The sequence below is a fragment of the Saccostrea echinata genome, unplaced genomic scaffold, assembly GCF_033153115.1.
Source record: "Saccostrea echinata isolate AGI-Se365-2 ecotype Australia unplaced genomic scaffold, CSIRO_AGI_Sech_v1 ptg000003l, whole genome shotgun sequence".
Taxonomy (NCBI): domain Eukaryota; kingdom Metazoa; phylum Mollusca; class Bivalvia; order Ostreida; family Ostreidae; genus Saccostrea; species Saccostrea echinata.
The window spans coordinates 3337900-3398799 of NW_026889752.1; the positions used below are offsets into that span (position 1 = coordinate 3337900).

General features: G+C 33.2%; 3 protein-coding genes and 1 pseudogene across 3 annotated transcripts; 2 read left to right on the plus strand and 2 right to left on the minus strand.

Moving 5' to 3' along the window:
- Positions 1-464: 464 nt before the first annotated feature.
- On the minus strand, positions 465-22544 carry LOC133178689 (uncharacterized). Its single transcript, XM_061313409.1, has 7 exons — positions 22380-22544; positions 18799-20053; positions 17593-17872; positions 17344-17457; positions 16445-16649; positions 2657-3004; positions 465-1618 (listed from the first exon to the last, which is right to left on the minus strand). The coding sequence occupies exons 2-7, from the start codon at positions 19908-19910 to the stop codon at positions 1416-1418; spliced, it is 2262 nt and encodes a 753-aa protein (XP_061169393.1). The 5' UTR covers positions 19911-20053; positions 22380-22544; the 3' UTR covers positions 465-1415.
- Positions 22545-22861: 317 nt separating this feature from the next.
- Positions 22862-24580, plus strand: LOC133178690 (piggyBac transposable element-derived protein 4-like). Its single transcript, XM_061313411.1, has one exon. The coding sequence runs from the start codon at positions 22862-22864 to the stop codon at positions 24578-24580; it is 1719 nt and encodes a 572-aa protein (XP_061169395.1).
- A 205-nt stretch (positions 24581-24785) lies between these two features.
- LOC133178691 (uncharacterized) lies at positions 24786-44473 on the minus strand (annotated as a pseudogene).
- An 8187-nt stretch (positions 44474-52660) lies between these two features.
- Positions 52661-58265, plus strand: LOC133178759 (zinc metalloproteinase dpy-31-like). The gene is made up of 7 exons (XM_061313468.1): positions 52661-52723; positions 52827-53021; positions 53140-53263; positions 55161-55289; positions 55662-55783; positions 57153-57271; positions 57821-58265. Exons 2-7 carry the CDS (start codon positions 52866-52868, stop codon positions 57942-57944), a joined length of 774 nt encoding a protein of 257 aa, XP_061169452.1. The 5' UTR covers positions 52661-52723; positions 52827-52865; the 3' UTR covers positions 57945-58265.
- Positions 58266-60900: the final 2635 nt, after the last annotated feature.

Genomic DNA, 60900 nt, shown 5'->3' on the forward strand with positions numbered 1-60900 from the left:
AATATGGACAATTTTTTGTGGTTTTACACACAATTATATGCCAAATTGATATCTTATAAAAAACTATTTGCTGAAATATTTTGTTTCCATATCTTTTTTGCAATAAAGGCCATAAAATTACAAAGTTGTGTTAATATGAAGGAAACTAAAGTATTTCTTTTTGGTTGCATTTCAATGACCCATAGAATTAAAAAGAAATTAATCTACTGCACGCATATTTTAATTTATCAACAGAATTGGTAAAATAAGATTTTCAAGGAGAAAGACTACATGCTTTTTTTTGTTCTTGTTTTTCTTTTTTTGTTTTTTGCATTTTTTAAACACAAAAATTAAAATAAAATAAGATAAAGTTATGAATATCTACTTAAAAATTCACAATATCTCATAATAATTTTTTTTACTAAGTTGTTTTCTTTAATCATGTTAATCAAAATGTTTCATTCAAACAAAATATTGAGCTTTTAACACACACAGTCAATACACACAAATAGCAATATATTTTAGCACAATTAAACATCATTTTTACTGTGACGTTATTGTATTAAATTATGACGGCAATCAAGGCTACTGTGAAGCATCCGAAACGAAGTTGTGTGAAAATGTATGTGCAGACCAAGTAGATTGGGACTCGGTAATTGGATCCTTGCATCCCATTAACATGCAAATCTTCAACAACTGCACAAAGATTCAGGGACATCCAATAACCTACATTGGGATTAAAAAGGAGTTCAATGTGTATTTCACAATGTTCATTCCTCTACATTCATCATATCTTAAAAAATAACAAGTATATCCTCATATTATAAACATGTATGAGGAAAAAGAGTTCAAAGACTTTTTAAAACCCTTTTTATCTCTCTGATTCACTCTCATTTTTCATAAAAATAATAAAGGAGCCTGACAAAAAGTATGTGAACATGTTTATAAAGGTAGATCTGTACAAGGTTAAAAAGACTATTCAACCAATCATGTAGATGTGTTCATGAGCTATTTAATTCTATAGTCCTCTTGCATAAAAGTAACAAGATCCTCACATCTTTAAAAATGGTGTTGATGTATTTCACAAAATTTTAAAGTCACATGATGTAAAAGGGGAAACATTTTCAAAATTTTAAACAGTTTAATGGACAAAAAACAAAGACAAAAACAATTTAATCTCATGTGCCCAGAGATAATACAAGCTGTTTCCCCCCTTAGTTAAGACTTTTAAAGACATTACAAATTTGTAGCATGTTTTATATTGGAAATGATTTGGTCATGAGAAATTCAAGTGGTTAAATGAAAATCTGATGCTGACTGTGCTTTATATGGATTAAAAATCAACAGAAGACAATGGACAATTGTTGATCAGGAAATGTAACTTCACTAAATAATTCTAAAACATAATGAATCCTGCAAAAGACTTCATTTGTAGTCTATCTCTTTTTTTGGACTTTTCCTAAAATGATGTTGTTCATTTTGGATCTTATTACCGCTTCTGACCGGCTACGTAATGTTTTATATTTTGACTGTGCATATCGGATTGCTTTGGTGGACACATTCATTTTTTTCTTAATCTGTATCCCAAATGCTTCCATCAGTTCTTCTTCCTCTTTGTCTGTCCATCTTCTTTTACAACCTAAAATCAGAAAGAATGTGGCCATAAATGCATAGCAAATAAACTGCATACTTTTTATCTGGGTATAGCTTGGAACTAAATTGGTTATGAATACGAGACTCAAGTGCATCACCATGGCACATGGCAAGCCAGAAATGAATGTGTATAGAATAAATTCATGTCAAGCTTTTTATATAGATTTAAATGATTTATTTATTTCTAATGTTTGATGTTGATCTCCTATGCTGCAGTTATTTATCAGAGAAAAAAAAAAACAGTACATCATTCATGACAGGTTGAAATGCCACTGCCTCATAAAACCTAAGGTAGGATTTTGTCATATCATCTTAATTTGACTTAATGATATACATGTATTAAGCTGCGATAGCCCTAATCAAATTTAGAAAATTATAAACATTTTCAGGTCACTAGGAATTATGATTATTTCTGACATCACCATAATACTAGAGAACCTCATAGACTCATTACAAACATTCAAAGTAATCATTGAACAAAAGGCCCATGGACCACAAGACTCATCTGAGTAACTATGGCCCTTCTTGTTCTTAATCAGCGAAATTTCAAAGATCATTTCAGTCCTTCTACACTGTGTCAGAAAGTTTTCACATAAGTATCATCTTCTCTGGCTTAGTGGTTATTGAGATTTTTGAAATTTTAAATGACCCAACCCAATTTTTACTATTTCTTCACTATCTCCCCTTAGAAGATGAAGTGACACTTTAATTTGAACAAACATGAATCCCCTTCATCCAGGGATACTCTGTGTTAAGTCTGAAATTGTCCAGTGGTTCTGAATAAGAAGATGACACTGTTAAAAGTTTACAATGACAACCATAACAACAACGATGTCAAACAATGGACACATTTTTATCAGAAAAGCTCATTTGAGTCTCTGGCTCAGGTGAGCTAAATTTTTCTTTATTTGATATATTTCATCCATAATAACAAGGATCAAAAACCACTTTAAAGTAACATTTTCTTAATTTTGTTTTAAAGTGATATACTATTGCAAATTCTTGAAACCAAAGACTTATTTACCTTTTGATCTAATATACTGTGGCTGTTCACTATCTGAATTTGAGGGCTGTTCATGATCTGAACAAGATGGTTTATCTGCTGTGGAACTAGATGCCAGATCTACTGTGGAACTAGATGCCTGATCTACTGTGGAACTAGATGCCTGATCTGCTTTGAAACTAGATGCCTGATCTACTTTGGAACTAGATGCCTGATCTGCTTTGGAACTAAATGCCTGAGCTACTTTGGAACTAGATGCCTGAGCTTCTGTGGAACTAGATGCCTGAGCTACAGTGGAACTAGATTGATCCTCCTTCCCAGCCAATTCATAATCCAGATCACCATCCTTTGATGAAGGTTCAGGAAGTTCTGTGAATTAAAGAAAACGTCTAATTTTACATATAACATGTATTATGCATTATATCATATATTGCAAAGACAGATACAGTGGAAACTGAAAAATCAAATTGTCTTGGAAGTATCGATAGAAGTTCATTTTTATAGTCTTTTATTTTTTTTTTATGTTACCTATGTCAGAGGACTACCTTTATTAATTGAGTCTCACAGAGTGCAAAATGTGAACATGGCTTGAATATGCATAGAAAGTAGAACCATAAAATTCCTAAATAAGACCATTGTGAAATACTTTGGTTTGCAACAAACATTTCCAAAGATGCATCGACTGGTCATTTGATGGCCCAGGCCACACAGTGTGCAAGATAAGACCTTGACCATGTTGATTCTGACAATGCATAGTCATACAATTCCAAACTGAGACCAGTGATCCAATTCTAGTTGCAACAAATCTTCCCCAAAATATGCATCTTGGAGACCTTGTCAAACAGCATTAAAATTCCTGAAATACTTTCTGAAACTAATTAACCTTCTTATCATGTGTGAATTTATGACATAACATTGGTACTTACTAGTAAATAAGCAAGGGTATCCCAGCAATTTTTGTGTGCGTCTTAAATTTTTGGAAGTTTTTAAAATGCTTAGCAGATGCACATAAAACTGCATCTCCATAGCCTGTTGTCAAGTAAATGGATGTTTTAAAAAAATGCACTCTCTTATATTGGTAATGTGAGGGAAAAAAATTAAGCTTGAAGTACATACTTCTTTATATCAAAGCCATTCAGCTCACAAAAATATTTACATATGAAAAATTCATCACATTTAAAAAAGCACAAAAAATCTTTTCCATAAGCACAAAAGTCCAGAACATCCAAATTTAAATCAGAACAAAAGGAGCATGCTTCAGAAAATTGAAAATTGTCATTGAAGGCAAGGAAACCAAATGCAAACTCATCTGCCATGTTTTGTATCATATCTGGGAAGATTTTTGGATGATTAAATATGGCTGATAACTTCCTTCCTGCACATGTGCAAAACAGATTTTAAAAATTATTGGGTCAAAAAAGTATATATTAAATTAAACATACAAATACCAAACTATAGGGTTGATTTCAATGTAAACTTCAAATGATTAGAAATCTTGTATGTATATATATGACTGTATCTTTCACACACTCAAAAAATAAGATCTTTCAAAACAAAGGAACCCTCTCATTACTACTATCTTTTCTTTTGTGTCCAACATTTTTTTTTTCTGATGGAGCAAATCTTAAACAAATGACTGGACTTATGTGTAGATTGAACTTAACTTGTATAAGGAAAGGTCTGTTTGGATTTTTTAACCAGTACATAAAACCATATTGAAGAAAAAGTTCACACTAAAATGGAACCAACAGTTTTCTAGTTATAATAATAATAATAATAATAATAATACTTTATTTAAAGAGGGTAACCCGATTAGTGCAATTCCTCGGGGCCCTCTAAACATATTAATAATAATACAAACAAGGAATTATTTTATCTCGGAATAATTATTTTCCCTGGAATTCACCTTTTTCTTGTTGAAGAATTATAGTAGACCCTATATTCCTTAGTTACATGAGAAAAATTCTATTGTAGTAATATTGTGACTAAGTAATGATAGTACAGTTATTACTCATAATGTTTCTTTGTTATATTCTGTATTTATATCCATTTTATAGAGTCTTCCTTTCTTTTGTTGGTTTTGCATTGTGTGTGACTGTTTTTTTTTTGGTGTTTTTTTTTATTTTTATTAACTTTATTTATGTAAGATTCAAACTCATAATAAGATATATACTAGATCTACTTCCGGTAGGGAAGGGGGGTGGGGTTAGCTTTTCAGTGAAAAGCTAACCCACCTTAGCTTTTCACTGAAAAGCTAACCTCTCTTAGCTTTTCAGTGAAAAGCTAACCCTTAACTTAGAATGCAGTTCTGTTCCAAAGTAGACATCAAATGGAATGCAATCCGTAACTCCTCTCTGGGAACGTTAAATTAATCATTAGAAATACCGTTGAAGTGTTATTCCGCAAAAAAATTCAGCTTGAAAATAAAACCAAGTGGAGACTTGGGTAGACCTATGCGATTCACCGAATTCAGCGCTGTAAAGCACAGGGATTGCGATCGAGACGTACACAATCCTGCCTGCGGTATCGGAGGTCTATAAAATCACCTGTTGTAAAGTTACAATACGACATATCTCAATACTGTTAAGCGTTATTTACAGCACAGACTCCAACAAGACGACATCCATTACTCCAGAAGGTGGCGTCTCCGCGTCACTTCCGTGTCTGTGACGTCGTATTCTCTATGCACTGACAATGAAAATTGATCGGTGGATCATGTTTTCTTTACAAGATTTTATTGGATATGTCTTTATTCGCATATCTTATCAAACTCTGCCGGGAGCAGGAATAAAATTCATTCACGCGTGATCTTATAAATTATATAGAATATGTTTACACACTTATCATGCTTATATTAGTAGTATTTTCTGATTTTATAGGTAACGTTACATATACAATGAACACGATGAATGCTCTAATATAGGCCTATAACATGTATCTAGACAGATTTAATCACGTTGAGCAAGTTGTGTTCGATCATTTTATATGTTTTGATGTCATTTTATTACGGCTTTTTTGACAATTATTCGGATTTGTTATAACTGGTATTCGATTGTTTTCCCCTCTATTGGTTGGAGTTTATTCTGTAGCCCAGATTATCGATGTGTAGATAACGTCGTTTTTCTTTATCACAAAAGGAATCAATATTTTAAGTTCAGTTACTTTATTTTAATCTCTCATTTCCAAAACCAATATATAATCAATGTTATTCTAATATTTATTGCCTACGAGATTCTCCACAAACCCATTAAATATATATCACGAGATGTCCGTGAAAATTTAAGTTGTTATGCATCAAGATAGACTTTATTTTTTTGAAATTTCTGGATCCGCCATGATGTTTTGCCAAGTTAAAAAGCTCATATTTAGTGTGCAAATCTTGCAAGTACATCAAAAAATGACGTAGATTTTATTGTTACGTCATGCAGCTGTACAGTGGAAGTTTCGACAGTCTTCATGTCAAAAGGATAGGCCTAGCTAAGGGGGATGAAGCAATCTCAAGAAGACAGGGGATCTGAAATCTTTAACAAAACTAATTAATCTCTTTAAAAAATCAATACATATATATTTCAATGCTCTGTATTCATTATTATAATAGTATGTCAAACATTTGAACCCCGCTATTTTGTAAAATTTATATTTTCAACATTAATTAGATGATATTTCTCTCGAGTGCATTTTTTCTTCATTCTTTCTTTGATTTCAACATATTCTCCTAGCCTAAGGATATCATTCCCAATAGAAATTGCATTACTTTCAGAGAAAGCATACGGTATTCAAAAATTTTATCGTTTCCTCTGTTGCAGTAACATGTTTAAATACATGTATTTTTTATAGCATTCTTTAAGCAAATATTCTTTTCCCAGTGTTCTAACTTGTTCATGGTGCGAGTATTCAAGTATTGTATCTTGTAATTTGCATGTTCATATTGATATAATAAATGCATAAAAAATCCGTTAATCTATTTTACAGCTGTTGGTCTATGTGTCTGATGCATAAATGTGTCACTGCTTTATATAAATGTTCCCACATATATTTAATCCTAACACTTTGCACCCTTGCTTGCTTTAGTAGTATATGCACCCTTGCTTGCTTTAGTAGTATATGCACCCTTTGATCCTTAATCACCCTCTGCTGTGTGCTAGCTAGCTTGTAATACAACTGCATGGTGAGCGGTATAGTGCATCACTGCATGGATCATTAACCAGTCACTTTCAGCACAGAAACACTGGGGGTTCTAGCTAGTGCTACACCTCTAACCTAAAATATATGATTGATTTTGGTAGCAGACATTGCTTAATATATAAGCAATCCATATATATCATGTATATATATACATGTCTGACTTTCCATAAAGCCTGAAATGCATGGCTTCAATGGTGTAATACTATAAACAGTGGAATGTTACTTTTTTCAAGTATTATTTATCATTTTTGTATGTGTGTTGTTTAACGTCTCTTTCTAGAATTTTTCACTCATATGGATTGTTAAAGCCATACACAAATTATTATCAATTCCATTGAATTGTACCGTTTAGCATTACGTCACAGCCTACTTTGACAGCTGCACTCAAGGTAAATAGTACACGCCTCCAAACCGAAAGCTTTTTTGATTGGTAGTTTCTCATTATCCCTGATTGGACAATTGGACAAGCGCCATTTAATTAGAGGTTACTCAAAGTTTTTCTGCGAGGGGGATCCTGTCTTTCACCCGGGGGATGTTTTGATAGCTGACACCGCAGCAATACACCACAACAGGGCAGAAAGGGAGCTTCACAATTATTTGCCAACAGTAGGCGTCGAATATTTATTTATTTATTTATTTTTTGCCTACATATTCCCCCGATTTGAACTCAGTGGAAGCAGTGTTTCGTAAAATAAAGAAAATTCTGAAAGCAGACAAATACATCACATTATTGAATGTCGATTTGAAAATCGCTGTTAATAAGGCTTTTAAGGTGATAACGTCAGCTGGTATACCTTGTCGTTTTTCAAAAATGCAGAGTACATTATTAATTATTAAATTGAGATAATTGCTCTCTGTGCATGTATATTTTTTTTGTATTCTTTTCATGATATCATATTATGTGATAAAGAATGACAAAAAAGGCTGCAACTCAATCTAATTAAAATTAGATTTGTATATCCGCTTGTCTACGAAACGCTCTACAGAGCTGGTATACAGATCTAATTTTAATTAGATTAAGCTGCAACTAATTTCTTATCTTTAAACAGTCTGATTTTAGCAGGCGGTAGCAACAGTTTCCAAAAAGGCAACCCCCCCCCCCAAAAAAAAAAAAATCTGACAAGCAAATAAAAAAAAAACTACACTGACCAAAAGTGAGGGGGGCAACTTCGATTATCTGACAAGCAAAAAAAAAAAAAAAAAAAAAATTCACCGTACAAACCGCGTTCTACGGGCCTGTTGGGACCCGATAATGCAGATTATAATGAAAATTGGGAATAAATTTCAACAAACCCTCATATTAAACTATTGGATTATCTTCTATTAGCAGACCGAGTATAATAATTATTTTTATTTTGAATATCAGAGAGACCACGCAATGATTTTTTCCGGGGCAACGCTTTTAATGACACTGGGCTTTTGTTTTTAAAGTGCTAAATCCAAAAGATCGGTTTAAGTAAATTGAACGTCCAAAGAAAAACACTTGCTTCATTCATTTTTTTAAATAAATTATGTATATAATTTAAATTCTAGAAAAATTGAGCTCTTTGCTTGCTACATATGTACATACAAGATGGATCCTAGAAATGAAAACAAACTGCTCGATGCATAACGAATAAAATTTAAGTTTCCAATGCATGTTAAAAATGGAACCGGAACCGAACCGAACAACTTGGACCTCGGTTGTCGGTTATTTCGGGTACTCTTGACAGCCCTATTATTAACCCATAATGCCGATAGCGCATAAAGATTGCCATGTTGTTATCTTTCTAATAATATGAAAATTTATCTCTGAAAATATTCACAAAACATCTTGAGTTTCGATGCAATGCTTGACTCCGCCTAAAAAAATGAGTTGACCAATCACACAGATCTTATACCAGGGGCGCGGATTGTTAACGCTGGGCGCATCTGTCAAAAGAGATCGTGACGTAATGCGAAACGGAATTGATAATTTAAAAAATCGAAAAGATTTTTATGATTAATCAGCCTAACCATTACGTGTCTATTACAACCCCTTCCATTCTTTCCTTGCACTCTTTCTCCTTTTCTTTTATCCCCCTTTTCCGCACTTTTTTTGTATTGTACATTTGTTGGTCGTACATCACGTGTATATATGTATGTGTCATTTTATTTGCATTAGAGAGGACAATCTAAATTGGTAAAACTTGTGTCCAATCCTGTTGATTATGTTTCAATGAAATATGTTTAAATACAAATAGATAAATAATTTTAACTTTGTCAAAACTATCTTATGACTAAGATCTGTCTTAAGGATGGAGTCTTATCTAAAAAAAAAAAAAAAAAATGGAAATTTCACGAATTCAGAAAGGCAATTTCAATAACTGATGATGATATCAATTAGATTAAGTTTGACCGTCAGCTCAGGTGAGGGTCGTTATCTTATCCCTAGACATTAAGAATAAGAAATTACTCTTGCAAGTCAAATGATGCCTAATTTAATTTTACATATACAAGGATCAAAATGATATTAATACAGTTTTTGACCGTTTGATAAGAGAGAAAAATACTTTTTAATTTTTTTTTCTAATAATGAATTTCATTTACCTCAGAGAATTCCTATTAAGCCTTTGACTGCTTAAAAATGCTAACCGAATTCATTATTCTGGAGAAAATCTGAGAAGCAGAAAATGAGATATTTTCATAATTTAAGTATACGTGTAACGTGTTCTGGACATAACTCAAAATGAAATCCGTTTCAAAGTTTAAACCCATTTTACTATGTCGCTTTAAACCTGTATAAATTTTTATGTATTCGAACATGTTTTTGCTGTGAATGTATTTCTGTTCAAATCTTTACGAAAAATTGCATAAACTTACGTGTACCTCTTAGTGTAGGTGTGTTTCTAAAGATGAATGTGAGTTTACAAAGAAAAACACACAAGTCGCGGTACACATGGAAGGGGGTGGGGTGGTACAGTTATGCGTATATGCGCGCACCATTGAGTGCATGTGTTCCTAAATATCCAACTACATGTACTTACGATGCGTGAAGACACTTTATTTATTGTTTAAAACTCTCTGTTGTCTATATATATTTAAACCTCCTTGTATTCCTAAATGTCTGCACCTGTTTATGGATGGCATTCGATACTATCATTATAGTTTAAACTGAGAAACTAGGTTTTTTCCCATATATTATAGAATTAGTGAAGAGGACTACATGTTTTAACCGACTTATATATATATATATATATATATATATATATATATATATATATATATATATATATATATATATATATATATATCTGTTTTAACTTTTTATTTATTTTTTGTTCTGTTTTTAACTGTGTCGTTAATTTATTTAGGATTCCATCTACATGTATAATTTTATATATTAAAAGAAAAAATGTAAATTTAGAGAGAGAGAGAGAGAGAGAGTAAAATTGCTTCATCAATATTCAGAACCATAAATTTTTCTACGATTTTGACCCCTCCTCCTTTGACCACAGTGGTACTATTTCCTGACGCAAGTTCCCCAAAATATGACGTCACATTGCTAGGGGTACATTCATAACATTTGAGTATTCAAAAAGAACCTGCGTGATCGAAAGAATTCCAGGAGGGAAGGAGAGGAAGATAACCCCTAGGAAACAGCTGGTAAATCTTTTTCTTGTACACTGTATTAAGTATGAATATATATATTTCTCATTAATGTTCTTATTATGAATTGAAAGATGGGTGCAATATTTTTTTTATATGCTATACACAAAAGAATAGTCTATTTATCAAATTCTTTCGTGATAAATCCATTATTTCATATTTGTGAAGGAAGTTTAATGTAAATTGTTAAATCAATCAAGATGTGACATATAATTTTGCGTTCGCTTTTTTTTTTGTGTTTAATTATTTCCTTCTTTAACATTTTCTTTACATTAATGACGTAAATTAATGTCAGCTTCTCAGCCCCCCCCCCCCCCCCCCCCACACACACACACATACAATCTCTTATACACGCATACATAACACCACGAAATAGGTTTTTTTCACTTTTGGGAACTGAGTTTAATTTTTTCCATGTCGAAAAATTTCTGTTTTGGCTAAAGTGCCCTCCCCCCCTCCGGGAAAAAAAATCCAAAGACCCGCGCATGCTTTTAATGTACATTTCATAATATTTAAATAAGACTGCGTTTTGATTGTCCTGTTAATATCTGTTTTGTCAGTGTATCTGGCATAAATGAAAGTCTGAATATAAAAAAATCAGTACCTAATGTCTTCAATATTGATTCTCTATCATTGCTAATCTAAAAGTTTTTGGAGCATAAATTTAGCCAAAATTCCAGGATAAATATGGAATCTCCGTAATAGTAAACAGCTCTGCGATAGAACTAAGTTTAAAGAAAGCATAAAAAATCACATAGCTTATTCTCTGACTTTAAACAGGTTCTATTGCATGTAAAAGTAGTAAACAATTGAAAACAAATCCTTTCATCTGCACAATTTGGCTTTGGGTCTTCTATTCAAGGTAGTCTGATCTCGAAGCATATATCTGCCTTATTATTACTGGGAAAAAATGTATGAAAACACCTACATGTACATCAATTTCCTGGATTTGCTTTGAAACACATGCATTCATTATATACATGTATAATGCTTTGCGAGGAATGGGCGGATTAAATACGCATATTTAATAATAAGAGCAATTAATCGGTATCGATTAAACATAGTGTAAAACAAAAATTAGAATGTTTCCAAAATATATTCCCACTGTGAAAAAGACATCCCCCCAAAAAGAAACACGTACTTATAAATAAACAAATATTTATTTAGCTTATAGAATCAGAAAATAAAGTACTAGTAACAACAAGTTTTAAACATTAAACCCTATTTTAATAAAAATAATAATCTTTACAAAACTTAAAGGTAAATTATACAATATTCATTAAAGGACATCTAGCAGTTTAGTGTCATAAATGATATTTAAAATTGTGGATCTATCGTTAAATTTTTCAACATTACAAAAATACATGATTACGACACACGTACGATGTTTGACTCGCAGTGCCAGTGCCCTTTTAGAGACGTGGTTATCTGTATTTATTAATATTAAAAATTTCATTTGCAATTAAAGTGTTGGAGAAATGGCTGATATCTTTTGATTCAAGTGTCCAGCCAGGTCTTGAAGATTATTGCTTGTGCAAGCCAAACAACGGGCCCTAATTAAAGTACATTTACGGTTAAGCATTAGAAACTGATAAACTGTATATAATTTTGGATGTTCATTTGGTTTATAAATTATTATATTTATCTTACTGACGACGACGATCTTACTATGGCGCTGATATTTTAATTGTGGCGGAACTGTGGCCGGGCCGCCACGTTAAACAACCCATGGAGAACCCTGTGCATTTTATTCAAACTGATCAGAGGTACACATACAACCCCCCCCCCCCCCAAAAAAAAATAATGAAAATGAATGAAATTAAAAAAGAGGGAAAATATTTCAAGGAAGTCAGTCAGCAGCATAAATTTGACCCCCCCCCCCACACCCCTCCTTTACACATTACTTCTTTATTTTTTGCTGTAGCTGTTTAAATTAAAGCTGCTAAAGAATGTTTCCACTTAAGCATATTGCCGTGGCCCCTTTTTCGAATCCCTCTAACATCTTCTAATTAACTCAAATCTTAATTATTTTACACCTAACCCATATTTTGTTATCTGTGTGGTACATTACTTGCAAAAATTTACATTGAAAATGGCCCTTTAGTTTTATTAAAGGTAATTAAAAATGCCCACTAGTGGGTGTTAATTCCGGAATGTTGCGCTTGTCCGAGCTGGGTTTTATTACCGTTTTAATAGTTTTAATAGTTTTCTAGTTATGAGTCGGACATGATTTTTCCATATTTGGCCATAACATCTTAATTAAAGGTCAGAGGGACCTACTTTTAATGCGCGGCACACCTTCTACCCAAGATGTATCAGCTGACAAAGTTTGATAATTCTAAGCCTAACAGTATTAAATTATGAGCCGGACACGAAAAAGCTAACAGACGGACGGATGGTTTTTGTGTGTTGTCCATTTCCATATGAGTGAAGGCTTTTAAATTTTGATGAGACGTGACCACTGTGGGAAAGATGCTTGTAAAAATTTACACGATTTAAAACCTCTGAATAGCCTCGCTTGAAATGCACACAACTGAGTTAAATAACAGGGTAACACAGAGTAGGGGGCTAGTGTAAATTTCATGGTATCTGAAATAAATATACGTGCTAAAAGCATTAAAAAAAATTTCCAGTTTTATTTTTCAATCGATTTCATGACTTTTCTTTACTTTTATTTATTTATTTATTTATTTATTTATTTATTTATTTATTTATTTATTTATTTATTTATTTATTGAGGGGGGGGGGTGTCATTTCTTTTGTAACAATTTTTTTTAACAAAATTTAAAACAAGCACATATGTCTTCTTCATCAACATTCAATTAAAAGTTTTTTAATGACACATTATTCATTCTTTAAATTTGACACTGTCATACAGTAATATTTTAGCAAAAATTATATTCTCTGCGATGGAGGTTACGATGGTGAAGCCCAATCTTCAACGGGAACTCTGGTAGTTGGATTAAAAAAAAACATTTTTCATCACACAACAATATGCCATTGACCAACTTTCTAATCTTCTCAAAAAGCTAACCTTGTAAAGAGGAAATTTTAGAGAATGTAAATATAAGCCTTGAAATCTCGTTTTTTGATGGCGTCATCGTATATATATATATATATAGATCTATATATATATATATATATATATATATATATATATATATATATATATATATATATATATATATATACGTAACATCGCTTGGCCAAGTGTTTTTCGGCATGGCCAGGTGCTGAACAATTTTACACATTGAAAAAAATTAATGTGCAGGCTAGAGCATTCAAGTTTATATGTCGCTGGATATAGTACGTATTGCACCTGTAAAAATCAGAAAATACTACTAATATAAGCATGATAAGTGTGTAAACATATTCTATATAATTTATATGATCACACGTGAATGAATTTTATTCCTGCTCCCGGCAGAGTTTGATAAGATATGCGAATAAAGACATATCCAATAAAATCTTGTAAAGAAAACATGATCCGCCGATCAATTTTCATTGTCAGTGCATAGAGAATACGACGTCACAGACACGGAAGTGACGCGGAGACGCCACCTTCTGGAGTAATGGATGTCGTCTTGTTGGAGTCTGTGCTGTAAATAACGCTTAACAGTATTGAGATATGTCGTATTGTAACTTTACAACAGGTGATTTTATAGACCTCCGATACCGCAGGCAGGATTGTGTACGTCTCGATCGCAATCCCTGTGCTTTACAGCGCTGAATTCGGTGAATCGCATAGGTCTACCCAAGTCTCCACTTGGTTTTATTTTCAAGCTGAATTTTTTTGCGGAATAACACTTCAACGGTATTTCTAATGATTAATTTAACGTTCCCAGAGAGGAGTTACGGATTGCATTCCATTTGATGTCTACTTTGGAACAGAACTGCATTCTACGTTAAGGGTTAGCTTTTCACTGAAAAGCTAAGAGAGGTTAGCTTTTCAGTGAAAAGCTAAGGTGGGTTAGCTTTTCACTGAAAAGCTAACCCCACCCCCCTTCCCTACCGGAAGTAGATCTAGTATATATCTTATTATGAGTTTGAATCTTACATAAATAAAGTTAATAAAAATAAAAAAAAACCACCAAAAAAAAAAACAGTCACACACAATGCAAAACCAACAAAAGAAAGGAAGACTCTATAAAATGGATATAAATACAGAATATAACAAAGAAACATTATGAGTAATAACTGTAGTCTATCATTACTTAGTCACAATATTACTACAATAGAATTTTTCTCATGTAACTAAGGAATATAGGGTCTACTATAATTCTTCAACAAGAAAAAGGTGAATTCCAGGGAAAATAATTATTCCGAGATAAAATAATTCCTTGTTTACAATTACATGTATGAAAACATTGTACACTAATTAAATAATACAACATGATGGAAAAATACAAGTACAATTAAAAGTTTAGGACATGGAATTACGTTACTTAAACAGTGTTGCGGCAAGTTATAATAAATTTTTCCACATTTTTACGAAATGTGTTTACAGTTGGTGAAAAACGTATATACAAAGGTAATTTGTTCCATAAATGAACACCGGAATAATGAAAAGAATTTTTAAATTGATTTGTTCGATATTTCGGTAGACGAAGGTCATAGTTGGTTTCAGATCGTAAAACATAATTATTAGAAGAAATAAATTCAAAAGAGTCTCTTAAATAATCAGGTGCCATACCATGAAGTGTTTTGTACAGTAATACATATTTATGAAAATCAATCAACTCATATATGGTAAGCCATCCAAGTTTTTCAAATAATGGTAGTGAAGGGGCATCATAAGCCACATCTAATATAATCCGGGCTGCCCTTTTTTGCAATTTAAAAACTCTATCTATGCCAGCACCTGGCGCATTACCCCAAATAGTTAGACAATAATTTAAAGAAGGCAGAATGTAGGCATTATAGAATAGTTTTCTTGTGTGTAATGGGAGAAATTTTTTAATTCTGCGTAAGGTATATAATTTATACGTCAAAGATTTACAAACTGAGTCAATATGGTAATTATAGCGCAATGAATGATCAATATATACTCCCAAAAGTTTTTCAGATTCAACATTTTCAATTAATTTGTTTGAAGCTTATAAATTTAATTCAGGAGAATTTATCTTTGATTTTCTATGTTGAGTTCCCATAAGCATACATTTTGTCTTATTGGTATTCAACACCATTTGATTTTTGGAACAAATGAGCTGGACATGATTTTTCCATACTTAATTTAAGGTCAGAGGGACCTACTTTTAATGTGAAACACACCTTCTACCCAAGATGTATCAGCTGACAAAGTTTGGTAATTTTAGGCCTAATAGTATTTAAGTTATGAGCCATACACAAAAAAGCTAAGAGACGGATGGACAGACGGACATGAACACCATAACATAATACGTCCCATCTTATGTAGGTCATATTTTTTTTATATAACAATTTCCGGCCAGTTGGTTTCGAAACAACTGCCATTTTAAACAATACACTCGTAATCAGTAAAGTTTATTTAACAATAAATGTTTTACATACCTTTTTCATTACCTGGTATCACTTATATACATCAGTGTGACACTAATTACACTTGGGATGATTTGTTTAAGTAAACAGAGACATGCTTGGAATGCACTGTCAACACAATATCGTTACATGCTTGGGGTTACAGAAAAAAAAATTTAGGGACATTGCTTTTAATCTATCCCAATCAAATAACAATTAAAATACAAACTAAACTTAAATACATGTAAATAAAGCTTATAGGTAAACTGAATTTGCCAAGAAAATTTAAAGTTGTATCCTACTTTCCTTTTTGAAATGATACGAATATTTTTAACTTTTTAAACTTTTTCTTTGAATTAGTTGTGCTGTGAAAATAAGAGATACATCCATATTTGCATTTTTGGAGGTGCGTTTTATTTATAGCAACTGCGTTTTTCTCAGGATTTTCCCCCCAACTTTGGGGGTGCATCTCTTCCTCAACTCTTTAGAACACAAAACTACCCCCATACCTCCCTTCCCCCATACAAAAAATAGGGATCCATCCCAGTAGATTATTTTCACTGGAATTGCCCTTAGTAAATAAAGACAAGAAGGCATGAAAAAAATTCTTTACAAAATAATTACCTTCCAGCTGTATGTCTTTCATTTTCTTTCCTGCCCATTCATTGACTTGACCATTCTCCACAGCATAAAGCATCCTAGCAACCTAAAACATTTAAAGATACATGTATTTTATAAAGACCTTGCAAGAGATTTGTTAATGGCCTAGCATTACTTATCAGCATAGGCAAAATAGATGCTCTATTAATTACAACTAAAGTATGATTAATTATTGCATACTAGCCACCACTCTTTTTTATCTTTAAATTTCATAATCTTCTAGGATTGATAGAGCTTTTGCTCTGGAGGATTAAATTTTTCCTGTTTGGAAGTTTGACCTAAAATGACTATTATATACAGTTTTTCTTTTTGGCACCCTTTTATACCTATAAACAATTTTGCCCCTTTTAAATTTGCCCAAATAGAGTTGTATTAAAGAGATAATGCCATCTTCTTTCAATTCGACCATTTAAAATTCACCCACTTGTGATGAGGGTGAAAGGGGCAAAAATTTCCCTGTATACAGTACCATTTTCACCTGTTGTAATACTGGTATGTAAAAACATGACTAGGATACCTATTACACAATAATAGGTATATATGTTGCACAGGTTTTCGTTTTCCTGTGCAGGGGAGGATTATAATTCTACCACCTGAGTGAACTCTCCATTGTTGGTAAAATGCTAAGAGATTTACACTCTAGTACATGGTGAAAATTTAGATAGCATGGTCATCACATTATGACATACAAATATGCACATGAGCTCTTAAAATGTTGTCACAACTAAAACACTTCTTACCTTGGATAGCTCAAGCACTGATGATGACAACTGATAGTATTCCTTGTGTGTTTTTACATCATGTCCAAGATGTTTAGCAAGTAGTTTTAGTTCTCCCTGTGTCATATCCAATATCTATTGAAAAATCATTGTAATTAAATAAATCATATTATCAGAAATAATCATCAACTTACCTAACTATTTAAACTGGAAAAAGCAAGAAAAAAGACAAATAATATTTGACGAGAACACCAAGTGCTATGTACTTACTTGGGATACAGTTGCAATGTATTTTCTCAATGATGTTGATGTAATATTTTCTGGATGTTTTAATCCTTCACATTTTCCCAACAACTCCTTCATTGCTGTTGTCCCAGATAATGGTGTATTGGAATTCAGTCTAGCAAACATGTATTTGTTTGTTGGGCTAACTCCAACAGCAGATCTGAGTCTTGTGAGAACTTCTAATGCTCTTTTTGAATCAGGGGTCAAAAGAATATATGCCTTCATATTTTTTTTTGATTTCCCAAAACCTTCGACTAAATCCATTCTACAAGAATAGAAAGATTTTTAATAAGCTATGTGCAAAAAAAAAAAAAAAAAAAAAAAAAAAAAAAAAAAAAAAAAAAAAAATTAAAAAAAAAATTAAAATAAAAATCTGTACACAATTGTTATCTGCTTTGGCTACTCCTTACAAATATAACAAGTACACTGTAGACAAAGTCAGACGTTGCTTACATTTTACAATCTAAAAGCATAAGATATAAACGGATGAATAAACTAGAAATATGTCCAAAGTACATGAATGCCCGCTGCAGGTATATGTATAAGTAATGCAACATGATAATTTGTATTAGTGTATGACGTTTGATGAGAATATCTTGAATAGTTTAAAATTAAAATTGAAATCTAAAAAGTTGGATATAGATGATAAATGATCACCAAATTATGTACAAGTGCATAAGCTTACACAAAAATATCTTAAAGGGTTTCTTAAAAACTAAGCAAAATGCAAATTTAAAGAAAAGTGAGATCAAGGTCACAGGAAAGTTCAAATTCAAAAGTTTTTGATGCAATTGAATAGCTCTCACTAATATGTATCAGCAAATTAAGTTTGATAAAATTATTTTGAATGGTTTCTTTAAACTGTGTTAAATGCAAATTTAAGAAAAGTGATGTCAAGGTAAAAGAAAGATCAAGGTCAAAAATGCTGATGCAGTTGAATAGCTCTCTTATAAAAATCTATAAACCATAAAAAATATCCCATAAATACCATAAACACTTATGGAGGCATATGGAAACTATAAAATATAGTGGTATCTAACTTATAGACTATAATTTGTCTTTCTTTTATAATAATGTATCTGTGTAAAATTGAATTACCAATTAGATTGTGACCTTAAGTTTGTGCTGCGATAAATTCAAGAATTTAATTTTTAAAAAAAAATTTATCAGATTTCCCCCCCCCCCCCCTACCTTTTTGCAAAGTTTTTTTCCATATCTGTCAGAGATTCTTCAAATTCCTCAGTTGAAGTCCATTTGGGACGTTTCTGAAAATACTCCACAGGTAAATCTTCTACTTCTGCAACCCTCCGTTTGTTGAATAGTATCAAACGGCACATTGTGGCCTTTGCTAGCCGATTCCATGCTACATGTAATTGATCTTCATTACTTTCCAAAATTTGCTCAGATTCTTTCATTTCGAAGATGAGGAAATCCCTGAATTTTACCAAGTCGCTTGTGCTAGGTATCTTGGAAGGGTTGTTTAAATTGGCAACCCTCTTTCTTTTCCTTGCTGGTGCATTGACTCTAAAACCCCATTCAGAATCGAAGAGATGCTTGAAGTTTTTTGATGCATCCAACATTGTCTCGTCATTTTTCCTTACTGCATAGCCATTCTTTACCATTACACAATGACCTATAAGATGGCCAAGTTTTGGGCCAAGAGATGGCACCTCAGAGGACAGCTCATTTGCATACTTCACAATTTTATCAAAATGATCTGGCGACAGTAGCTTATTCAACGATGGTAGTAGTATGTCTTTACTGGCCATGATTACTAAACGTGCAAGGGTTCTGCAATTTGAACTCACTCTATGCATGTCATTTTTTTTCTGAATTCTTTCTTCTCCCAAAGCTTGAACTTGAATTGAAGCAAAGTTTTTAATTATAAGATCCTTCTTTATGATTTCTTTTTCTTCTCCATCATTCATTCTCTCTAACAAATGCATAATGTTACTTTCATTTTCATCAAACAGTGAACCATATAGTAATGTTCTCCCTTTTCTAACAAAAGACTTTCCCAACTTTTCATCCTCATCATCATCTTCGTTTTTAACTGAGGCTAATTTGCAACTTTTTGCATGGTGCCACAATAAATTCTTCAGGAAGAAACCCTTACAAAACTCACAAGGGAGATATTCATCAGGTGAATGATTTGACGAATCTGGACTTTCTCGTCTTGCTGTTATAAACAGACCACCGTTTTTCAAAACTTCGATGTTATGTTTATAGTTTCCCTCATTGATCAATTCCAGGAACAGCATTCCTCTCTTCTCTGACTTTTTTGGCAGCATCTGAATTTCCATTATTTTCAGTTCATTCTTATGGGTAAGCAAATGTCTGGATATTTTAGAATGTATTTCCTTATGGCAGAAAGTACAGAAGTTAATCTTGTCATATCTTTTCTTGCACCCAGGCTTTGGCAATGCTTTGAGATGCAGATGAATTCCTACAAAGCAATTGTAAATCTTATTATACCTATTTTCTGTGGGAAACTTATCTTCAGCCTACATATTTTGACTTCAATTACAAGATCTGTGATGCTTGTGCCTTGTCAATATACACATTTCAAACCTTCTAAAGCAAAGTACCAAGCAAGTCAAACTGATATACAAGAAAAATAGGGATGAACTTGCCAGAATGACTTTGGGTCAAGGTTATGACACACCCATAGGTAAGAGAGTTTTCTTACCAAATATGAAATTCAAATGATTCTCCATTTAAATGATTAAGCCCAGGCAAAAATGTACTTTTTCTGCCAATGACCTTAAACTTGCAGGAATGACCTTGGGTCAAGATCAAGAGGCACCCTCATGTCATAAACAATCTTTGTACTAAGAATGGGCTTCCAATGATTCCCCCATCAAAAGTTATAGCTGTACAAGATTGAACAGACAGACAAAGCAGGGCTCTAATTGGCGACTAATTGAGTCGCCATGATGCCTGAAATTTTTAATAGGCACCTAAAATTTCTCTGTAAGCTGCCAAATTGGCAACCATTTTTAAATTGACTTGGTGATCATCAAATTGCTGAACTATAAACATTTTCAACATTATTTTATAAAGAGCAGAAAAGAAGTATAAAAGTTAGCAATGGACATGTCTTCATATATTGACTAATATAAGTTTTTAAATTGGCGCCTCAGAAAAATTTGCCTGGTAACTGCAATGGCGACTAAATTTTTTAATAAGGAGCCATCTGGCACCTAATTTTTTTAGGTCACTTAGAACCCTGTATAGGGACAAGGTGATTTCTTTATACCCCTCTTCTAACTATATTTTGGGAAGGTTTAATAAATTGTTGTATTTATTCATTTAAAGTACATTAAGCCTGTCTTGTAATTATGTTGTTATTAAACTGCACTAATGGACAGCTTGGGTATCAAACATAATTTTGACAAAATTTTAAGACTTCAAAATCAAAATTATGACTTTAAAAGTCTGTTCTCACTTTATGATCTTTGGGTCAGATGTTGATTTCCTTTACGATGTATACACTGTGTATGGTGTTTCATTGAAAGTAAAAAGCGATCGTTTTCTACAGCCCGTAACATTTTTACTATCAAAATGTGATGTCACTTCCGTTTAATCCATTGATTGAATTTCATTTTGATTTTAGTGTGAAATAAATATTTCCTTTTTCAGGTCATAGACACACTCAAGGTTGAAGTATATATATTATTATCAAATAGATAAAATATTTTGTTATATGGTAAATAGAATATTTTTCACTCAGTTTACTGTTAGAAATACTATTATTTTCCTGTCTACTTATTTTTTTTATAACTGGCAACCAATTTAAACAAGAAGTCTGTGAGCCAATCCTCACTAATAATACCCCCGCTCTGATGTGAATACACAAGTTCAGTTATGGACAAACACAGTGATAATCAGGAAATTGACATTGGATTAGTAAAAAATGAATCCCAACATATGGCATGCCTAAACAAACATTGTGTTAAGATTTCAAGCACCTGCAATGAGTAGTTGCTGAGAAAACTGCGACCAAAATTTGTTATTTATGGTACAGACAGATGCAGGGATAAACAGGAAATTGACATCGGATTTGTTCCAAAATGAATCCCATTATATGGCATGCCTAAACAAGATTGCGCTAAAATTTCAAGCATCTGCTATGAGTAGTTGCTGAGAAAACTACGACCAAAATTTGTTATGTATGGTACGGACAGACACATGGATAAACAAGAAGTTTACATCAGATTCTTACAAAAATGAATCCCACCATATGGCATGCCTAAACAAAGATTGTGTTAAAATTTCAAACATCTGCAATGAGTAGTTGCTGAGAAAACTGTGACCAAAGTTTGTTATGTATGGTACGGACAGACACATGGATAAACAGGAACTTGACATCAGATTAGTACAAAAATGAATCCCACCATATGGCATGCCTAAACAAAGATTGTGCTAAAATTTCAAGCATCTGCAATGAGTAGTTGCTGAGAAAACTGCGACCAAAATTTGTTACGGACAGACACACACACAGCTAGACACACAAGGGTAAAACAGTATACCCCCCTCTCCTTCGGAGTGGGGGTATAATTAAAGGGACAAGTGGTTAGAACTTCATAGTTGTCACATAAGATGATGAGTAGTCTTTGAAGTTTTCTTTTCCCACCCTGCACATGCTGCACCACTCCCACATTCAGATATCATAAAATTCATTTAAAAATGATAATGGCAGCATATGTGTGTTGATCCACAATACTTAGGTTAGCATATGAAATATTTGAGATAGAAAGATAAGACAGTACCTTCACTTGATGCTTTTTCATTTATTTGAACACTGTCCTTAGATTGACCTTCACTTGGCAATTCTTCATTTATCTGCACACTTTCCTTAGAATGAACTACTGACTTGGAACCATTTGTAAAATGGCTCCTCCCCTTGGACACCTCTAGTTTAAGTTTCTTTTTACTCCTTAACTCATTCAGCCCCAATGCCGACTACACTCGGGCTATTTATCGTACTGTTATTGGCCGATCCCGACCACGCTCGGGTTGTTTACGATGTTCTCAATGGCCGATGCCGACTGTGATCGGTCCCAACATAGGGTTAAGAAAAGGCCTCTGATTGGCTAAATAATAGGGATTTGGTGCAGAACTGCTGTAATATATCCAATCAGAAAGGTTGTTAGAAGTCTTTGTCAACTTTTACCTAATAAATATTCATAAATAAGGAGACAAAGGAAAACGAAAGTATAGAGTTTCATTGAAGCGTGGTTTTACAAACACAATGGCGGATTACTTTAGTTCTAGCGATGATGATGAAGAATTTCTGGGATTTACAGTGGAAGAAATAACTGAAGCTGAAGAAAGGAATGTAAGAAAGCAGCTTGAAATAGCTAATATTGATTCTGACATCAGTATATCCGATATATCGGACAGTGACTCGGATATAGACTCTGAATCTGAAGCGTCAAGCGATGACGACCAGCCTCTGGCCGAGATTGCGAGATGGTCAATACACCTCAGACCTATCAACGTAAAAAACTTCTCAGGACCAAATCCAGGACCATTAACATTGATGGACACAACAAGAAAAGAAATTGATTTCTTTCATTTATTATTCACAGAGGACATTTACCAAACAATTGCTGAACAAACAAATGCTTACGCAGAGAGGGCACGGATACTGAACCCAAACAGAGCATGGTACCCTACCAATGCTGAGGAAATAAAAGCGTATTTGGGAGCAGCAATTGTTATGGGAGTCCTTCCTGCACCAGCCCAAGACATGTACTGGTATAAGGACAAACTTTTCCATCCATCATGTCTAGAGGGAAAGTTCAGCAGGACAAGGTTTGAAAATATACAGAGGTATTTTCATGTTGCCGACACAACCACAAATCCGGGACGAGGAAATCCAGGACATGATAAATTGGCCCACGTTAGACCAATAATGGAAAAACTACGAGAGAATTTCCTTAGAGAATATAAACCGCATAGGGAAGTGTCAGTTGATGAGGCGATGATTGGTTATTCAGGAAGACTTGGCTTCAAACAATACGTCCCCCTGAAACCAACTAAGAGGGGTATCAAAGTATGGGTTAGAGCTGACCCCCACAATGGTTATGTAAATGACTTTCAGGTCTACACTGGCCGAATAAACAATGCACCTGAAAAGGACCTGGGTTCACGTGTTGTTCTGGACTTGATCAGACCAATAATGAATAAAGGACATCATGTGTACTGCGACAGTTTTTTTACTTCGCCAGACTTATTCCTTGAGCTGTTGCGGGAAGATACCTATGCGTGTGGAACTGTCAGGGCCAATAGGAAGGGACTACCCAAAGACATTGGACAGATCAAACTAAAGGAACAAGGAAAAAGTATAACTAAGCAGAAAGGAAGTATGAGAGTCACTGTTTGGAGGGACAAGAAAAACATTACCATCCTACAAACAAATAGTGATGGTGAAGCAACCTCGGTAGGGCGCAAACAGAAGGATGGAAACACCACAGATGTACCATGTCCAGAGTCCATAAAACTGTACAATCAGTACATGAATGGAGTAGACCATGCTGACCAACTAAGGTCTACATACAATACAGCAAGAAAAGCTCTCAAGTGGTGGAAGTACTTGTTCTTCTTCCTGTTTGATGTGTCAGTTGTCAACTCCTACCTGCTCATGAGAGAATCAACTAATCATGAAATCAAGACAAAGGGGAACAAGACTAGACAAAGGACTCAGATGGAGTTTAGAATGCAGCTAGCCCATCAAATGCTTGGTGGATTCACTTCCAAAAGAAAAAGGCAGGGTGAGGTCCAAGCACCAGCAGAAATAACTCAAACTCACTGGCCGACCATTATGCCAAAAAAGAAAACATGCAAGCAGTGTGCAACCAAAAAAATTAGATCCGAACCCACCTCTGGCTGTGACAAATGCAATGTGAACTTGTGTTTAAAATGTTTTAAGCCCTATCACTTGGAAAAGTTTCCAGAACTTTCATAAATTTGTGACAATAAGTGGTTTCAAACACAAACTTTTTTTTTCATGGACTATTATCAGTAAAAGTATTTGTTACTTTGTGAAAAAAAATACACCAATGAATTCTAAATTTTGTTTTCTTTGTTGTGTGAAAATTTCATGGATGTAAGTGGGATAATAACTGAGATATAAAGGTAAATACAAAGCATATGCATGTTTACATCAAGCGCTAAGCATCCTCCTGAAATCTCTCTGGGGCACATGCTGATAACAGATGCTGAGGCACAGTGTAGATAAGAGTGGCTGGGGCTGAATGAGTTAATGAAGGCTTTTTACCTAGAAACACACATCAAATACATTGATTTCTTGAAAAAGATTGTTAACCACACCACAAATACAAAAACTGAAATATTTTTTAAAACATGGATGGATAAAAGCTGCAATTTGAATCTAGTCTTAGTTACTGTACAGCAATCATGCTCAAATATCATTATGTACACTTGAGCTTACATTTGACAAATTCCTCATTCTCTGGGTACAGAACAGAGTCTGAAGAGCTAGAATCATAGTCTTCGGAATCTGGAACGTATGACTTATCATCATCATCATCATCATCACTTGGATACATCTCAATATCTAAAAAAAAATATGTGACTGTTGTAGGACAAAACAAAACCCTGAAAAATATTGAAAAACATCACTGGGGTGAAAAGCAAAAGAAATGCTAAGACCCCTTTTTGGGACCTCTTTTGTGGTGTCTCCAGGACTGATGCAATAGTTCATCATTACTAAGCTGCTGTCATTCCTCTTAAAAATGAGTATCAATTCTAAGCTATGGGGTACACAAAGGTCACATGAAGGTCATAAAATATGTCAATTTCCGAATTTTCTCATTTTTATGCAAATTTTCATCAATTCTATAGCACATTTTGTTTCAGAAAACACAGATAGTTAAACAATATTGTGACTAAAACGAATGTATCAAATACATTACCATTGCTAAGATCCTCAGTGAGTGATTCATTGGTGGTCCTAGAATCATGAATATCTTTCTCTGTGTAGAGCTCAGGCTTTTCTGTGCAGGTTGCTGATACATATCTTAGGTTGTCCTCACCGATGCTGAAAACACCTTGGTCACTCTGTGTTTCACCAGTTATCATTTCTACAATACATAACCATATCTTAGACACAGATATCCTGTCAGCAGGGTAAAAACATGAGATCTCTATTTTCCTAAAAACTCTGTTCAGGCATATAGAATCAGGTTCATTAGACATTCTTGTTATAAGCCCCCTCTTGTGTAAACTTTGGCCATCAAAAAAGTCTACAGCATATATCAGAACTATTAGGTCACACGTACCAAACTGCATTATAGGGTCTACATTTATCAAGTACCAATACCTTTTTAAATGTCAAGAACCTGGACCCTATAATATGGGGTTACGTTAAAGACAAAACCAATGCTGTATATCAACGTGGGCTTTTTTCGGAAAATAATGGCCTAATAGTTCAACAATATTGTGAATCATACAAATGTATCAAATACAAGCATTATGGTAGTAAACTCAGGTGACCTAAACAGTCTAGAACATGTATCTGAACTATTGGGTCACCCGTGCCAAACCACATTATAGGGTCTACATTTACTAACTACCAATACATTTTTAACATCTCAAGAACATGGACCCTATAATTTGGAGTTACATTTAAGACCAAGCAATTGCTGTACATCAACATGTGGACATTTTTTCTGAAAATAATGCCCTAATAGTTAAACAATATTGTGACTAATACGAATGTATTAAATACATTACCATTGCTAAGATCCTCAGTGAGTGATTCATTGGTGGTCCTAGAATCATGAATATCTTTATCTGTGTAGAGCTCAGGCTTTTCTGTGCAGGTTGCTGATACATATCGTAGATTGTCCTCACTGATGCTGAAAACACCTTGGTCACTCTGTGTTTCACCAGTTATCATTTCTACAATACATAACCATATCTTAGACACAGATATCCTGTCAGCAGGGTAAAAACATGAGATCTCTATTTTCCTAAAAACTCTGTTCAGGCATATAGAATCAGGTTCATTAGACATTCTTGTTATAAGCCCCCTCTTGTGTAAACTTTGGCCATCAAAAAAGTCTACAGCATATATCAGAACTATTGGGTCACACGTGCCAAACTGCATTATAGGGTCTACATTTATCAAGTACCAATACCTTTTTAAATGTCAAGAACCTGGACCCTATAATATGGGGTTACGTTAAAGACAAAACCAATGCTGTATATCAACATGTGGGCTTTTTTCGGAAAATAATGGCCTAATAGTTCAACAATATTGTGAATCATACAAATGTATCAAATACAAGCATTATGGTAGTAAACTCAGGTGACCTAAACAGTCTAGAACATGTATCTGAACTATTGGGTCACACGTGCCAAACCACATTATAGGGTCTACATTTACCAACTACCAATACATTTTTAACATCTCAAGAACATGGACCCTATAATTTGGAGTTACATTTAAGACCAAGCAATTGCTGTTCATCAACATGTGGACATTTTTTCTGAAAATAATGCCCTAATAGTTAAACAATATTGTGACTAATACGAATGTATTAAATACATTACCATTGCTAAGATCCTCAGTGAGTGATTCATTGGTGGTCCTAGAATCATGAATATCTTTCTCTGTGTAGAGCTCAGGCTTTTCTGTGCAGGTTGCTGATACACATAGTAGGTTGTCCTCACCGATGCTGAAAACACCTTGGTCACCCTGTGTTTTACCACTTATCATTTCTACAATACATAACCATATCTTAGATACAGATATACTGTCAGCAGCGTAAAACAAAATAAGATCTCTATTTTCCTCCACACCCTGATTACACAAATAGGTTCAGGTTCATTAGACATTCTTGTAATAAGCCCCCTTTTGTGTAAAGTTTGGAAAAGAAGTCTGGAACATGTTCCTGAACTATTGGGTCACATACATTAAACCACATTTTAGGGCCTGCATTTATCAACTATCAATACTTTTCTAACATGTCAAGAACATGGACCCTATAATATGGGGTTACATTAAAGACAAAACCAATTGCTGTATATCAACATGTGGACATTTATTTCTGAAAATAATGGCCTAATAGTTCAACTATATTGTGAATCATACAAATGTATCTAATACAAGCATTATGGTAGTAAACTCAGGTGACCTAAACAATCTAGAACATATATCAGAACTATTGGGTCACACGTGCCAAACCACATTATAGGGTCTACATTTACTAACTACCAATACATTTTTAACATCTCAAGAACATGGACCCTATAATATGGAGTTACATTTAAGACCAAGCTATTGCTGTGCATCAACATGTGGACATTTTTTCTGAAAATAATGTCCTAAAAGTTAAACAATATTGTGACTAATACGAATGTATTAAATACATTACCATTGCTAAGATCCTCAGTGAGTGATTTATTGGTGGTCCTAGAATCATGAATATCTTTCTCTGTGTAGAGCTCAGGCTTTTCTGTGCAGGTTGCTGATACATATCTTAGGTTGTCCTCACCGATGCTGAAAACACCTTGGTCACTCTGTGTTTCATCAGTTATCATTTCTACAATACATAACCACATCTTAGATACAGATATCCTGTCAGCAGGGTAAAAACATGAGATCTCTATTTTCCTAAAAACTCTGTTCAGGCATATAGAATCAGGTTCATTAGACATTCTTGTAATAAGCCCCCTCTTGTGTAAACTTTGGCCATCAAAAAAGTCTACAGCATATATCAGAACTATTGGGTCACACGTACCAAACTGCATTATAGGGTCTACATTTATCAAGTACCAATACCTTTTTAAATGTCAAGAACCTGGACCCTATAATATGGGGTTACGTTAAAGACAAAACCAATGCTGTATATCAACATGTGGGCTTTTTCCGGAAAATAATGGCCTAATAGTTCAACAATATTGTGAATCATACAAATGTATCAAATACAAGCATTATGGTAGTAAACTCAGGTGACCTAAAGAGTCTAGAACATGTATCTGAACTATTGGGTCACACGTGCCAAACCACATTATAGGGTCTACATTTACCAACTACCAATACATTTTTAACATCTCAAGAACATGGACCCTATAATTTGGAGTTACATTTAAGACCAAGCAATTGCTGTTCATCAACATGTGGACATTTTTTCTGAAAATAATGCCCTAATAGTTAAACAATATTGTGACTAATACGAATGTATTAAATACATTACCATTGCTAAGATCCTCAGTGAGTGATTCATTGGTGGTCCTAGAATCATGAATATCTTTCTCTGTGTAGAGCTCAGGCTTTTCTGTGCAGGTTGCTGATACACATAGTAGGTTGTCCTCACCGATGCTGAAAACACCTTGGTCACCCTGTGTTTTACCACTTATCATTTCTACAATACATAACCATATCTTAGATACAGATATACTGTCAGCAGCGTAAAACAAAATAAGATCTCTATTTTCCTCCACACCCTGATTACACAAATAGGTTCAGGTTCATTAGACATTCTTGTAATAAGCCCCCTTTTGTGTAAAGTTTGGAAAAGAAGTCTGGAACATGTTCCTGAACTATTGGGTCACATACATTAAACCACATTTTAGGGCCTGCATTTATCAACTATCAATACTTTTCTAACATGTCAAGAACATGGACCCTATAATATGGGGTTACATTAAAGACAAAACCAATTGCTGTATATCAACATGTGAACATTTATTTCTGAAAATAATGGCCTAATAGTTCAACAATATTGTGAATCATACAAATGTATCTAATACAAGCATTATGGTAGTAAACTCAGGTGACCTAAACAATCTAGAACATATATCAGAACTATTGGGTCACACATGCCAAACCACATTATAGGGTCTACATTTACCAACTACCAATACATTTTTAACATCTCAAGAACATGGACCCTATAATATGGAGTTACATTTAAGACCAAGCTATTGCTGTGCATCAACATGTGGACATTTTTTCTGAAAATAATGCCCTAATAGTTAAACAATATTGTGACTAATACGAATGTATTAAATACATTACCATTGCTAAGATCCTCAGTGAGTGATTCATTGGTGGTCCTAAAATCATGAATATCTTTCTCTGTGTAGAGCTCAGGCTTTTCTGTGCAGGTTGCTGACACATATAACAGGTTGTCCCCACCGATGCTGAAAACACCTTGGTCACCCTGTGTTTTACCACTTATCATTTCTACAATACATAACCATATCTTAGATACAGATATACTGTCAGCAGCGTAAAACAAAATAAGATCTCTATTTTCCTCCACACCCTGATTACACAAATAGGATCAGGTTCATTAGACATTCTTGTAATAAGCCCCCTTTTTTGTAAAGTTTGGAAAAGAAGTCTGGAACATGTTCCTGAACTATTGGGTCACATACATAAACCACATTATAGGGCCTGCATTTATCAACTATCAATACTTTTCTAACATGTCAAGAACATGGACCCTATAATATGGGGTTACATTAAAGACAAAACCAATGCTGTATATCAACATGTGGACATTTATTCTGAAAATAATGGCCTAATAGTTCAACAATATTGTGAATCATACAAATGTATCAAATACAAGCATTATGGTAGTAAACTCAGGTGACCTAAACAGTCTAGAACATGTATCTGAACTATTGGGTCACACGTGCCAAACCACATTATAGGGTCTACATTTACCAACTACAAATACATCTTTGACATCTCAAGAACATGGACCCTATAATTTGGAGTTACATTTAAGACCAAGCAATTGCTGTACATCAACATGTGGACATTTTTTCTGAAAATAATGCCCTAATAGTTAAACAATATTGTGACTAATACGAATGTATTAAATACATTACCATTGCTAAGATCCTCAGTGAGTGATTCATTGGTGGTCCTAGAATCATGAATATCTTTCTCTGTGTAGAGCTCAGGCTTTTCTGTGCAGGTTGCTGACACATATAACAGGTTGTCCCCACCGATGCTGAAAACACCTTGGTCACCCTGTGTTTTACCACTTATCATTTCTACAATACATAACCATATCTTAGATACAGATATACTGTCAGCAGCGTAAAACAAAATAAGATCTCTATTTTCCTCCACACCCTGATTACACAAATAGGTTCAGGTTCATTAGACATTCTTGTAATAAGCCCCCTTTTTTGTAAAGTTTGGAAAAGAAGTCTGGAACATGTTCCTGAACTATTGGGTCACATACATAAACCACATTATAGGGCCTGCATTTATCAACTATCAATACTTTTCTAACATGTCAAGAACATGGACCCTATAATATGGGGTTACATTAAAGACAAAACCAATGCTGTATATCAACATGTGGACATTTATTCTGAAAATAATGGCCTAATAGTTCAACAATATTGTGAATCATAGAAATGTATCAAATACAAGCATTATGGTAGTAAACTCAGGTGACCTAAACAGTCTAGAACATGTATCTGAACTATTGGGTCACACGTGCCAAACCACATTATAGGGTCTACATTTACCAACTACAAATACATCTTTGACATCTCAAGAACATGGACCCTATAATTTGGAGTTACATTTAAGACCAAGCAATTGCTGTACATCAACATGTGGACATTTTTTCTGAAAATAATGCCCTAATAGTTAAACAATATTGTGACTAATACGAATGTATTAAATACATTACCATTGCTAAGATCCTCAGTGAGTGATTCATTGGTGGTCCTAGAATCATGAATATCTTTCTCTGTGTAGAGCTCAGGCTTTTCTGTGCAGGTTGCTGATACACATAGTAGGTTGTCCTCACCGATGCTGAAAACACCTTGGTCACCCTGTGTTTTACCACTTATCATTTCTACAATACATAACCATATCTTAGATACAGATATACTGTCAGCAGCGTAAAACAAAATAAGACCTCTATTTTCCTCCACACCCTGATTACACAAATAGGATCAGGTTCATTAGACATTCTTGTAATAAGCCCCCTTTTGTGTAAAGTTTAGAAAAGAAGTCTGGAACATGTTCCTGAACTATTGGGTCACATACATTAAACCACATTTTAGGGCCTGCATTTATCAACTATCAATACTTTTCTAACATGTCAAGAACATGGACCCTATAATATGGGGTTACATTAAAGACAAAACCAATTGCTGTATATCAACATGTGGACATTTATTTCTGAAAATAATGGCCTAATAGTTCAACAATATTGTGAATCATACAAATGTATCTAATACAAGCATTATGGTAGTAAACTCAGGTGACCTAAACAATCTAGAACATATATCAGAACTATTGGGTCACACGTGCCAAACCACATTATAGGGTCTACATTTACTAACTACCAATACATTTTTAACATCTCAAGAACATGGACCCTATAATATGGAGTTACATTTAAGACCAAGCAATTGCTGTGCATCAACATGTGGACATTTTTTCTGAAAATAATGTCCTAATAGTTAAACAATATTGTGACTAATACGAATGTATTAAATACATTACCATTGCTAAGATCCTCAGTGAGTGATTTATTGGTGGTCCTAGAATCATGAATATCTTTCTCTGTGTAGAGCTCAGGCTTTTCTGTGCAGGTTGCTGATACATATCTTAGGTTGTCCTCACCGATGCTGAAAACACCTTGGTCACTCTGTGTTTCATCAGTTATCATTTCTACAATACATAACCACATCTTAGATACAGATATCCTGTCAGCAGGGTAAAAACATGAGATCTCTATTTTCCTAAAAACTCTGTTCAGGCATATAGAATCAGGTTCATTAGACATTCTTGTAATAAGCCCCCTCTTGTGTAAACTTTGGCCATCAAAAAAGTCTACAGCATATATCAGAACTATTGGGTCACACGTACCAAACTGCATTATAGGGTCTACATTTATCAAGTACCAATACCTTTTTAAATGTCAAGAACCTGGACCCTATAATATGGGGTTACGTTAAAGACAAAACCAATGCTGTATATCAACATGTGGGCTTTTTCCGGAAAATAATGGCCAAATAGTTCAACAATATTGTGAATCATACAAATGTATCAAATACAAGCATTATGGTAGTAAACTCAGGTGATCTAAACAGTCTAGAACATGTATCTGAACTATTGGGTCACACGTGCCAAACCACATTATAGGGTCTACATTTACCAACTACAAATACATTTTTAACATCTCAAGAACATGGACCCTATAATTTGGAGTTACATTTAAGACCAAGCAATTGCTGTTCATCAACATGTGGACATTTTTTCTGAAAATAATGCCCTAATAGTTAAACAATATTGTGACTAATACGAATGTATTAAATACATTACCATTGCTAAGATCCTCAGTGAGTGATTCATTGGTGGTCCTAGAATCATGAATATCTTTCTCTGTGTAGAGCTCAGGCTTTTCTGTGCAGGTTGCTGATACACATAGTAGGTTGTCCTCACCGATGCTGAAAACACCTTGGTCACCCTGTGTTTTACCACTTATCATTTCTACAATACATAACCATATCTTAGATACAGATATACTGTCAGCAGCGTAAAACAAAATAAGATCTCTATTTTCCTCCACACCCTGATTACACAAATAGGTTCAGGTTCATTAGACAATCTTGTAATAAGCCCCCTTTTGTGTAAAGTTTGGAAAAGAAGTCTGGAACATGTTCCTGAACTATTGGGTCACATACATTAAACCACATTTTAGGGCCTGCATTTATCAACTATCAATACTTTTCTAACATGTCAAGAACATGGACCCTATAATATGGGGTTACATTAAAGACAAAACCAATGCTGTATATCAACATGTGGACATTTATTCTGAAAATAATGGCCTAATAGTTCAACAATATTGTGAATCATACAAATGTATCTAATACAAGCATTATGGTAGTAAACTCAGGTGACCTAAACAGTCAAGAACATATATCAGAACTATTGGGTCACACGTGCCAAACCACATTATAGGGTCTACATTTACTAACTACCAATACATTTTTAACATCTCAAGAACATGGACCCTATAATATGGAGTTACATTTAAGACCAAGCTATTGCTGTACATCAACATGTGGACATTTTTTCTGAAAATAATGTCCTAATAGTTAAACAATATTGTGACTAATACGAATGTATTAAATACATTACCATTGCTAAGATCCTCAGTGAGTGATTTATTGGTGGTCCTAGAATCATGAATATCTTTCTCTGTGTAGAGCTCAGGCTTTTCTGTGCAGGTTGCTGATACATATCTTAGGTTGTCCTCACCGATGCTGAAAACACCTTGGTCACTCTGTGTTTCATCAGTTATCATTTCTACAATACATAACCACATCTTAGATACAGATATCCTGTCAGCAGGGTAAAAACATGAGATCTCTATTTTCCTAAAAACTCTGTTCAGGCATATAGAATCAGGTTCATTAATTCCTGTTTTAAGCCCCTTTTGTGTAAACTTTTGCCATCAAAAAAGTCTACAGCATATATCAGAACTATTGGGTCACACGTACCAAACTGCATTATAGGGTCTACATTTATCAAGTACCAATACCTTTTTAAATGTCAAGAACCTGGACCCTATAATATGGGGTTACGTTAAAGACAAAACCAATGCTGTATATCAACATGAGGGCATTTTTTCGGAAAATAATTGCCTAATAGTTCAACAATATTGTGAATCATACAAATGTATCAAATACAAGCATTATGGTAGTAAACTCAGGTGACCTAAACAGTCTAGAACATGTATCTGAACTATTGGGTCACACGTGCCAAACCACATTATAGGGTCTACATTTACCAACTACCAATACATTTTTAACATCTCAAGAACATGGACCCTATAATTTGAAGTTACATTTAAGACCAAGCTATTGCTGTACATCAACATGTGGACATTTTTTCTGAAAATAATGCCCTAATAGTTAAACAATATTGTGACTAATACGAATGTATTAAATACATTACCATTGCTAAGATCCTCAGTGAGTGATTCATTGGTGGTCCTAGAATCATGAATATCTTTCTCTGTGTAGAGCTCAGGCTTTTCTGTGCAGGTTGCTGACACATATAGTAGGTTGTCCCCACCGATGCTGAAAACACCTTGGTCACCCTGTGTTTTACCACTTATCATTTCTACAATACATAACCATATCTTAGATACAGATATACTGTCAGCAGCGTAAAACAAAATAAGATCTCTATTTTCCTCCACACCCTGATTACACAAATAGGATCAGGTTCATTAGACATTCTTGTAATAAGCCCCCTTTTGTGTAAAGTTTGGAAAAGAAGTCTGGAACATGTTCCTGAACTATTGGGTCACATACATAAACCACATTATAGGGCCTGCATTTATCAACTATCAATACTTTTCTAACATGTCAAGAACATGGACCCTATAATATGGGGTTACATTAAAGACAAAACCAATTGCTGTATATCAACATGTGGACATTTATTCTGAAAATAATGGCCTAATAGTTAAACAATATTGTGAATCATATGAATGTATCAAATATATTACCTTCCCTGGAATCATCTGTGAGTGATTCACCGATGGTCCTAAAATCATGAATATCATTCTTTCTATAGAGCTCAGGCTTTTCTGGGCATGTTGATGATACATATCTTAGGTTGTCCTCACTGATGCTGAAAACACCTTGGTCAACCTGTGTTTCACCAGTTATCATTTCTACAATACGTAATCATATCTAAGATACAGTGTCAGCAAGTAAAAACAAAATAAGATCTCTATTTTCCTACAAACCCTTTTCAGGTATATAGGATCAGGTTCATTAGACATTCTTGTTATAAGCCCCCTTTTGAGTCAGGTTTTGCACTAAAAAAAAAGTCTAGAATATGTATCTGAACTATTGGGTCACACGTGCCAAACCACATTATAGGGTGTGCATTTATCATCTACCAGTACTATATGTCAAAAACATGGACCCTATAATATAGGGTTATATTTAAGACCAACCAATTATTGTGCATCAACATGTGGACATTTATTCTGAAAATAATGCCCTAAAGTTAAACAATAATGTGAATCATATGAATGTATCAAATATATTACCCTTGCTGGAATCATCTGTGAATGATTCATTGGTGGTCCTAGAATCATGAATATCTTTCTCTGTGTAGAGCTCAGGCTTTTCTGTGCAGGTTGCTGATGCATATCTTAGGTTGTCCTCACTGATACTGAAAACACCTTGGTCACCCTGTGTTTTATCAGTTATCAGTTCTACAATATGTCATCAATCAATTTTTAGTTACATTTAGTCAACACGTTAAAACAAAATGAGACCCTGAATTCTGTGCAAATTAGATAAGGTTCGTAAGAAATTCTGGTTATAAGTCCCCTTTTGATACCCAAGATGAAGAACAACTTTTCATCACATATGACTTTCAAACACATCCAACATGATGTACCTGAACTATTTGGTCAAACCAAATTATAGGGCCTGCATTTGACATCTACCATCCTACTCTGACAAGTCAAGAATGTGGACCCTATAATATGGTTCTGAATTAATGATCAACTAATTAATGTGCGTCAATAAATGGACTTTTTGCAACTCATATTCGAACTGTTATTCCCCCTGGACCAAGAAATTTGGGTTAAAAAATGAGCAAGCAAGTGGTCAGTGCATCCACCCTTCTTTTTTGTGTTAAAAAAAAATGCTGTTTACATAAAAATGCATCAAATATATTACCTTTTCTGGAATCCTCTGTGAATGATTTATTGGCTATCCTAGGATCATGAATATCTCTTTCTTTGTAGAGCTCAGGCTTTTCTGTGCAGTTTGTTGATACGTATTTTAGGTTGTGCTCACTGATGTTGACAACACCCTGTGTTTCATCAGTTACTATTTCTACAATATGAATGGAATCATTTTTTAGTCAGCAAGCTATAAAAATGGATCAGGTTCTTAAGACACCAATCGAGAACACTCTAGCCATCCACTTGTGTTTTTATCAATTATCATTTTTACACTAGGTATATAGTCATTTAGTTATATTCTACATTTTAAATTTCTTAGCATGCTTTTTTAACTTTAAGTTTCTAAAACCTGAAGAAAACTTCACCATCAGGGATTTATCAGCCTATTTTGGGAAACGCCATTTTTGGGGAATTGGGAAAAAATTATCGGCTTTTTTATGAAATTGGGAAAAATTTTAAAATATCACTTAAATCATGTATTCAGGTGTAATTTATTTAACATTTCAGCAGGAACTCTAATTTGGGAAACCAAACAGACAATTAAATCCAAAATGATCCAACTTCATCAAACAAGATCAATTATGAATAATAGACTAATAAAAGTAAAATTGACTTCAATGAGTATAAAGTATTTACCTATATAACGTAGGGTAGTACATGTGTGTATGAGATTCCAACTTAGGTCATTATAGAATATGTTTCAGGAGATTATGAACCTCCTGCAAAAAATTGTACTAAGTACACGTTTTCTCAAAGTCCTCTTTTAATATGTATTAAAACATTGAAAATATATTTTTCTATCGGAAATAATGCCTACAGTCCTTACCATTCACTCGTAGATCAATTGAGTAGGTGGAAATAACTTAATAAATCTATTCAATTACACAATATCACCTTTTTCAGAAAAACAGAGGAAATTCGGATTAAAAGTTGGCAATGTTTTTACAGTGCTTTTAAACATGTGTTATGACTGTAGCTTTGCTAAATGAGTTATATAGATGAAAATTACAGACAATCTGACAATTTTACTCTTTGTTTTTTCAAAGATAACGAAGTGTTAAAGTATTGTCATCAATTGGGAAAAAATACTGCCAAATTGGGAAAAACTGAACTCATTTTCAATTGGGAATGGGGCCGAATTTCGGCCCCTGAGAAGGTACTGATAAATCCCTGACCATTCATTATGATTAACAAATAAATTTCAAATTTGAACAAAACAGCCCTTTAAAAGTTATTTCATTGACCATAAAAATGCAAATGTATTGAAAGCTTTCTTAGTTTTGAGATAAAAGATAATTGACTTATTTCTTGAGAATAAATGGTATGTAATGTAATTTCGCGAGAAGCTCTACTCGCTAAAATTAAATTACTTGCTTTAATTTTTATGGCCCTGAAATCCATGTAAACTCTACTTGGAAATTATTGTTCTTGTGGTTTGGCGTCTAAGGGCCATTTCACGACATTAAGTACTTGCATAAAATAAGGAATCTACAGTAATATTGTGATTAATAAATTTTTCATCAATAATGCTACAGAAGATTACAAGTTAACATAAAAGATAAATAGCTAATAAATTTAATTTGGCAATAAAGTGTGTTGGTCACTACTTTTTGAATTTTCTTTCAAAACTGTTACATGTATTTTTAAAAGTATTTTGTCTTTGTCTAAGGAACTGCCTTAACTATAAAATATCAGGGATTTCTTCATTGCTTAATGATTTTTTTAGTGATACCTGCATGTGCCAAGGAACTGGACAAGAGAAGGGTATCTAGTAAGTAAAGATGCAATACTACATGTTTACAAAAAAATCTCTTTGTTCTTCCCAAAGTTCAAGCTTTCAGACATTTTGCATTTTTTAGAGTCTATAACAAACTAAAGCAACATTTCAACAGTAATATACAAGTCATTACCTTTACTCAATTTTAAAGATCTCTGTAAAATATTCAAACACTCCTGAGTAAAACTTATATAATTTATTCTTGCATCTACTGTGTAAATTCTTTTTCTTTGAATTTTTATCTGCTACAAGACTCTGTTTTTAAACATTCTGGTTTCAGACATTTAAGATGATGCTAAAAGTTTCCTTTTACATTCATGAAGCTCACATGAGAAATCTAAAGAAATGACTAAAAATTTTTGTCAATGTAAGTTAGGAAACATTGGATATTATTTGAAAATGTTCATGAAGTTCCTACACTCCAAACTTCTCTGACTTCTTTTAAAAAATGTGACGTTTTGCAGTGTAATTTGGTTATGAAGGGTAAATTTAACTACCTTTTTCCGCCAAGAAAAGTTAACGTTCTTTCCATAGTTGTATCTGATTTCTTCACCAGCTTTTATGTCATTAACAGCAAAAATGCAGAGATGGGGCTCTGAAAACCCCTCATGAAGCACTTTTATATTAGCATTTGGACTTATATGTTCATCATTTATCAGTCTTGCCATGGAGCCATCATCTTCTGAGGCATCAATCCTGAGAAAGAAAACTTGCATATACACACTAGGTAACACCAAGTAAAATATATCTGAATTTACGACCTTGACCTTTAACCTCAAAATCAATAGGGGTCTTCCTTAGGCCATAGGGAGTTGTGTAAAATTTCATTGCATAACCTCAAAGGCTTTTTGTGATATCGCATGGAAACAAAAGCGTCACAGACAGACAGAAATATGGACAGGCGGAAGGATGGATTGACATTAGCACAGTGTTCTTGGATTGTGTCACACTTTTGTAGTAAACAGACTGATCCAATAGTACAGAAATACAGAAAAAAAGGTAACGTGGACATGTTGGTATAGGGAATATGCATGCAAAAAGGATAAGGAAGTAAACACATCAATATTTTGCATTAGTAGAATTGTTTCTGCTAATTGTTGTTAAAATGCAGATAACAATCTGTACGCACAAAATTTAGTTGTCTAGCTTTCAATCCTTTGTTTCATACCATGGAAAAAATTAACCTTAACTTGGCTGATGCTCTAGGCAATTATGTGAAAAATTTACATACTACTGATGAAAATTTGGGCCTGGAAAAACATTGTATCATATGCATAGACAGAATACCAAGCCATTTAATAGTGATACATATACCTTTTTTTACTGCAAGTCTCTATTCCATGAAAGGAATAATCTTGTCCACCTCAAACTTACATAGAAGATAACTACACAAATGAAAAGCAGGAAAACGGATGATATTATTTCAGTTACAAGGAGAGTTATAAGGAAATTTTTTTCTTCCATTTTCTTTCCCATACCACTTCCTGTCACATGTCTATGACCCAATAATATTGTGCTACATATACATATCCAAGAGTCTTAGACCCAACAGCAATATATATATTTTAAGACCCAACATTTTCATTATTTACGTTTGAGAAGAAAAGTCTTAACCAGTCCTCAACATTAACTGAAATATATCCACTTGTCCATCCATCAAGTTGCCAACCCAATGTTACTTGTCAGAATTCCTAATTAACTTGTCCAACTCTGAACATACACATGTATATAAAGAATTTCGTAGAACTACAATATATAGATAATATTAATTAACAGTGATTTGTAAAAATTTTAAAAAAAATAGGGAATAAAGTCTTCTCATTTGCTATTTGCGACCATTATTGATGATTTAACAGTCCCAAACCAAGTTCATTTATTCCCATTTTAATGCAGATTATGCATTTTGTTTGATGTTAACACCTTATTTTGTCGAGTTTTTTTTATAGGAAATATGTCAAGAAGGTTTGTGTTTTAATGTTGTTCTATTCTGATGATAGTCAAAAGCTTTCACTCTCATTAATGCTCGTTTAACTGCCTAAAAAATCAGTGCATTAGCCAATCAAAATGCATTTTACTAAACAAATGGCAAATGCAGTATCACTGACTGTAACTAAGTCTTGATCACCATAGTCAATTAACAATATTTAGTGAGAAGAGACTGAACCCTTCTGAACCCTGAAGGCAGCATTTTAAAACTATGACAGTGGTTAAATAAAGTGGCTCGCCACAGCATGATATGCCCGTCAAATATTGTTCAATTGTCATAAACAGTTTAGGGTGCAAGAAAATCATGTCAACCTTGATACAAGGATTTCAATGATTTTTCCATTCCTTATAATATTCATTTATACATCTCCTGTGGTGTAGGCATTAATTATAACAAATATTACATTAAAGATCCTCAACTGGTTGTGTTAGAGCTTGAAAAATGCCCATCTGCAGACACCCCCCCCCCCCCCCCCAGCTTTCAGATTTGTGAGACATGATGCTCTGAATTAGTTGTTATTTTAAAAAAAAATTCAATAAAAATATCATTTTAAACAATATCAATCTAGTCTTAACAACTTAATCTATATCAAATTAATATTAAAAATAAAAGGCTGGCCATCAAATGACATATGCTATAAACTGACAAGCAGTTCTTCTGTCTAATTCATGCAGACAAGAGCTGCTTGATCAGAGATCCTCTAACAGAAATGATTGAGACAGCTAGCCTCCCTACACTGAACTCATAAATTAATCTTTAACTGGATGCATGTCCACTCATTACTCCCAAGGGATGAATGGATCTATACATACTATCTGCTTTGTAGTGCAATAAAAATGCATATTTATGTCATTCTGAAATTAAATTTGAAAACAGAGATTTTTTCTTTGTTACAAAGATTTACAAAAAGAAAAAAAAAACTTGTGTAATCTTGATGCAACATTTTTAATAAGGTTCCTGCATTACTCTTAGATTTGTAGGGACTATCTACCATAATTAAAACATTTTTTTTAAATACTTGAATTTTAAAAAAATTAATGTCAGACTGGTTTTAAGCTGCAATTCATACGGACAACGGGCATGTTGATTCCAATACCCCCCTCCCCCCCCCCCAGTATAATTAGTTTTAATTCTATTATACAATTATATCAAATTAGTTTATTATACAATATCAAATTAATTTATTATACAATATCAAATAAGTTTTAATTACTTTTCACCAAATTTATTTTAAAATTAGGCTAGCCAACTATTTAATCCAACATGGCTGATTCTTTTTGCCCAGTTCCCAAGAGATATAGATAACACCTGCTTCATCAGAGATGCTCTACCAGTTAGCTCCTAACACTAAACTCATTAATTTCTCTCTAATTTGACATGCAATTTTCTGTTATCAAATTCTCCTTGACCAGTGCTTCATAATTACACCCATGCGAGAGGTGGAATTTCTCTTGGAACATTATATATTTGTTATAGATTGCTGTAAAGTATATAATGAAAAAAATAAGTATTTTCTTGATTTAACATTTTTTTAATAAGGATAATGCAACACCAGGGTTCGACATTCACGCTCGACACCTCGTCATTTCCACCCCAGAATGGTTTTGGACGACCCCATTTTCAGTATGGCTCGCCCAAATGACAACCTGGGAATATTCAATAATGATGTTTAATATCTTAAAATAAACTTTATAAGGCCTTGAAAACATTGTTTCCTGTAACCCGACCGACCCATTCAAATAGGTCTAGCAGCCGCGTGGATTTTTTTCTGCCAAATCTGTGTTTGATCATTTTTACCAAAAGTGTTAAATTAAGTTTTATTTGAGATATGAAATATGTAAACCTAGTCAACAATCACCATAAATATAAAGAGAAATGACCATTATTGTAACATCTAGCATTTCCCCCACAACTTTCTGATGTTCGTTTTCTGCTGCTAGACAGCCATGTTGGGTGTCCACTGTAAACATTACACCTGGTTAATTCAGTCCAGGGATGTTTGACCCCATTTATTTAGGCCTTTTTGGTAAGTGAAAAATGAATGTTTTAAACTAGAAACTTTATTTTGTGTCAATATGTGAGGTGAGATTGTACATAAGCAAAAAAAAAAAAAAAAAAAATCCCACCTTACCAACCTTTGATTTATTGTTTATTGGGAATATTACATGAAACAAACATAATTTTTTAAAGCCTTTTTAGCATTCTGATTCTGCTTATTACTCAGTAATATTTGTTGCTTGTTTTCTTTGTTTGATAAAGTACTGGAAGACAGCTTTTGATAATCCAAAAATGTCTGGTTTACATTTTATAATACAAAAGCACAACTTCTGTTATCTTAACAAATTTTAAACAATATTATTGCACATTTTTGTTTCATTTGATATTTTATTCGGGCGACCTGAAATTCATTCGGGCAACCTGAAATCAGTACCAAGGTTGCCCAAATGGCGAGACCAAATTTTGACGAGTGTCAAACCCTGCAACACTCTTGCATTTTTGGGGATTGTGTAATCTAATAGCAAAAAGACAGTTTTTTATTAAATTTCACTAAAATTAAAGGTCACAGTGACCTTGAAATAGGTCACGACACAGCTTCTACCTAAGATGCATAAATTGGCCAAGTTTGATGATTCCAAGTCCAATAGATTTCTAGTTATGAGCCGGACAGGATTTTTCCATAGTTAGTCATAACATCTTAATTAAAGGTCAGAGCGACCTACTTTTAGTGTGTGACACACCTTCTACCCAAGAAGTATCAGCTGACAAAGTTTGAAAATCCTAGGCCTAATAGTATTAAAGTTATGAGCCGAATACGAAAAAGCTAACAGACGGATGGACGGACATGAACGCCATAACATAATACGTCCCGTCTAAAGACGGGTGTTTAATAATTATGTGGGATATTCATTAAAAAAATCATATTCACAATATTCTATAAAGGTAAAAAGATTCTCTTGCTGATCAGACAAGTGTGCCTGGAGATTGACTTGTCTGTTCACGAAATGAACTGGACACAGACAATTGTGAGATATGCACAAGACATTAGGGCTAGTGGATTTGATTATCATGTCTCCCTGGTCTTCAAAACTTCTTTCTAATTTGCTTTGAAAGAGAAGTGAAGTGTCCCTACATTTTGGGTCTAGGTTATTGTCCGAAAGTATTTTGAAAAATGTGTGAATTTCAATTTTGAACAAGGACACCCATAAAGCATAGAATCCCCTCACAAGAGCACAATGATCCTCAAGTAAATCATTACTTCTGTTACACATGACAAACCTTCTTACTTTAAAACACAAGTTACTATATCCCTTCAACTTTGTTTCAAAGGAAAATTACAAATTTGAACAAGATGTGTTTGTGAAACACTATGCCCCCGATGGTAACACAATTCTGGAGTGGGACGTAGACTACAGTGCAATAGTTATGGCCAATGTTAAGGTTTTTCAAATGTAGGTCAAAGGTCACAATTGAGTCACATGATCAAAATTTCTGTACCAATGAAAAGGTCTTGTCATAATAAACATTCATGTTAAATATTAAAGCCTTACCCTTGACAGAGCAATAGTTATGGGCTAAGCTAAAGTTGACAACAGACAGACAGACAAACGGACAGACAGGACAAAAACAATACACCCCCGGGATCTTTCGATCCGTGGGCATAAAAATCAAATGTTAAAGGAAAATTCATATGAGTGCAAGTTAACAAAGGGGAGTTAAACATTCATTTTTTTTTTTGCAGTCTACAGGGCAGATTGTCAGTCATTTACTGCCTAAAAAACTGCTTCTATATTGACCTTCTAGAACACAACTAACTTACCAGAACGTGGTCTTCTTGTGAAAAAACTCAAACTTGTAAACACTCTCCTTTGGCTCTTCTATGCATAATTTGCCCCTGTATTCTGCAATAAAGTCACCTTTGCTTAAAGGATTTTCTGTTACAACTCCCCAGTCTGCAAAAAAATAAAGCATTCGAACATCTGAGATTAACAAACGTTTCAGAATCTTGGAAGCAGCTGGTGATGAAACAACTCACTACTGTATCAATTCACTACATCTATAGTTTTGTGTTAAATTTAAAGCAAACGAACAAGGATTTTTTTGTAATGTTAATCATATGAAAAATAAATGCATTTATGCACCTAGGGGCAACTGGGGCAGAATATCAACACTTAATTCACCAGATTTTTATTCATGAAAGTGAAGAATACCTCTCAGAGAAAAAATAATTCATAGAGACCAGGAGCAACCCATGTGCCTATGGGTTTATAGTTACATGTACTTACGTATCTCATCACTGATCCAAACTTTTTTGAGGAATTCTAAATCTCTTTTTCTTTCAATGCATTCTTTGGCCACCATCAGAGGCTTTTTACGTTTGTTTCTTCTGAAAGCAGAAGAAAAAGAGTGTAGGTTGATTAGCTGATGTGCTTGTAGGGCTGTACAATAACAGCTGAATAATACAGATATTCTGGTGTATTGCAGCTTGTTGTCATTTTTCAACCAAGGCTAGGAAATGTGGGAAAAAAAATCTTCCTAAAACCTTTCTTGTGCATATTTGTACATCCTAAAGCCACAATTATACTTTACTAGCTGTCAGTTATCAAATTATCATTTAATTTTTTTCTAACAGGTTTAATAGATGCAATGAATGAGCCCTTTTGTGTACACAGTAAGTACTTTGCTTGACCAGGATTGACACCTATGACGTCAGAGCAATGGCGTGTAACATCGGCAATCAAAATATGCATATTGAGAAATTCAAACTTTGAATTGCTGAAACATCAAAAATATGAATTTTCTAGCAAAAAATTTTAAATATGTGAAATATGTGTAAATATGTGTAAACTTTGTCATATCAAAAAATTTTGGGATGTGATAAAAATCTTTTAATCCGTACATATAAAATCCACAGGCTAAAATGAAGATCTACAAGCTAAAAGTGAAAGAATGATTTAATAAATGCCTTTTTTATGCTTTATTTCAATCAATAACAATACAGGGCCTACTAATATAGTGGGTCAGTACAGAGTTATGATCTGATCGTTGATCATCAATTTTTTTTATGTTTAAAAAAATGCTAATCTGGCCTAAAAAAATTATATTTATTAAATTATTTCCTGTAGCATTCCAAAAAATCAAGGGTCAGTAGGTCTGGATTTTTTTTTTTTTTGTTCCAATGAATAAAGGGGTCAAACACCCCTGACTGAATTGACTTGGTGTGATATTTACTGTTGCGATTTCAGATTTCTCCTTGGTTATTGTTTTAGATATTAAAAAAACTTAGGAAAATATAATATCCTAAATAATTTGTTAATATACATAAGAGTTGTGAATCTCTGTTTTTTATGTCTTTGAACATGTTGAATGCACAAAAACTCCACAAATAATAAACTTTATCAAAATTCATGTAAAACAAACATGGTCAGGTTTGGCAATTTGAATGAAATGAATGATATTTAAAGAAAGCTGAGTAAAACTTCAATTATTATGTAATGGGTGGGTTCGCCCCGATTACATGTTTGCTCTGAGTGGTTTCGCGGCGAGTGGTTTTGCCCCAATTATATCTGTTACATGTAATTAAAGTGTCAATTTTTTCCACGTGTGTATTTTGGCAGTTAGCTATGACAAATCTTCAATGTTTACATTTGTGTTTTTTGGGTATGTGCTATGGAAAAGGTTTTTATTGTATATATTTAAAGCTATCTTCACTTTGCACACCTATCTTATTACGTTTTTAATGAAGTAAATCTTTGAAAAAAAGATGGAGATTGTTGGAATAAAATTGAAACGCTTAAATTAAACATATATCTGACATACTAGTATTTCAACACAGATGAAATAAGTTGTTTTTTCCCCGTGATTATGATTTTTTAAAGAAAAGTTCGTATCATAGATTTGTCGTAAAAATCGGACTGGAAATAATTATTTATTAGTATTGATCGGCAACTTATAACTGAATTTAATTAAAGTGCTCAATAATTATATTAATCTAAACACTCATTAATCAACCTTTGCTTAAATAAACATCAAGCACACTGTATGTTTGAAGAAAAACACTTGGGGCGAACAGGTAATCAGGGCAAAACCACCCACATTCATTATTATAAAATATCTACTCTCTGATTTATAGATATAGATCTGAATATTTAAGCAAAACATCAATTTTACTCATCATAAATGATTATCTCTTGAAAAAAAAATAATGCCATAAATTTCCAAATAAGAGGAGACAGAAAATGTCGTTAAATTCCCAATCCTAAGGACCTGTGCCCCATTCCCAAAATGAAGTGACCCCTGATCGCAGTATAGTATATATCTCAATACGAAATTTCCAGCCAATACCCATGTGCTTGGCAAATATGTTGATGTTAAGATGGTTCATATAGGTACTACACTCGATTTTATATTAAACAAAAAATAGAAAATATAACCTTGACACTTTTAAAAATCCTGATTTGTTTCTGTACTTTTCTTTTTTCTTTCTTTTTTTTTTTTTTTTTTTTTTTTTTGTTAGTCAAAATATTTGGTAGAGGAATTTCGAACTTCAATATAACAAAAGTGACTTAAGCATTATGGCTTTCAAAATATCGATCAATCTTTGATAGTGCTCATATTTATATTACAAAATTAATTCCATTGGACCCTACTAAAGCAGTGTAAATGGAAAAATGTATAAATACCTCTGCATCGTGCTGGCAACCACTTCGTGGGTCTTTCCGATTTGAACTTCGGCGAATCTCGGTTCATTCCGCAACTTAATTCGCGCCATTATTTCGCGACTTCTGATTGGACAATGACAATAGGTGAACTTCACGGGAAATTTAGACCCGACAATTCAGGTTACAGACAAACAGTTCATTTGAAACATTTTTCCGATTGCAAGGAAATAGAACAACGATTAATTGTTGGGTCTTTAATTGTTGGGTCAATGACCCGACAGTTCAAAAAAGACCCGACAATTTAACAAAGACCCAACAACAAGCTCTTAAATTTGCAATTGACCCAACAATTAACCAAGTTTAAAACTATATATATATATATATATATATATATATATATATATATATATATATATATATATATATATATATATACTGATTGGTCAAATTTGACAAGGTGAAAAGTAATTGCCATCATTACAGTTGTGATTCACCATCTGTATGATAATCCGCACTCTTGCCCGACCTCGCCATTTTTTAAACAATCTAGTGCTTGTACATAAAACGTCTATTTTTTTTTTTATAATTATATTTATGTCAGAAAAGTATTTTTTTTTTTACATTTATTAAAGGTACTCAACATCATTGAGTTTTTTGGGATGTAAATATTGGTGCATTTTTTTTTTCATTACAGCCTGATTAAATAGAAAGCAATGCTGGCGATTTATAGTAAAAATTAAGTTTTTTTTTCGCCAGTTTAAAGTTCGAGATTCCATGATTTTATTACTTTTTTTCAAATAATTGCTTTCAGGTCGACATTTTCAACGACATAAACGTCACCAATGCTGCCGTGTCCAGCAGAACTCTGGTTGAAAGAATGGTATTAGATAAAGAATAATAAGGGGAATATTGTATTAGATATGGAAATTCTAGGCACTTCAAGGTTTATGAAAGTTAGAAAGTTTGAGAAAATCTGTAGAAAATGCAGGGTGTAGACTTCAACTTGAAGTAAGGAGGAGTGCAAGACTGAACTATTTTATGAATAGGATATACATAAAATAGTTCACTTTAGCAGTGGATATGTAGTGTTATGAACTGTTTGCGTTTGTATAGATTATATAGGGACTATAAATAGACTATATAATAAATTCTTTCATTTATTTTTTATTTCTATTTTTTATGTATTAATGGTTTTATACCCTTAAATAATACAAAAACAATCGAGGAATAAAGGTGGTCATAATCAATGATAAATTATACAGTATTTTAAAAAACCGTTGAAAATATTAAAGATGTTTTTAAGGCACATTGCTGATTATATCTATAATATCTTTGCTTGTTTTAGATACTTTGGAAATACCGTAAATCTTTCCATAGCATGAAACAGCATATTAAATGTTGAACTGGAAATCCAGTAAAGGGGTTTTCAGTTATGTAATAAAAACCTCAAAAAAGCCTGTTTGTGATTGTCATCCAATGTTGTTTTTCTCTAACTATGGGGGGAAAATCCGAATTCCAAAAGATATCCGGATTAGAGGGTATAAAAGAAACTGAGTGTCAAACAACTTTAACTATAAGCCACGATGTTGAAAATAACTATTTTAACGGCATTATTGACAGTTCTAGTTGCAAGTGCTCTTGACAAGGATGGAAGCGGCAAATTTGCCTCAGAAAACCTCCGAAAGCTGTCCGACGAAACAAATGCTGACGAGACAAGTTTTGCAAGAGAAAACCTTGAGGTAAATGGAATAGAATCTAAGGAAGATCTGGAGAATGACAATGAAGTTGGTAGCGCTAGCAGTAGTAGTATACAAGAAAGCTTTGAAGAAGAAAAAGAAGACGAAGGACAAGAAAAGGGAGAAGAAATTTCTAGAGTCGAAAGTAGTGAATACAGATCTGATGAACAAATTTTTGAAAACGGTAATCAACAAAGTGTCGTATTTGAAGATGGGGAAAGAGCACAGCGAATTTATAAAAACTCTATGGAATCATCTTTGTTGCAACTGGATGAAATGATTAGCAAAGCCAATCCTGGATTAAAGGTAAAATTATGAAGTATTTTCAACCATCCATAATACGAAGAATTTGAGCATTTTGCTTAAACTTGTAAATACACTAAAGTATACAAGTGAAGAAAAACGCAATAATGTGATTTGCTTAATAATGAATCGATAGAATTTCATTACTCTGATTTATATCTTTTGTACATAAATATGGTGTCAAATCTTAGAAATGCGACACGATATAACTTTACTCCTATATGTCATTCTAATGTATGTGTTTATTATCATTATTATATTATTATATGACTTTGTACGTTTATTATGATTCAATTGCTAATTGTTAATGCTTCTTTAATATAATATTTATTGTAATTGAAAGGCCCTGAGGAAGAATAGTGTGCCACACTAATCAGGCTACCTTCTTTAAATAATGTATTGGTATTATATCATTATCATTAGTGATATATAAATATCGTGTTTTTGAAAGGCACCCAAAAGAAACCTTGAAGAAATCGACATGATTGATGGTGATATAAAGTTAGATAAAGACTCAGCGGCAGATCTTGTGGAGTTTTACAAAAGGAATCCCCAGTACCTCAGGCTTGACAACAATGGAACTGATATATCTGTAAGGGATGGTTTTATTTCGCTCCATGTACTATATTTAAATTACTTCTATTCTGTAATAACTAAACAAACCATTACATTTGCAATGTTTTAATTGAAATCAATCAATTATTTATTTTTGCGACAATGGAAACATTTTATATAAGTCCAGAAATAGTTCATTGCGAAAAAAAGGTGCTGCAGTCCTCACATATATTTTTTCACGCGAATTAAAGATGGTTTAATAAGATATTGACTAAAGCAAACAAGAATAAATGTACAAAACATAAAGAATCTTGTCTCCTTTCCTGAACATTTTAAAGTTTCAAAAATCTCAGTTAGATCACTCTTTTTGCGTACAAACAAATCGATATTTGAATAATGATCAAAGTTTCATATAAACTGAAAGGGGATTGTTCGGAAAATTTACTCTGTATAATGTATCATTCACAATATATATGATTTTTTTTTATTTAAAAAAACATTCAAGATATATGTTTTACTTATCAATTCTGTGTTTTCTTTTTATTTTGCATAGACATCTAATTCATTTGACAGAAGAAAAGTACGTAAAGACGGAAAATGGAGTTTCCCAATCAAATACAGGATACAACTTGCCTCTTCAAAAGACAGTAGGGAAAAGGAATACTCTTCGCATAAGCTTGCAAATGATTTGAAATGTTGTTTCATTTACTTTGATATTTTTAATATTTATTTTTTAAATAATATTTATTTTTTCATAAAATAAAATTAAAAAAAATAAGATTACATGAAATGATTGAAGGATTAAATATTGGATATTTATTATCATTTTTAACTTTCATTATTTATTAGCTACAGTAAGAAAAAAAATAAGTGCTATAGATTTTTTTTCTCTCACTTATTTCTTGTCAATTTAAGGTCAAGATCTAGTAAATGACTTTAGACCGTCTTTTCGGTGCTAAATCCATTATGACGTCATAATCAATTTAAACTTTCCTTTTCCCGTACTTTACAGCTCCAATAGAATTATGTAGAAAATAAAGTATTTTCATGGCATTCAATTTAAAATCATGTGAAAAGTAATCCCGATACCTAAATTCAATTTTACATTATTTTAAAGAAGAGGCTAAGAACATACAAATTACCGTTTTCTGAGAGACTGTAGGCAATCTGAATACATTTCCTTCGTCTGATATGGAAAAAAAACTCCCATATTCGTGACTGGCTTTCTTAATTTTTCATTGAAAATGACAGTTTACGAGATGGTTTTTCGTCTTGTTTTCTTGCAAATTATGCCCCGATACACATTATTTGACCGAGCTATAGTTATAAAGCATCATAAAAGGAATTTATTTATCAAGTTTGAGAAATCTGTAGGCTCTTTTCATTTACTAGATCTTGACCTTAAATCATATTTATTTATTTATTTATTTATTCATTTATCTATTTATTTATTTATTGAAATGAGAATGAAAATACATTGATACATTTTCATTTACAGAAGAAATGGTTAGAAAAGCAGTAAAAATGTGGCAGCAGGAAACTTGTGTTTCATTTAGAGATACAGGAACAATACGGTCACCAGCGATTAAGTTTAAAGAAGACGCGAAAGGGTAAAAAAAAATATAATAATACGTATGATGTCTTTTGCATTTCTTTGTACTAATATATATCATTTATATCAAAACTTAAATAAACACTTAAAATTAATTTTAATCATGGTCTTTAAAAAGTACAAAAATAATTGATTTTATTCTAAGAATACTCGTGCATATGTCATTCATTTCTGAATTACTGTAAGTCGGTTTAATTCTACGCTACTAAATTTTCACGATTTGCTACAAGGGTAGCGTTAGCATTTTTTCCCCCACGCTATAAGCATGTGATTTTGTCAAAGATACTTAATAATGTAATCTGATAACCTCATTCAATATAAAGAACGAGTGCACTTATGGGCCCCGGTAAAACGTGAAAAAATAAAGAATCAAATTAAGCATAATTTTTCATCTCAAATTATTAATTGATATCTAAACCATAAGATTCAACAAATTTTATCGCTGAAATTCATGAATATACAAGACGCGATGTACAAAGAGCAAAGCCATACAATGTGGTAGGGGTCAGCCGACATTCGTGATTTTCTATAATACATGTAAATCGAGGACGGTCATTCATTTCAAAGCTTTTGTTTACTGTAAGCCTAACGTTGTATAAACTTGTGCGAATGACAAAAAACGCATTATACATTTATAAAACTTGTGTGAAAGTAGGAAATTTGTACAAGATTAGGCTTGTACTTAAAATATTAAAAATGTATGAAAAATTCAATGTTTTTTCCTATAGAAGCGAGAGCTATTTACCTGTATGACCTACGTTGAACCCATCTGTGGAATAAATTATTTAAAATACCTGTAGTCACGTGAGTTGTACCAAGGTAAACATTCCTCAAAGGTGCTCACTGTAAAAGATAGCCACGTTTTGTATCATTTTATCGAAGTCGTGCCGCATAGAGAAGTTTGTATGTACATGTATTTGGTTTTAGGAACACGGGAGGGTTAGGAGAGTTTAATGTCGTTAAACTGTCATCATACATAAAAGCGTCAAACATTTTTAACATTCATGCAAAACAATGGTACCGGTATTGAAAGCCACCTAAATACACTTTTTTCATTTTAAAATTTAAAGTAGTTATTGTATTATTTCAAATGCAAGCATGCAAATTTCTTAGTTTGATCACTATGGCTACAGGCATCTATACAACTTCATTTAATTTTTTTCTCAGGTCTCCTCCCCTTGATTTAAATAAACAAAACTCAAAATAGTTTCGGTACGACTTTTCCGGATTTGGGGTATCTATAAGCATTTAAAAATGTTCATTTGTTTCAAATCCATGCTGATTTAGGTGATGTTTTAACGTGATTTTAATTAGAAATATCCACTTGTGTTTAACTATTACCAAAAGAGAACAATTTGGTAATATATTCTAAATTAAAACGGCACTGAAAAAGGGCCCATTAAGCATTGCTTAAGTGCACTTGTCCTTTCATTTCATTGGAAAATCCCTGGTGCTAATTGCCAAATCTGCAGTATTCCATCAAATGAATATTTGTCAGTTTTAGTTTTCCAGGTTTTTTTTTTGTTTTTTTTAATTATTAACAACAGAGATAAACAAAATTAAAAACGCAAACAAACAAAACCGAAGCAAAACATCAAAGTAAAAAAAGAAAGAAAGAAGAGAAAATAATTAATCGAATAAGCTAAGATTTTTTTTTCGATATTTCTTGAATAGATGCTGGTCAAATATTGGAAGAAAAAGTTCTGGCATTAATGAAATAAACCTCGGAAATGGTTGTAAACGTGTATGTATATAATTTCAGGTTTAATACTCCAGTGTTATTTAGATGGAAAAATTCTAAAGTCAATTTTCGTTTTAAATGAAGCATTGAAATGTATCATTTTCAGTTAGGAACAATCCTCCATGAAATCGGGCATGCCCTCGGTATGTGGCACGAGCAAAGTAGACCAGATAGAAACAGTTATGTCACCATACTAAAAAATAACATTGTGAGCGGAAAAGAACGCAAGTTTTTGGTCAGATCTGGCGTTACCTATGGAACAAAATACGATTACGGATCAATCATGCATTACTCTGAGAGGGTAAGAACATTTTTTTTAAATGTGGATAAATGTTATGTATTTTAATACATCTAGTACCAATTTATTTTTACTTTATAAGAAAAGCATTTGAAAGATATATGCTACTTTAATTTAACAGGCTTTTGCAAAAAATGGACAGAAAACAATCATTGCCAAGCAAAAAGATTACGAAAAGACAATGGGACAAAAAACTGGTTTGTCATTTAATGACATAAAGGCTATTAACTACCACTATTGTCAGAGTAAGTCAAAATTGTTAGATTTTTCTATTCATATGTGATATGTAATGTGTTGGCAAAAAGAATATTTCTTATGTTGAAAATGTTTCTATCTTCAATTTCAAAATAAGCGTAGGTTGCGTGTTCTGATGATGAAAGATTAAAAAAAAAACAGACATGCAATTCGCTTTTTTAGGTCTAGGATCTTTTTTGAAGCACGTATTTTCAGATTTTTTTTCTTGGTCTATAGATAAGAAGTACATGTATTTTAATTTTTAACATTTTGAACACTTTCTATTTATCGTCATTCCAACATTGTAAAAAAAAAATGATGAATTGTAGGAAACCAATACATTCCTGCAGGTTGAAACAAATAAATAAATTAATTAATCAATTAGTTAATTAAATTAAATAAATAAATAAATAACATACGTTTCTAAAATCAAATATGCTGCATTATTCAACAAGGTTTTGTGTGATTCTGTTTGCTTTATGTTTGTTTTTAATTGTCAAATCAAATGGCATTGCCCCAGTACACATTTTTTAACACACTAACCTTTATTTTAATGCTGATTATATGAAAAGTGATCGTACGTTTTAGGTTTAAAACTGAAAAAGAAAACAATGCTTTAAAATTGAGGCAACAATTAAAGATTAAGTGTACCGCAATTTAATTGTTTAAAAATACTGGAGTCACAATAAAATTATTCAGAAATTCGGTCCGAACATCATTTTTTTTTCTAAGGTATATAAAAAGTTAAATGAATACCCACTCTCACCGGAACTAAATCGAGTTCAACGATTGTCCTTTGAAACATATACACGGCAAATTAACTTGTCAATATGAAAGAAAGTCCTCTTTTCCGATTACATTTGATCACCAAAGTTTCATGACACATTGTTTTTTCATAAGGTAATAATTTGGTTTATAGTATCGAATGCAATCATGAATACTATGAAAAATCTTGTATGTACTAGATATGCAGGAGAGTGGATTTTTCGCGATCAAGCTTTGTCGCGTAATATGACAGGAATGATTTGTTTGTTTGTTGTTTAACGTCCTTCTCGAGAATTTTTCACTCATATGGAGACGCCATCATTTGAAGGTGAAGGGCTGCAAATTTATACCTATATTCGGCACTTAGGGCCATTGAGCATTGGGAGATCTTTTTCGTACCAACACCTACTGCGAAGCGGGACCTCGGTTAATACGGTCTCATCCGAAGCGGTCTCCACGTCCCGCAGTGGATTTAAACCCTCGACGTAAGGTTCAGCTCCTTACTCCGAGACTCTAGAGCAGACGCTCTAACCACTGCGCCACGCTGGCGACTGACAGAAATGAGAATCTCGTTAATAAAAAAAATTATTAACATTCCATTCTTTGTTTTAATTTAATTAACCCTTTTCGTTTTCGGGAGTGGAATTTGATTTAATCCCCATCCTCCTAACCAAAACGTTTTTGTTCCCTTCTGTTTTGATTCGTCCGAAAACTTACAGAATTTTTCAGTGACAAATATTGTATACTGAGTTTTTATAACACGAAAACTACATAGACGACATTTAACATTTTTCAAGAATATTAACTAAATCAGGGAATCCGTTTGCTAATGGTGCACTTAGACGATTTTTAAACGTCTGCAATATTGCGATCAACGTTAATATTAGAAAAATGTGCCGAAATGGAAATACTTCATTTACATTTATTTCATATTTATAGTTCTTTAAATTATATTTCTTGGGATCTTAAGGCTTTAATTTTTTAACGTTTTTAACATCTCTAAACTGTTTCACTGAACCTGATGAAATTGAAAGTTTAAAAAAATATTTATTAATGATATTTTTTCTTCAGAAAATGCTTGTTAATGCATATATATACTTCTCCAAAATAAAGCGTATCTAAGTTTTTCAAACGATTTTGAAGAGAGATGTTCTGGAGGATTAACATGGTCAAAGTGCAGGAATGGCGGGTACAGGAATCCCAGAAGTTGTAAACGCTGTAAGTGTCCTGAGGAGTGGACTGGAACATATTGTCAGTCTCCAGAGAACGCTGGTAAGTAGTAGTACTCACATTCTAGTTCAACGCATAGTAAATTTAAAAGTGATCTCTGTCTTATACATTAAAAGACGTTTTTCCTTGAGGATGAAATTTTCTGAAATATTGGTTTTAGAAGGACGGATTTTATAAAGTAGCTTTGCATTGAAACAATACAGGCAATGACTTAATAATGTTTGAGACTTTACATCGAGCGAGTAGTATTTCTTCTTTTGGCAAAATAAGGAAGCTATCTTCATTAAACTATTTATGAGATCATTGTCCTTTAAACACCGTTTACGTTAAAAAAGATAGTATTACTAATCATTATACTTGAATAAGATTCCAACAAGTTCTTACTAAAGGATGGAATACGGTATTTTAATTTAGCGACTTCTGGATGTGGAAACAAGTATAGATATGCCGTCTCATGCTACAGATACTTAAACTCACCTGGATACTTCGTTCCAAGGAATTACACAACCAATGCGGAATGTACCTGGAAAATTACGGTAAATGGTCTTGTACTGAGGGACCAGGTAATATTTATCACCAGGGTGGGACAGATGCAAAATAAGATTATTATCAATCAATAAAATCTCAGTCCCATGCCTTACAGAATGAAAAAAGTGTATGTTCCATCCTCTTTATTTGTGAAAAAATCAATGTGGTTACAAACTCCATTTATAAAAGTTGGGTTAAATGAAGAATATGAGCCAAATTACACTAAAAAGTTGCAAAATGAAGGATACCTCAAAGCACGCTGGTATTAAAATTGAAAATCAGATTTAAATAATCGTATGTATTTATATTTGGAGATAATGAAGAATACTTAATACTGCTGATTTTGAAAAAAAGAGATTTTCTGATACTCATAGAAGACTTGAAGTTTTGTAGAAAGCATTCATCATCACGTTATAGGTCATTAATGGTGTGTTCTCTTCATTGACGATGTCTCTTTTTTTTTAAATTTGCAATAAAATATCGCAATTTGGGTATTGTTTTTCTTGTAATAGCATATATTTTTTAAATCCAAAATGATATATTGAAAGAAGATTTTAATTTCACGGAAAGCGTCTATCATCATGTTAAGGTCAGCCAGTCTATATTGGTGTGTTCTCCTAATTTTATAATTTACAATGAAATATGGATTTGTTAACCTTTTTCTTGTAGCAGCCTATATATTTGCTTTTAAAATAATATATTAATTCTCATACAATTTGTAAATGTTGAAGAAGGAAGAAGTTATTTGCACTCTCATGGCCAGGTCTAAATTTTTGAAAAGAAAAATGGAGAACCTTTGATTCAAAAGTTATTTAAGGTTTATAAATTACTATTCATTTATGACTATGGGAATTTCTTTCACTTCAATATAAAATACAATGGCATTGATCTTCAACAAATAATAATAAATAAGTTCCATAGTAACGTGCATGTATTCACATTGTATGATGGATAATTCATTTTTGGTTCATACAGTTTTATAGATGAAAAATTTGAATGTCTTATCCATATTACTGTTTCGAAGAAGGCTTGTCACACCCTAACTAAGGGCAAAAAAAAAACTCTACTTGACCCATCATTCTTTTCAACCGGTCCCACTCTGGGGTGAAATATCATCTTTTCCCTATTACACTTTTAATCCAATTGTGTTTCCAGACTTCGCAAGATAAATTCGATAGACAGGAGAAAAATATACATGTACCTCTACAGCAAAATCTCGGTTCGCCGACTTCTTCATTTTAAGGATATATAGATGTTATTTTCTGTACATTTTATCCATGTTTTCTCATCAAAATCATGAAGAAACGCGTAATGAAAGAATAAAATAATTTTTGCGGAATGGTGACGTCTGATGCATTCAAATTGATTATACTTCAGGCACCTCCAGGAAAACGAGTCCGATTGGAATTTATTGAGACCTTTAGGATTACATGCGACAGAAGATGTTTGGACTATGTAGAGGTTCGTTACAACAGTTTCTCTACAACGGGACCAAGGTAAGTTTATTTGAAATACCAAAATATTTGTGTAAATAACCTTCCGAGTACTTTTCTTATTATAAATCAAGATTTAGTTTGTTTGTTAATTTCACATCCCTTCAAGAACTTTTCACTCAGACTGAGACGCTATCACTTGCCGGTTGTGGGTTTCAAAGAACGGCATACCCATGTTTAGTCATATTAATATGGAAGCATCCTCAGATATTGTAAATTCGAGAGTGTTCAAATCAAGTCCCCGGGGGTAGGGCAAGGCCACAAAAAAGATGAAACATATAGAAAAAGGTCTTGAAAAATCTACGTAAAAGGCATGATTAGTCAAAGAAACATGAAAGCATTCTCAGTAAGTGTAGATTTAAGTTTTTTTCAACTCATGCCCCCCTCCCCCTCCTGGATGCTTTTATATCAAAACTTCTCCAATACTGAACTGATTTTCCTAGCCAAAGAGCTCAGGTGAGCGATATGGCCCAAGGGCCTCTTGTTTATTGATGTTTTATTCTTTAATTGGATATATAATGCAATGTTAAGAAACATAATATTCATTTACAGGTTCTGTTGCAACTCAAGACCCAAACGAGTATTCACATCCAGAAGTCGAGAAATGTTGGTCCTATTTAGGACAAACTCCAATTCCGTAGCAAGGGGCTTCAGGGCAAGATTCAAATATGTCTAAGCTAGATTTAAAGGCATGCTTCCTCTTGATTGAATATTATTAATAAGTACAAACATGTGCCCCTAATCAAGTAGTGTTTTTTAAATCATTTAGTGCTATAGATTTCTGATAAAAAATCTCTTGAGAAATATTTACGGAGAACTGACTCTAGTGTCATCACCGATTATGCCTGTTAATATGATCCTTGTTTCTCCGAAAAGAAAAACATTGACACATAAAAGATATTTGCAAATCATCAGGTGTGCTTGTAGAGCAATGTTGTGCTCGGAATTATGTCAATGTTTAACAACAATGACAAATTTATAATCTCTCTCTCTCTCTCTCTCTAATTATTTAAAAATTAAAGCTTTTATTCCATATGTTGTGTTTTGAATGACATTGAACATTGAATGACTGATTTCTTTGAATGTCTTTTTGAGAACGAAACAAGTTATTTCCTGAAAATTTCCTGTGGATATAGATACTGAAAAATCACTCTTACGCCAATTAATGTTCCAAAAAAACCTGAGAAAATATAAATTATGAAATAACAATCAGAAAGCTATATGAATGTAATGCAATTGCATCATTGTGAATTGATTTAGTTTTTTTTTTTTTTATTTAAATGAAATCAATGAAATCGAGCAGTTTGTCAGACAGCTGAATGGTCTATAATGCGGAGAAATCACTTTGTCGGAATGAGGTTTGGTTGTATATTGAGGTATAATACATGTATTATAAAAATCAAAAGGCAAAGTTTGTCTTAAGGTAAACTGGAAGTGAGAAAAAAAAATTAAAAATTCCACATCAATATTATGTCACGGTTCCAGCTGACATTGTTCATGTTGCAACAAAGTCTTTTTGGTTTTTTTTTTCGGTTTTTACAAAACAAACAACAATTACACAATATATATGTTGTAAAAACAATAATGGAGCGACATATCGTTTACATGCCAGTATGAATATGCAAAACTTAGTTATTTTCTACCTGGACTTCCCTATTATGGATAATTTGGTATAAGCAAAGGAAATCATGACACTCTGGGTTTAACATATTTTCAAGGTAAATGAGAGAAAGGGCGGCTGCATGTAAAAAATTTGAATGTTCTAGATATTTTTATTAAAATCTTTATTTATAACAATGTTTTTGTTTTGATTAAAGGACACATATCTACGAAGTATTACTTTTATGGTATAATTTAATGTTTGAACGCGATGACACTTGCTGGCTTTCTATTTTTGCAGTGGGTGATATTATTGATAAATTAAATGGAAAATATATCTTTATCGATCGATGAATGGTTTTCCAAGACTAAAAATCTGGATTCTTTTGCGAACAGACAGAACCGTTTCTCTTTGCTATCTTAATAAAATCTACCTTTAAAAACTAATGTTTTCCATAACGGGAAAAATGATTGCATGACGTATTAACAAGCATTCGGAGAGTATTAATTGCTTTAGCAATACTAGTCCCCTACCGGCAAGTGTAATCTGGTTCCGTTCCCGTTAAGAATTGAAAATGCCATAATTCCGTCAAAAATTAATGAAACGGGACGAAATGCAAACTTGATCTATAACTAATGAAGGTAAAGCCACATACCAAAAATCAGCTCAATATCTGAAAGCCTTTAGAAGAAAATTGCGGAAAACCCCTAGAAATTGAAAAGGCCGTAATTCCGTCAAAAATCAATGAAGCGGAACGAAATGCAAACTTGATCTGTAACTCATCAAGATACACTTACATACCAAAAATCAGCTCAATATCTGCAAGCGTTTAGAAGAAAAGTGCGGAAAACCAAGTGGGACAGACTGACAGACAGACAGAGGGACAGACGGACAGACAGACAGACAGACGGACAGACTCAGAGGAAACCTATAGTCCCCTCCGGTTTCACCGGTAGGGGACTAATAAACAATACATATATTTTTTAGTCCCCTACCGGTGAAACCGGAGGGGACTATAGGTTTCCACTGAGTCTGTCCGTCCGTCTGTCTGTCTGTCTGTCCGTCTGTCGCTCGAGCTCTGTCTGTCTGTCAGTCTGTCCCACTTGGTTTTCCGCACTTTTTTCCTAAACTTACCGGTAGGGGACTAATATTGCTAATGCAATACTCTCAGAATGCTTGTTCAATTAGCATCAGCTATCTAAAGGGATGGGAAAGATGACTACAATTTGTGGGTACGAAGTCCACTCGGTTAAAGAAATGTTATATTTTTTTTCTTTTCTGAATAAATTGTTTCACAATTTCAATTGTGATTTTGGATAACATATATAAAAGTTTAATTAAATGGGGGATGTTAGCCATATTTTATTTTAACAATCCAGAAAGATGAGCGAAGCCCCTGTTCACTTTGATACAAACTTCAAAAGTCTACTTTGATTTTTAACATATATATATGTATACATTTGGAAATTGTCAAAAATTCTTCACGCTACTGATTTTGACAAAAAAAAGAGTCCCTGATATGTGAGACTTGAATTTTCATTGAAAACATCTAGTTTTTGCCAAGCGTTTGGCACTAGTCTTTCGAATGAGACCTCAAACACAGACATCCCGTGTCACGGTGGGCGTTGGCACGAATATACTCACACTGCTAAATGGTTCTGAGTGCCAAGTTTTTAAAGCCTAAATCTCTGAAATTTCTACGGATTTTTCCGTTTACCCGGTCATGACAAGGAGCACACAGCGGTTGTGGCCGGTCGACAGGGGATGTTTACTCCTCCACGGCACCTGATCCCGCCTCTGATGTTTTTGGAGGTCCGTGTTTGCACTGCTCCCGATTTGTATTGTTTAAATAAACCCGGAGCTTGAATAGTGTTTGTTATCCCCATACACTGTACTTCATCTCAAGCCCTTCGCCAGAATACGGTGACGTCTCTATATGATTGAAAAAAAATAAATAAACAACATACATACAATCAATCAATTAATCTTAAATCTTGTTAGGGCCAATCAATAGATATTGATGTGCTCTCTT

What these genes read in the sequence shown, in the direction of transcription:
- LOC133178689 (XM_061313409.1), bottom strand. Translation starts at nt 19,910, where the DNA reads ATGGAAATTCAGATGCTGCCAAAAAAGTCAGAGAAGAGAGGAATGCTG. An exon ending in ACATTGCAACTGTATCCCAA is followed by an intron (nt 17,458 to 17,592) that starts GTAAGTACATAG and finishes ATTTTTCAATAG; the next exon opens with ATATTGGATATGACACAGGG. An exon ending in ACAGTATATTAGATCAAAAG is followed by an intron (nt 1,619 to 2,656) that starts GTAAATAAGTCT and finishes TTCTGATTTTAG; the next exon opens with GTTGTAAAAGAAGATGGACA.
- LOC133178690 (XM_061313411.1), top strand. Translation starts at nt 22,862, where the DNA reads ATGGCGGATTACTTTAGTTCTAGCGATGATGATGAAGAATTTCTGGGA.
- LOC133178759 (XM_061313468.1), top strand. Translation starts at nt 52,866, where the DNA reads ATGTGGCACGAGCAAAGTAGACCAGATAGAAACAGTTATGTCACCATA. An exon ending in TAACTACCACTATTGTCAGA is followed by an intron (nt 53,264 to 55,160) that starts GTAAGTCAAAAT and finishes ACGATTTTGAAG; the next exon opens with AGAGATGTTCTGGAGGATTA. An exon ending in TCAGTCTCCAGAGAACGCTG is followed by an intron (nt 55,290 to 55,661) that starts GTAAGTAGTAGT and finishes ATTTTAATTTAG; the next exon opens with CGACTTCTGGATGTGGAAAC.